Source organism: Varanus komodoensis, unplaced genomic scaffold, assembly GCF_004798865.1.
Source record: "Varanus komodoensis strain SLA01 unplaced genomic scaffold, ASM479886v1 scaffold2, whole genome shotgun sequence".
Taxonomy (NCBI): Eukaryota; Metazoa; Chordata; class Lepidosauria; order Squamata; family Varanidae; genus Varanus; species Varanus komodoensis.
In genome coordinates this window covers 54,099,059-54,170,626 of record NW_025335568.1, presented here as the reverse complement: position 1 = coordinate 54,170,626, position 71,568 = coordinate 54,099,059, and the positions used below count along the sequence as shown (strand labels likewise).

General features: G+C 45.2%; 1 protein-coding gene and 1 non-coding gene across 4 annotated transcripts; one reads left to right on the top strand and one right to left on the bottom strand.

The window, feature by feature from the left end:
- Positions 1-22,631: 22,631 nt before the first annotated feature.
- TRNAI-UAU lies at positions 22,632-22,725 on the bottom strand. The gene is made up of 2 exons: positions 22,688-22,725; positions 22,632-22,667 (listed from the first exon to the last, which is right to left on the bottom strand). It is a non-coding gene; the product is annotated as a tRNA-Ile (tRNA).
- A 5,374-nt stretch (positions 22,726-28,099) lies between these two features.
- HAAO (3-hydroxyanthranilate 3,4-dioxygenase) lies at positions 28,100-62,926 on the top strand. 3 transcript variants are annotated; one of them, XR_006414584.1, is made up of 12 exons: positions 28,100-28,236; positions 30,463-30,541; positions 42,526-42,609; positions 44,893-44,999; positions 46,940-47,029; positions 47,674-47,717; positions 52,969-53,114; positions 55,084-55,143; positions 55,643-55,711; positions 58,872-58,954; positions 60,324-60,456; positions 62,570-62,926. XR_006414584.1 is itself a non-coding variant. In XM_044428847.1 (11 exons), the coding sequence occupies exons 1-11, from the start codon at positions 28,154-28,156 to the stop codon at positions 60,400-60,402; spliced, it is 924 nt and encodes a 307-aa protein (XP_044284782.1). In that variant the 5' UTR covers positions 28,100-28,153; the 3' UTR covers positions 60,403-61,208. The 3 variants fall into 3 exon arrangements, 2 of the variants coding, with proteins under 2 accessions (XP_044284782.1, XP_044284783.1); XM_044428847.1 differs by lacking the exon at positions 62,570-62,926 and having other exon boundaries at positions 60,324-61,208; XM_044428848.1 differs by lacking the exons at positions 55,084-55,143; positions 62,570-62,926 and having other exon boundaries at positions 60,324-61,208.
- Positions 62,927-71,568: the final 8,642 nt, after the last annotated feature.

The following is a 71,568-nucleotide window of genomic DNA, read 5'->3' as shown; positions in this document are numbered from 1 at the left end:
GGAGAAAAATCACATACACGCATGTAAAAGCAAACTTGATTTGCTTTCAAGCAGCCCGAGGGACTTACGTCTTAACTGCCTGTCTTTCCCATATGTGGCATCCTAAATTTCCATGAACAAAACAAAAACTGTGTGGAAGAAGCATAATTAAGAATATTTGCATGCTCACGTAAGAGCCACAAACAGTATTGTTCTGAGGGAATCAGCAGTAACATGTCATCTGAAAATTAGAAGTATGAGGCCTAGAAAAAAAAGAAGGAATATTGGAAGTAGAGCTGGGTAAATGCATACTCAAATACCTTGTAAGGCCTTCTGCCTTATTACTATATAATAGGCCTATCCAAAGAATGTCAGGAGAGGCCTGGCACAATATCCCACAGAATTATACCCTCTTTCTTCTAGGGGAGAGAAATGTTTGCTTTCCTCAAAGTGCCAGGCAGAAGTGAGGCGCAACGGGGCATTTTGTGGGATTTCTCTGCAGTGCCAGATGACTCTGGCGTGTGTATTGCTGCTGAAACATTTGGTCAGAGTTTTCTAGATGGCTTGAAAGGTGCAGGGCCAGCAGAACTGCCAGTGGTGCCACCACCAATGAGGACAAGATGTGTAATAGTATCGAAGGCCAGTCAAGTTACTTTGCCAAGGCCACTCAAGTCCTGCAGCCGCCTCTCTACTCCTGCAGTAACTGTGTTAACAATCTGCTGCTCTTTCATGACACACAAAGCTGTATATGTAGGTAACACCTTTGCAAATCCTAAGTGAAACTTTCCTCTGCATTTCTTCAGAGCATTGTAAATAAGGGCATAAGAGCACTTTGAGATGAGATGAGATGATGAGATGAGGTGAGGGCCTTATGTTTGGTTGTATTCTGTTTCTAACTACAGCCAACCAGGTGCCTCTGAGAAGACCACAGGCAGAGCGTAAAGGTGAAATCCCTTTCCTGTAATTTCCGCCTGTCAGCTGACATTTTAGCAGCCCAGTGTCTCCGAACCTGGAAGTTGCATTAGCCATACATCTAGTCACCATTGATTCAATGGCCGTAGAAACCCTGCAAGGAGTCTACCTACCTTCAAACTACCTTGAAGTTTTGCTTCACACTTTGGAAATTTCTCCATCTCTGGTCTGCCCACTGTTGCTCAACAGGACCACTCTGTGAGGCCCTGCTCTTCACCCTTAAGTTTCAGGATTGCTCCATCAATCCCAGGTAGGGTTGCTTCTTGCTGGGCTGCTCCTGGGATCATCCAGTGAAGCTGAATGACAGACAAGGGACAGACAAGGAAATACTCACCTGCACAGTGCATGAACTATGGGCTACATTGCCACAAAACAGTGGCCACCAACTTAGATGGCTTCTATGGGGGATTCGACAAACTCAATTAGACAATGGGACCTGGATACCTAAAGGAGCCTTCTTCCGTATTTGCCTTCCTGCCCCCTGAGATCGGCAGCAGAAGCCCTCCTCCGGGAACCCTCTGTGAAAGACATCAGGAGGCAAAGTACCCGGAGGAGGGCTTTCTCTGCCGTGGCGCCCCGCCTATGGAATGCGCTCCCCAGAGAGGTCCGCCTGGCGCCGTCGTTATTTGTTTTTCGGCGCCAGGCTAAGACCTTTTTATTTCAACAATATTTTAATAACTTTTAACATCAGCTTATAGGTTTTAATCTGCAGCCAGGGTAGATCTGGATTTTATTTGTATTATGTTTTATTTTATTTTATGTAAGCCATCCCGAGGCTATGCGATGGCATACAACTACTCTAAATAAATAAGTAAGTAAGTAAATAGACAAACAGCTATGTTTCTTAGTCAAGGTGGCCATATGTTGCCTCCGAGAATGAATGTGCCTCTTGCACATACCAGTCGCAGAGGATCAACAGGGGGAAAGAGGCCAGTGCCCTCCTGTCCTGCTCTGGGGCTCGCAGTAGGCAGATGCTAGGCTAGTAGTCTTTTTCACCAATCCAGCAGGACTTCTCTTAAGTTCTTATGATCATGTGAGCAATGCTTGAGGCAGCAAGATCTAAAAAAGGTTAGATCTTGTGCATAGAATTAGGTCAGGGTTAGATCATGTGCTACTGCTGGACTAGGATGGGGATGACGGGGGTTGTTATCCAGTGCATCTGGAGGCCACCAGTCTGGGGAAGGCTGGTGCATGCACTAACGGTGCTGTGCAATAAAGGTCAATTGGGATCACAGCCTTCTGAGGAGGTAGGACTGTTGAAATCAGCCTATACTTAAGCAATGTTTTGCCCAGCCCTAATGTCGAGAATTCTCGGTGGAGTGTCTTTGAAGTTGTGCAAGTGGGCAAGTATGCAGTTAATGTGACCCAGAAGTGTCTGAGAGGCAGCACGTCCTGCCCGAAAGTCCCACTTATGGGGGAGTGCAAGCTGGTTGCTTCCAAGATGATCACAGACAATATAATACATTTTGTCCTAAATGTGATGACATGGAGTACAGAAAGCTGGCTAGTACTGCCTTATGTGGTCTTCTGTCATGAGATCCAAATTGACAGAACTGTTCAACAATAATAATTAAGAACAGGAGAGACAGCTACTGAAGTAACACTCTGAGAAATGAGAAAAAGATGGCCCTTAACGAAGATGAATTCCATTGACAAGCATCACTGTCCATGGAAATGGTACTTCTGAAACAGCACCACGGAAGCGATCTCCATTAATGCTATGGCCTTCTTTGTGTCACTGGGGCTTTCAACAAAGAACTTTCCTGCTGAACTTCTGCCTGGTACATGTGACCTCTCAGAATCATCAAATAAGCAGAATTCAATTTATAGCCATTAAAGATGTTGGAGAAATTTGGAACAGATTCTATGAATTTGACTTATGGCTTCTGCAGTGCACTGCCATCTTTCAAGTTGCCCAAATTTAAGTTCAGACCTACAGAGCAGTTTTAAAAAAAAAAAAAATCTAGAATTGTATGCAAACATAGTGGAATGAAATTATGGAAGTTACTGGAAAATGCATGAATTTGCACAAACTATACACCCTTTTTAAGCACAACATGTTATACATCTCTGCTCTCTCTGATTGTAGCACACTTTTGGGGATATGCTGCTCATTGACTGTACACTGAACTAAGATAAATACTCACAATATTTCATGCCAGCAAAAGTTAGATAAATTGTGAGGACCTTTTTGAGCACTTTTTGAAGGGACGATTTTGTCAATGAGAGGACAATGGAACAAAAACCACCTAATGATTTACAAAACACAGATGGTACAGATTATATGAAATCCCCTTAGAAGTCATCGGCAAAGGTACTAGATGATCAAAAGTAGGGCTGGAGCAATCGGTCTATTTTTGATTGTCAGTTTCAGCTTCACATATGTTCATATGCCTGTTCCTTCCTAATTTTACATCAATCTATAAATTAAAACAAATCACAAAAACATTTTAATGTATTTTCCCCACAAATTAAACACTGTGGTCTAAATATTAATGTGAAATACACATTTGTATTCACACAGCAGCCTGGAGATGTACACTGAAGTGCACACAGCTTTTATTCCCATCAGGTATGTGTGCCATGTAAGAATGCTCTATGCATTTCACTACGAGTATGTAAGGCTCCACACAGAGAGAGCTCTCGACATGTAGAGGTCAAGAATGTGACCAGAGAGCACAAACCCAGTTCCGATCCTCCAGGCACACACTGCACTTAGGATATAATCATCTGCATGTTTCATCATGAAAAACAGAAAAGCCTAGGAATTCTGTTCTGTCCAAACATGCACACGATGGTGGCCTTACTGAAAGATTGCTCAGGGCCTGTGACTTGCCTAGGATTTGTTTTGTTTTGATGTTTTAGGGTCGAACAATTCAATTCAGGAATGTATAAGCAATGCATGTAACTGTTCTGTTTATTGAAGTTCTTGCAATAGTATGGTCTTCATTTTTCTGTGGAAGATATAGAAAAGTGGTAACAACTTGGGTAACCTATCACAAAAGATCACCTAACAAAGCTGCTTGTCTGTTTTCCATTACTTTGCATCAACAAGTGGTCATTAAAACCCAGCTTGGGCAGGCAATTCTTGTAAGACAACATGGATGGAATTCACACTCCTACAGTCTCCAAAGGGCCCCCAGCCTCATCATTCTGGTCTGTAGCCTTTGGCTGCCCAGATGCCCAGGTCACCCAATGGCAGCTAGGAAGGCTGTGTGAACTCTTTTTGCCAAGCAGACAGTGATGAACATTTGAAGAAGAAGAAGAAACAGAAAGAAAAAGGGAAAAGAAAACATGTGGATGGCCAAGAAAAACCATGGCCTCGCTGGCTAGGGCTGATGGGAATTGCACTCCAACAATATCTAGAGAGTTACATTTCTCACCCCTGGTCTAAGGGAATACATTTGTTTTTGAACACTGGAGGAAGGGAAGATTCCCCCCATCTCTTTTGGGCTGTTTTATGTCACCCTCTGGTTATGTCATACAGCAGTCATGCACATTCCCAGACTGGGTGCCTTCGAGGAGTTTTGCACTTCAGCTCCCATCAGCCTCTTGTTTTAGCACACGGACCCTGCCTTGCAAGGGTTGCGGTAGATCCTTTGTCGGGCCTCGGGCTGCCTTTTGAGCAAGTACAGGATTCCCATGGATTTCCACGTCTCTGATTCAGGCCAGGTTCTTCCTTACATCAGGAAGCTTTCATTGGCAGGAAGTTCTGCTCAAGCAGTATTGACTCTGCAGTGGGCTACGTTTCTTACAACAGACTTCTGCTGGAGCCAAGAACATGGGGAAATATTACCCAACCCAAATCAGGAGCAGGACTATGGAAGCAAGTTGTTTTTTGTTGTTAGTTGCAAAGTCGTATCCAACCCATCGCGACCCCATGGACAACATTCTCCAGGCCTTCCTGTCCTCCACCATCCCCGGAGTCCACTCAAGCTCACACCGACTGCCCCAGTGACTCTCCAGTGAGTTCTTCTTTCTCATTAGGTGGCCAAAGTATTTCAGTTTTTAGCAGTGGTTTTTAGCAGTGGGCAAACCCAGCAAACTTGATTCTATTCAAGATTTCTTTTTCCTTTCCCTTTTTCCTGCTGCTAAATTCATTCATTCCCATTTCCTAATTGGATGGTGAATGATTCTTTTTTTGGTCCTCAAGAAGATTTTTTAATGTTTTTTTTTCCCCATATGCCTTGCATACTTGTGTGCCTTGTATACTCAATCAAGTATACTCATTTGGGCATGCACTGTTTCAAATGTGCACATTTTTCTTTGCATTTCACAGTTGATTTTTCCATGTGGGGGAATTTTTGTATGCACTGTTTCTATTTTAAAACAAAAAGAAATGCAGTATACAAAACCATATTAATTTGAAATTATATAAATGTGCACAATGTGTGTTTCAATATGAACTTATTACATTCACACTTCCAAACACTAAAGAAGAGCAGAGACACAGAGGACAATCCGATGCATATGTTGGCTAGAGAATACTTGGAATTGTAGGACCTGTTTTTAATACACATGCAAAGGTTGTTAACCCTTAGTTAACAAAATTGGCACTTTTCTGAAGTTTGCGATGCAGTCTGCAACAACAACTGTGTAACAATGCATAACAAATGTGCACAAAACTTAGTACATTTGAAACACCACAAACAAAAAAGTGTACATTTGGAAAATGCATCCAGAGATGCTTTAAAGTTTCACTGAAGAGATCTGTGTCTTTCACTCTGGCAGGATACTGATGGTACGTATCTTCAGGGCCGTTTTGGGGTGGGTTTTCCATAGACGGGGATAATAATAATATCACAAGTTATTTTTAAATTGCTTTGGGTCTTAATTTGTGATGTGATACATGAATGTACCGAGGGCACAATCACCCCCTCCCTTGACATAGATCAGCCTCCAAACTTGGACCATACTGGTGGCAGGCCTGCTCTCGCCCCTCGAGCCCTGCGTTTCATCCAAGCAGCCCTCTAGATGAAGGAGAAGGGGAGGCAAGGAGGCTGGAGAACCTTCTGCTGGCCCCAGACTTTTCCCTTCCCCACCCCTGGCAACCCTTTGCTTCCTCTTCAGGGCCCATTTGCCACCTCAGAGCAGCAGCTGGCAGAATTCGTTTTGCACCAGCTGTGAATGGGGAGGGGCAGTAGCTCAATAGCCTTCTGCCACAGGACCACCAAACAATCCTATGTCCCCTTCAAATTATGTCAGGATGCCAGGGAATTGCACCCTAAACCAATTAATCAGACAAACTTCCTAGTGATGTTGAGCTAAAGTACAAAGGGTATTTCCCTTCTGGACAACCGTGTATCCACGACTGCTGCTTGCTGGTGTCTGGAATTTCACATAATCCGTCTCCCATGTCTTCTCTTCCAGAGATGGGAAACATGTGCCCCTCTGCATGTCCCATCAGCCCCTGCTAGTATGGCCAATGGTCAAGGCTAATGGGAGCTGTAATCCAACAACATTAAGAGAGGTATTACTGCCACTCTGTACGACTCTGGTGCACTCGCAACTGGAGTATTGTGTTCAGTTATGGGCCCCTCATTACAGGAAGGATATAGCCAGGTTAGAGTCAGTGCAGTGTAGGGCCACAAGGATGGTGGCCGGATTGCAGGGAAAGCTGCATGAGGCGAGACTGAGGGAGCTGGGTCTTTTCAGCCTGGAGAAGAAGAGACTCTGAGGGGATCTGTTAGCAACATATAGGTGCATGAGAGGGTGTCACACAGAGGTGGGTAAAGATGTGTTTTCCCCTGCAGAGGAGGGCAGGACGCACTCCAATGGAGCAAAGCTCAGGGAACCAAGGTTCAAATTGGATGCCAGGAAATCCTCCCTGACAGTTAAGACCCCAAGGGTTTGGAATGGGCTTCCAGGGGAGGGGTTTGAAGTCCCGTCAGTGAGAGATAGGCTAGACATGCACATGGTGGGCATGACATGAGCACAGCCAGCTGGAGCTGGGGGTCAGACTAGATGACCCGGGAGGCCCCTTCTGACTCACTCTGTTTCTATGTTTCTATGTCCTAACATTTGGAGTTGTAGCCCAACAACACTGCCCCCATCCCTCTTTAACGTCATGGCACTCCGGTTCCAGGGACACCAACCAGTCTGAGTCCTGTGGGACCGCTGCTCCTTTGCTGTGACAGACGGGAACTTTTCTAGCATGCGGCAGCTCTCTGCATTTAGCATCCCACAACAATGGCTTGGCTCCCTGCCGCCACACAGCTTCGAGCAGCTGTGCTGTGCCCTTAACCCTTCTCTTCTTCCTTCCTCAGTATATCCTCAACATCTGTACTTTGTAGCTCGCTGGATTGTTTTTATTTAGCTATTTGTTAGACATAAAGCCTGTCCCATCCTGAAAGCAACAAAAGCACCCACAGAACACAGTTCAAAACAAAGCGGCACAAGATCTCATCCAGCTCCATAAAACTGGCTTCCCGTCTGGGTCAGTGGGTCTACAACCACCAATATTCCCCAGGCAATAATGGGATGATAGGAGTTGTAGTCCCAAATGTCTGGAGGGCACCAGAGTGGGGAAGGTTGCCCATGGCAGATGTGAATAAAGGGTACAATCTGATGCATGTTTGGACAGGAGGAAAAAAGTCCTACGGTTCTCATACCTGGTTGGGGCGTCCCGGGGGCTGTAGGACTCTTTTCTGTCTAAATATGCACAAGATCACATCCTCAATCTATCTTTGCATGCAATATGCAAGCTTTTAAAATGCAGGCAATATTAGCAATCTCTCCCTATATATGTGTATGTACGTAGAGAGAAAGAGAGAATATTATCAGAAATGCAGCTGGTGGAGAGAGGGAATTTAACCATTTTCCCTCTTCCTTTGTGGTGGACCCTTAGAAAAACCCCTCCTCTAATAGCCCCTTTGGAATAACATTTTCCTTGAGTCCATGACTAGGGAGGAAAGGATTAAATCCCTCTTCCAAATTATGGCTCCAAGCATTATTGGCTTCTGCCACCCCAGCCCCCAAGCTGATGCTACCTACAATTTTAAAAACCTGGACCATAAATGCAGGAAAATATTTTATACTGGAACTAGAACATCGGTCCTTTTGACCCAGTATTGCCAATGGTGGCTGAGAGCAGTTCACAGAATTGCAGCATTGCAGGTCTCTTTCCCAGTCCTACCTGTGAAGCCCAGGATTGAACTTCGGGCCAGCAGGTGCTCTGTCACTGAGCCATGGCCTCAGCCCCCACACCAGCCTTTCCCCTGATCAACATTGTCCCCTGCTCCTGTTCCTCTGCATCTACGACCACGTCTAGCTTAGCTCTGAGGACCATCCCAAACAAGAGAAAACTTGCAAGGATGTGAAAGGCGTCAAAGCATGTGCTTCGGTAAGGCTTAAGCACCAGTCAGCATGTGTTCCCTGATAAGCCAGAAGGGAGGTCCATTCCTGGATTCCAGCCTGGCTTATTAAGAAAGAAGCAAGCCAGATTTCCTGGTTTGCTCTTCCCTGGGTTGTTCAACCTCAGCTGCTCACTGCAGGAGCAATCAGTCACTTGGGTGGCTGTCACATGGGAATCAGACTTTTGACTATCAGGCAGTCAATAAATCTTAAAAATAAGTAAGTAAAATGAACTGAAAGGGGGAAACACTGTTGTTGTTTTTTATGATACAGTAATATTGTCAACACAGATAAGTCATTTTTTCTGCCTTAAGCAGACAGATTTGTGTCTTTTCCAAAGGCCCATTAGATTCTTGTGTGTTAGGCTATTATGTTTTCAGAGATGGTTAGGTATTCCTGAAAAATCATCCCATTTGGAAACAGAGGCGTGGCTTATACAAGGTGAGACTTTCTCCCTTACAGTGACTCGGGGTAGGCAGTGGTGTAGTGGAACCAGGGCTTATGAGGACTCAATGGCCCCATGGTGACTCAATGGCCTGATAGACCCCTTCCAACTCTATTATTATTCTATTCTTTTCTGTCCTGTCCTATTCTATATCAAGCATTTGCAGATGGTGCCATGTCACAAAGAACACCACACACTTGTGTGTTCATGAAAACAGCAAAATCAGGTAGAAGGCAAAGGTAAGCATCTTTTGTATCATTCAAACATTCAGCCCCTGGAATCGGCACAGTTCCACTGGATTACTTCATTCTGTTCAACGCACAGACTGGGCCTGTTTGCATGGCATTTCAGGGTACCTGTGCCAAGCAGACACCAGTTGCCTTCCACACCCACCTTTACTCCAAGCAGGCCACTGGTTTTAGAAGGTGCTCTGGAGTAAATTGGTTATTGATCAACCCTCTGGTTCTCACTGGGATGTTGGGAGGTGGGAGGAGGAGGAAAGCTATAAAACCCAAAGCAGGAAGTGACTTGCCATCTTTCACATATGATATTAATTTGGAATATTAACATCTTTAAGAAAGTGGGGAGAGGAGAAGGTTAACACTTTGCAGATGAGAGTGCTCTATCTAAATCTGCTATCTGTCAGAGTTTCCTGTGCTTGGAGCAATTCTTCAGACATTTAATGCACACAACTTTGTTTTCAATTGAGCTGCATGGCTTTGAGTCAAAGACATTTTTAATGCCAAGAATGATACATTTCCAAGATGACAACGGGGAGTTCCACCCCTTGCCCCCACCCCCAAAGACACAATTAGCAGTATCTGCTAAAATCTGTTTTGTAAAATGTTTTGCAAGTGTTTGGGTTCTTGTTTTTCTGACAGGCTCTTGCTTTTCAGAGAGCCATAAAAGAGTTAAAAAGAGGTTTTGCTTTAGTAGCTTGGAGAGGCAATTCCTGGGAATGGATACAGAGTGCGATTCTGCCATCTACTGGGCTGTTGCCTCATTAGCCAGGACTGAACTTCAAGAGTTTTTAAGGAATCGAGCAGCATCTAATGACACACGCAGGGCTGTAGCAAACACTGCTGCTTCAGTGCATCTTCTTTGGCCCATCTAGTAAAACCAGCGAGTGACAGGCGGTCAGTTTCTACGGCATCTTCCCACTCCCAGCAAGAAGCACTGAATGAATGGCAGATTGCATGGGAAGATGCTAAGAGTGATGATAGGGATAGTGTGCTGTGCACATCTCTCGTTTGCTAGATAAATTGACTGGAGATGCTTGGGCAAAATTAGATGCTTGTGCTGGAGATGCTTGGGCTGCCATGAGTCACTCATCCCTTGTTATGTCCAGCTAACCCCTCAGAGATGTTCCTCCTTCCTTCCTTCCTTCCTTCCTTCCTTCCTTCCTTCCTTCCTTCCTTCCTTCTTTCTTCCCTCCCCCCCCTCCCTCCCTCCCTCCCTCCCTCCCTCCCTCCCGTCCTTCCTTCCTTCCTTCCTTCCTTCCTTCCTTCCTTCCTTCCTTCCTTCCTTCTTTCTTTCTTTCTTTCTTTCTTTCTTTCTTTCTTTCTTTCTTTCTTTCCGTCCTTCCTTTTGGAATTGCATTAACTATAGATGTTCACAGACCCATGATCAAGGTCAGGCATCCCAGGAGATGGGATGAATTCCTCACCTAAGCTGGCAGATCAGGCAGAGCAGCAAATGTTATCCTTCCCCCCATCAGGAGAACCAGCCACCACTGCTGAGGACAGACTCACTGGAGAAGCAGTCATAGCAACCTCTCTGCCAGGACACCAGAAGGTGCTGGCAGACAGCTCACATCACCCCCATGAGGGTGATAGGCACCATCTTTCATTTTCTTCTATATTTATTTATTTATTTAGGTTTTTATCCCACCCTGTTAGCCATCCTGTCTCATAATTCTGTTCAAATGATGGAAGTCATTTTGACATCTGCATTGTTACTTGCAAAGCAACAGATTTAAATTGCAGGGAAATCTGCAGCCTCAGTTTGAGGGGAGGGTGCATTTCTTCCTTTGGGGGGTGAGTGATATATCAGTGGCCGCCCCAGCTGGGCAGTGGGGATGTTGTTGACCACGTGGGACCCTCAGCTGAGGAACGGAAGGCAGAACCTCTGGGCTAGCCTCTTACCCACCACAGGCAAGCACCCCTGGTGGGCCTCGTGTCAAGCACTGGGATGGGAATGTGACTGGGACTCCTCACCAACATCCACATGGCTCCTGTGCACAGAGAGGCAAAGGACATTGGTTGCTCCAGGAACATGGCCAACTGCAGGCCAAGAGCCATCAAGACCACAGGGGGGTCCCTTGGAGGAAACTCTGAGCTGCTGCGAGGGGAATCACTCAATCAGTTTGCTTGTTCCGGGACAGGATGCATTGTGCTGACCTTCTGAGACATGACGTAGGATCAGTAATCATGAGAAGAAAGAAAAGCATGTCACTCCCAATTTGCATTTGTGACTTTATTTTGAAAAAAAATATATAATGCACTAGCAAACCAGAAAGAAGCATGACCCCTGCCAGAGGCATAACAATCCAAACCCTCCTTTGGCCTGGGTAACTCTCGTGGCTATGGGAGGGAAGGGGAAGAGGCATGGAATTATAGGAAACCCACAGCCTTAACCTACCATTTAGGCATCAGCAACACAGAACTTGTTTCAAATATGATTATTCCCAAAAGGTTGCAGGCTAGGCTTCTCCTGGCAGAGCTGCATTTTAGGAACTCATAAATGCTGGGGATGGAACACACAATTAGATCATCCAGACCAAATTAGCTTTAAGGTTGGTCTGTGCATATCCCAACCCAGCTTTGGCAGTGAATCTGGTCTCTTATAGAGGTCACAGCTGCCAAATGGAAAGAGAAAGAAAAACAAGGCACGGTGAAGGATTTCTAGATTAGCATAGGCTTGAAGGAAGACTTCTCTCCCCATCAAGGAAAGTCCTTTGGGCCACAGTTTCTGGGGCAAAGAATTAACTTCAATTGATCAATTGTTCCATCAATTGTTTGATTGTTCCATCAACCACTCAACCACATCTGAATTGCTTGTTTTTCTGAGGGCCTTCAGCAAAGTTAGGGTGCCCGTGTAAGAGTTACTGAAGTGTGGTGATCAGAGTGTTGGACTAGGACTCAGGAGAGCTGGGTTCTACTTTCCACTCATCCATGACTCTTACCAGGTGACTTTGGGCCAGTCACTGACTCTCAGCCTGCCCCACAGTGTTGTTGAGAGGATAAAATGAAGAGGAGGAGAATCATGGCTATTTCTTTGGGCTTCTTGGTGGAAAGATAAATGTAACAAATAAGTAAATAAGTTGGCCTTACTTCATAGAGGACAATCCTTTGTTTGGAGAGTGTAGGTACTCTGATAACAGAGTGTAGGACATGGAATGATCAAATCAAGTTGTGACAACCCAGATTCAGGCTGGACACCAGAAGCTTCCTCATGATCAGAGCAATACAACAGTGGAACCAGCTGCCTAGAGAGGTGGTGGGCTCTCCCACACTGGAGGCATTCAAAAAGAAACTGGACAGCCATCTGAGTGGGATGGTGTGACTTGGTGTCCTGCAACAGCAGGCGGGTTGGACCCAATGGCCTTCACGTCCCCTTCCAGTTCTACTATTCTATGAGAGCTGTCAGAAGAGAGTTCTCTCTTTGAAGGTGTTCTCTCTTTGAACGGCTTACAAGCCCAAGGATCAAAGAACTACAAGAAGGAAGGAATGCCAGGGCCTGCCATAGTTGGCACCTGGGCAGCTGATGACCAAGCAAGCACAAAGGTCACCTGGTCCTTGCCTTCTCCACAATGGTCAGATGTGTTGCATTGCTTTTTAACTTAAGTAATCATGCAAATGGCAAATCGGTATCCTCTTTTTTGTGACAGTGCCCAAGAGGTCACCTTGCACAGAATACATCAGGTTATCCTTTTTTGTGTGCTGAGATTTTCCCCTCAAAAAGCAATTGGAGGTCCCTAGACTTCATTCCCTTTGATTCCCCAAGACTGGATCCATGGGCACACTTCCATTAAGCCCAGTGTGCTGTGCTTCCATGAATGTACACAGCATCCAGTGACACGATCACTTCTCCTCAACATGGAGATGGATGTACAAGCAACACAAGCCAAGAAATATGTGATGGTGAGAGCACATTTTAATGCACTGTATTGCCCTCTAAGCAGCATTGCTGAGAAGACTGTTGGGCACTGGGACCGTGGGATGCGAGGAGAAAGGGTTCAGTTCTTTTCTCCTACACAGCAGCACTTTGCCCACGAGCTGCTCTTTGGCATGGGAAGGAAATTCCAGTGGATGCCATGCTTAGCAGCAGCTTTGGCATGTGAGGTCCATTTCCATGGGGGCACAGCACAGGAAGAACTGGTTTTTACACCCCTTTTTCCTTTTCCTTTGATCCCTACAAAAATGACCCAAGTTTATGACCACAAGAAATTAGGCCCTACTGGCATGCTAGGGTCAACAGTGCAGAGCAGCCGTCCATAGAGGTGGCTGAACTGAGTTTGTTGATATCCTCCAATGCTCTCCTCAGTTCATTTCACTTGATTCCTGTTCCCAAATGTGAGTCTCTCTCTCTCTCTCTCTCTCTCTCTCTCTCTCTCTCTCTCTCTCCTCACCCCATCTCCTTTTCTTAACAGAGAAAATGTTCCTTTCTGAATGGAAAAATTACACATTTTTAAGGGCACAACTCCAAATCCCCACTTTTTCCTATTGTGTGTCTAGTTTGAAAACTATTCATTTCAAAGTATTCATTTTCAAATCCATGGATGATGGCAACTCGGGGAAAAGGCAGTCATGTTCCTGTTTGTGAGTGGATCACATTCTGATGCTTGTCAAACTGAAGTGAAATTCCTCCACAGCCCTAGAATTACGTTCCTCTGAAGTTACAGTGGGAGTGCTTCTTGAAAAGGTAGGAGACAGTAACATAAACCACTTGGAAATAAACTGTGCCAAGAAAAGAGAATAGCCAGAAGCTTGCAGGGGAGTTGTGTCAGAGAAGCCAAAACACTCCCTCTGGCTTTCCTTTTCACGTCTCAGCTACAATTGACTATAGATGGAGACGGACCTGATGTTACAGCCCACACGTAATGCTTGTCTAGCTCAGTCTTCTGCAGCCTGGCACCTTTCAGATGTTTCAGAACGCGACCCCCATAATTCCCAGACTAGCATGGGGAAAGCTGGTCTGCCGTTTGGAAAAACGTGACTTTATTTTTACATATGTGAATGTGTAAAAGGACTGTTTCCAAGTTAAGCAAGGAATACATATAATCTTACCTTGACAGTTTCTCTGTGGAATGGGGGGGGGGGCAGCCCAATGACCTAAAATCATGCGTTTCGCTCCTCCCTGTTTACTTAGAAAGGAGATGCCTGCCGATGGCGCCAGCCAACCAAATGTCCCAGTTCTGTGTCTGGGCTGCACTGGTGTGATCGAGCGACGGGGCCTGCCTAGTTCCGATCTCAGTTCAGCCTCCCTTTCACTGACCCTCCTTTTCTCAAGCCTGCAATGTGGGCCCAATAATAGTTCCCTAACCTGCTGCGCAATCATAAGGCTTTCTGAGGAGCATACTTTGAACATCTTCACGTGTGAGCTATTTGCATATGCCATCAGAAGAGGGCTCAGATGTTCAGCATGTCAGAACTGAGGTCCACGTGTGACATCTGCAGTGGAATGCCTTTGCTTGCATGTGCTGAGTCGTCACTGAGCGGTTTGGAGCCTCTTAGTGTGCAAGGATCAGAGGCAGTGTTATGAGGAGCCCTGCGAGGACTGGAACCCGGAGTCCTTCATTTGGAGCCCTGAATCTCTGCCCCACCACCCTGTTGCCCGTGGGCCCTGCAGAAGGGAAGGGGTGAGCACCAAGCTATTTCTGCTGCGCCTCATCCCCTCTGGATGGGCTGCATTTTGCTCACATGGGCTCCTGCCGTCCAGCCTTGAATCTTTCTGCCTGGAGTTACTTCCATAAATCAAATGCCCTCCTCTCACCAGTTCACACATTCCTCTTCATCAATAGGGGTGTGCTTAAGAGACAGAGTTCTGTAAAGCGTCATACAGGGATGCCTTAGATCATATGCAAATTAGCATGTGCAAAGGTGTGCTTTTTTGTTTGTCCTGTGGACCTGACCCCCAGAGCTGTTTGCTATGTGGCATCGCCCCTCGGTGGGTACCTCTTGGCTACGAACAGATCCACACACAGAGAAGGAGTTCACCGTTGAGGGTGTGTGCATGCATCTGCCTCCCTCTTGGTATATGCCACTGTACCAAATATAAACGCATTAAAATGGAACTCTGCACAGACTTGGTGGGGCATCTCCCCATACAGATACAGGCCAGGCCTGCTTGGCCTCAGTGAGGTGCTTCAGTCTGGGAACTGGTATAGCCATAAATCAAAGACCCGGGCTTTAGTTGCTGTACCTTCAGACTCATTCTTCAGCTGGACCTCTGATTTGAGTGACCCTTCCCCTTTTTCGCCCTTTCTCTGCACACTCTTTAGCCACATCTGTGGCAGGACTTAGAGTCCAAGGTCTTGAACCCTGGGCTTTCGTACGTGAGGCTATTGACTGCAATTTGGGTCACACACAAACTCAGGGACACAAATGCACAAAAACGGGGCTGAGACTCAGCATTCTTTCCAAATGAGATGGGGGCTCTTCTCTGCCAAGCCTACGCTCAAAACTAAGCCCAATTGCAAGGCCTGGCTTAGCGTGGAAGGCAAGACTCATGGACCTTCCACCTTCAGTAAATACAGGGGTTGGAGTCAGGCCCCACCCACTCTCCTGCCCATCAATTCCAGTGCATGCTGGAAAAGATGGATAGTCAATATGGATAGTCAAGCACGCGCTTATCCAGGGAACAATGAGAGTGACAGGAGGTAGCACTCATTGAGAGGACGGGCGCCTCGTGCATGAGCTTGGCGTGTGGCCTGTGGTTACACATGTGTGCAGCGTAGTGTTGCAACTGGCTTCTACCTCCTCTTCTCCACCCCCCTGCAGCTTATGTAGTTCGATACAGTTGATCTGTTTACAGAATACTGTGCCTCTGCATGTACTCACTCCCATCAGGACCAAAAGTATGAGGTGAGTTAAGGAGAGGAATCTGCATTGGATTTGGGCCAGGCCAACCTGGAACTTAAAAATAATAATAATAATGCAAAAGCACCCTTTTTCATTTAATCTCTACCAGAAAAGAAAGATACTTGTTTCCCAGGTCCCGTCCCCAGTGTGGTTCCCCAGACTACAGCCAAAGAACAGCAGCAGCAGATTTTTCATATTATGAAAATGCAGGAAGATAGCCATTGTTGTCCCTTTATTCAAGGCTCAATGCAAGGGATTCCATTTGCAGGGCCGGATTTGTTTGTGCCAAGTGAATAAACTCACGCAGAAACGAATAGGAATGCCATCCACATCCCCATAGTTCCCATCTCTCGCTGTCTTCTTAAACAGCACCTTGCAATCAATTCATTTCTCAGATCTTGGCTTTGGAGGATGTCACCCACCCACGCACCCAGCACCACACACAAAACCTGCTCTCCCTCCAGTTATTGATTGGGGTTTCCTCTCGCCACTGGAATGTGGGCCCATTGTTTCTTTCTGGGAGGAACAAACACTGCCGCTCACGGCAAAAGGCCTCTTGCTCCTTTTAGAAAGTTTGGCAAGGCAGCCCTTTGCCTCTGCTTTGCCAAGCGAGAGCGCCGCCCCAACGTGTGGTCACAGCGCCATCTATTGGCTGATCTTCAGAGCGCTGAAGGGTTTCTAATCTCTGCTCCTGGACGGGATCTCAGCAACACAGTCCCGTGTTACCCCCTTTGAAAGAGTCCCTTGAAAGATGTTTATTGAAATGATGATGGTGTTATATGCAGTCCCCATGACGAACGGAGGTACCGTCACTGCCTGGCTTGTGAGTGGACACTCTTCCTTTGGAGAGGTCTCATTATGAACTTTGAAGGTTGATAGGCACTGTTCAATATTAAAGTGATGTGAAAAGGAGTTCATCATGCTCCCTCTCTTTCTCTCTGTTTATCTGGACACTGCTGTGCACAAACAGAGAAACGCTTATTTTCCCAGGAATTTTAGCTTTTCGGTTTCTGGTTTTTGTTTGGGTTTTTTTTAACTCCTGTGTGTCTGCCTGTAATTCTCTGAGCTTGGGAGGCTACAAGTTGGAGGAGAGGAGCAGCAAGGAAGCCAGGATGAACTCTGCATTCCCCTGGCCCTCCAGAACAGTGAAGGCACACTCCTCGGGCTGGAAGAGGCTGTTGGGGGTCACAGGAAAAGAGGATTCCCCTCCCCATGATCTTGGGAAAGGTCCAAGGTCTCAGTGGGGACTCCACCTTCGGAGGGCTGCTCCACCATGACAACTCTTTTTTACTTGACATGGTTATTTATGAGCTGTCCGAATCAAGACAGAGGACCATCTTTGGGACAAGTATCAGTGTGTGTTGGTGGGGAGGTGCCTGAGGAACAAGGAGTGGAGAACAGCAAGGAACCAAAACATTTAGCTGGCCAAATCAACAAGTGGAGTCTGGATGTCTTCCTGCATTTGATTGGGTGCCCATACACTTCCATGTTTGGAAGGTTACTTGCTGGCACATAGGATTGGGTCCATAAGCAGCCGGTTGGGCCATCTGAGTGTCATCCCCACTATGTTGCTTTCTGCCTCCCTTCCACCCCAAATAATCTGCCCCAAGGATCATCTTCCATCTTTGGAGCCATAGCCAGTGTGGGACTGTTGTGGCAGGGAGGGAACCTCTGACGACCTTCTGCAACCTTGGAAGCAATTCAGAGATTGCAGTGGGAACTCCACTTATTCCTTACGGGTGGCCAGGCAAACCATAGGGTTGCACCTTTATTATATTATAAATCTTTGTCCAGCTGTTAGACTTTACTTTTGCTTCTGTTTTATAGTGTGGTTTTAAACTGTTATAACATATTTTATGTTGGATTAAATGTTTTAATTGCAGTGAACACCAAGATAGTTTCTATTATTGGGGAAACAGTAATGCAATAAGCAGGCAAATCATTTTTCTCTTCATTCCCCTTTTTTCTAGTTCCTGACATGAGGAAACATAAAGGGGTATCTTGCACATGCACTGTGTCAATTTCACTTCTGCTTGCCAGAGCAAGTAAATAGACAGACTTTGCTTTTCTGGAGAAAGGAAATGTGCAGAGACTAAATAACAAAGGATCCTTGGTGTTTATGTGTGGGAAGCATCTCAAGGCATAGCTCAGAGCTCCTTGGCATTGTGCCCAGATGTCGCTGTTGGCATGGCCATTGGAGAGGCTGTCCAGCACACCTGGAGGGCACCAGGTTGGAGAAGCATCTCAGTTTCAGGATGGCCGGTCACTTGGCCTTGTTTTGCCATTTCCCTCCCTACTTTGTTTAGTTTGCTGCTTTTAAAGAAGCCGAGATGCACAGGAGCACTCTGAGATGTGGCAACATAGAACCATGGAGGAAGGATGCTTTAAATAATGACAATTGAGAAATCTCAGGAGCAAAATTAGCTGGAGTTGCTTCTTCTCCTTAGCAATATATCGTGCTCTAAACAATAGGATAGGGACATCTAGCCCATACCAGAAGTGAACAGGAAATTTATGTAGAGGCTCTTGCTTCCATTTTGGAGAGGTGGTGAGGACGGGTGAAAGGGTCATAAACTGGGGGTGGGGTGTGGAAGGGACGGGGTGGGGGAAAAGATTTGAAATCAGTAACTGGGAAGAGGGGAGGAAAAACAAATCTGAACAAAGAGAATGGGGGGAGAGGCACCAGCAAGAAGCAATACCTGACCAAAGGTGGAATTGCAGGGAGAAGATGGAAGACAAGAAAGGAGACAAGAAAAGATTAGGGGAAGAGAGAAATAGGGAGGCTGCAGAATACCGTTCCTTCCTTCATCCTGCCCTTCCACTCACTCCTCATGCCTCGGTGTTGGGTTAAGATGCTCCTACATGCAGAGATGCCCTGCCTGTTTGAGGTGAAGAAACATTTAGTATCACGCCTACTCCGGCTCTGAGGAATCTCGCAGGGCATGTGGGGAGTGCAGCCTGTGCCTGGATGCCTTCCCCTGGCCAGCCCTTGCACCCACAGGCATTGCAGGACTTCTCTTTTGCTTTACTCGGATCTTCTCACTTTCCACCCTGTAACCACCACATTCACAGCTCACTGTAAAGGAGGAAGAAGGCAAAGAGAAATCTTCAAGTTTAGTGGCCCCTTGGCTGAAGGTTGCCACCCAGCTGGTATCATATGGTGAAGAAGAGAGAATGAACTCCTCTCTCTCTCTCTCTCTCTCTCTCTCTCTCTCTCTCTCTCTCTCTCTCATCCTTTAGGAAGTATTATGGTCTGTGCACTTGACAATCTCTTTTTTTAAAATAAGTATTATTATTATTATTATTATTATTATTATTATTATCTACAAGCTAAAAAAAAAGCAAAACACCAGTCATCAAAGACATCAGAACTACTGGGTCAGCTCCCCACACTTTTTTTTATAGCAATCCATAGACATATTCAAATCTACGCATAGTCCCGTTTCTCTAGCCAATAATAAAGGGTTCCAAGTTTGATAGAAGTATGTATCCTCTTTCTCCTTCAGAGACAAGGTCAGCCTGTCCATGCACTTTACAATCTCAAGGACATTACTCATGTCCAAGATCACCCAGCACTGTTTGTCTTCCTCTGAGTGCAGGGACTCTTCCTCCAAGATCCTGCAGACTCTTTGGTGATGGAGCTACTGGTGGTGCATTTGCTGAATGTGCTGGGAAAACTGAAGTATTGTGGCCTCACCCGTAATATATCCACCGATCCCATTTTCCAATGCGTTTGGCATTCGTGCAGAAGGGTCCTGTCATTCCACATTATGCAGAGTCCTGGAGCCATCTGAGTTCCCAACAACATGGAACGGTGTTGTGCATATAGATCTGCTTCACATGCCGAATGCTGGGGTGTGGAGCTCAGGAAACGTGGAGCGAGCAACAGGCCAGTTCCTGCTTTCTCTCAACATAGTCCTAAGAAACAGAACCCAGGCAAGGCCATGAAGACAGCTGACTTGGTTCTCCGTGGCTGTCCTTGAGTCGCAAGGAATAAAGTACGTGAACTGTAATACGGGATGTACACGCCTGTTTGGATGCGCAGGGGGTGGGGTGGTATATCCATTCTTCACTCCAGATACTGGTCTCATGAGATTTAATAGTCCCTGCGATATAATGCTCATGTGTATCCTTCCTATTGATGAACATTTCTAGATATACACTGTTGGATCCTGACATATTCATCCTTAGAGTAGACTAGTTAAAATCAATGGCTCTGTATGACTAAGTTTGGATCTTGTCAGCAATGTCTATATTTAACTTGATAAATATGTGTGTCTTAGGCTTCTATATTCAGACTGGAATTCTTGGAATTTTTAATAGGGAAACTCTCCTTGTCGATATTTGTGCAGTCTGTGATACTGAAATTGCTTTATTCTTTTGCTGATTTTATAGGCATCAGTGAAACCATTCAAACAGTTAATGAAGTATTAATAGTCCCAGTCAACATGGTAGTTGAGGTGAAAATGTTACATTTTCCAGCGCAAAAATGCTATAATATTACTGTTGGGAAAATGTACCCTTTGCCATAGACAGGAAAACTTGAAGAAAATCATGACTCTATCATGCCTAAGTGATAGGACCTGTAGCTTAATCTCAGCCAAGGAAATGCTGTCATTATGTGCTACCAAGTTATATCTTAGGGCAACTCTCTGCATGAATGCCCTCTTGTAAATGCAAGGCTGGCTTTCTTGATGGAGTCCATCCAACTCATATTTGGTTTTCCTCGTCTGCCTTTTACTTTCCCTAGCATGATTGTCTCCTCCAAGAAGTCTTGCTATGTTTGGATGTACCCAAAGTGTGACAGATTCAGTTTTGCCATTTTTGCAGCTCTTCCTACTGCCTTGCTTTCAATGGGATGCACAGTTCAGATACACTCAGATGTTCTTTGCTAGTCACAATGTGACAGAGCTAATCAAGTATAAATATTTTTAAATGACTGCAACTGAGCCAGTATGTTTATTGTGCTAACAATGGAACATTCAGAAAGGCCCAAGCCTGAACTGTGACATAACACCTTGACAAAGGAAATACATTTTTAGACATAGCTTGTGGATCTGACATCTTTTAAACACACAAAATGGCCAGAGGCCTCTCCCTTCTGCTCTTAGGCCACTATTCATAGATCTGTGTGTTTAAAATACAGAAGTAAATTCTGCCCCGAAACAAGCAAATTCTGCTTTTAGAAAAGTTGAATTGTTCAACCTACAGTAATCCTGCAAAATCAGGAAGTGTATACAAGTCACTTTGTTTTGCATCATTTGTTTTGCAGTTTTTGCCATTTTATAAAAATTCCTCTGCTTCTGCTAATCACACAAAGCTAAACATGGCACTGGAGCTCCTTCTGCATCTACTGACATGAATGGGTATAAAGACATCAGCAGGCATTGCTCACATTCTTTCAATCCTAAGAGCTGTGGGTAAGAATGGCATATAAATCTTCAAATTTCTGAAAAATATGTGAGTCATGAAGGTTAGAAGCTTTTTATTTTAAAATGAAAGCTAAGATTCTCAGGAAAGTAAATTCTGCAACCCCACAATCGCATATTTTGCTCTTTTTTCAGTGTACGTAAAGCTTTGGCTTCTATTTAATCAAGGACTAACAGGTCCCCATCCATGATGGGTAGGGAGAAATTAAGCCTTTGTATTGCAAGGCCGCCATGATAGGACAACAAAACCGTAAAACTAGGCTTGGGACTCATAGTACAGGGCATGGCTAGATGCTGAGCCTTGTTTACCCCTTGGAAGTAGCAATTTGAATATTTCATAGCAAGATCAACAAAATATCTCAGGGTTTCAGCTACTACCATGGACAGGGAAGCGCTAGATGTGGTTCTCCTGGCAGGTTTCCTTCTTTATGGAAGATGACTAATAGCAAGTTTGCATAACACTTCACATACAAATCAAGTGTTTTTTCTAGACTGACTTATTTTTTAAAACCGGAACACATGCAGTATTACATTAAGAACTAGCCAAGTCTCATTTGTTTAACTAGAGTTTACTTCAGTGGTGTGCAGAACAAACGAACAGATGTCAATAAATTATTTTTGAAGCAATCTCTATATTAACAATTGATAAAACAACACAGACAATGAGGACAACTGAACCAAACACCAAGTCCCTTTAAATTCCAGGATTTCAGAGTTCAGCATTAATCTGATTTCCTCAGATTTCCTGTTTTTAGTAAAATAAAGAAATAAACTCAACTTTGGCTTGATTTTTCCCAATACTGCTTCAAAAATGAGGAATATATGGGAAGCAAAATGCATACATCCCTTCTTCTGCTCCAAATTTGGGGATTTTGTTGTTATTTATTTATCATGTTTCCAACAAAACAACACACTGTTTAGCAGAGAATAAATTAGTGATAAACTGTGACAATGACTAAGTATTCTTAATAGCTCACTAAAGTAGATGAACCACACAAATCTGCCTGAGCAACCCTTGCTATGTCTCCTCGGGTGCAAGTCCTATTGAGTGCAAGCTAAGTGCATATATATTACTCAACAAAATGCAAGATGATAAGCAACGAGCAAGTGTCTCTATTTGCATCTTTGTGTTGTGTATTTGCATCCCGATGTGTGTCAAAAAGGTGGATCGGTTGCATTTATGCAGGGAAAGCACCTCCAACTCTCCCTCGCCCCGCCCCCTCCACACCCACATCTTCCTCCATCACTATTAATGCACGTAACAGCGGGCTAATTCTTTCTTGTAGAATCCGTGTCTCCGTAGCAACAGTAGCGGGCGACTGCTGAAAGTACACGGAAGCATCCCAAAAGTGAGCGGTCCCAAAAGACATGTGCTCCAGGTGAGGCTCGAACTCACAACCTCGGCATCACTCCGCTGCGTACTGCTGTATAAGTACCGCGCGCTAACCGATTGCGCCACTGGAGCCGTGACACCATCTCCTCCCGAACGCTTTATCAAGGGCTTAGCACGAGCAGACGCCATTTCGGCGCTCGTTCTGCTTCCTCCTTTGGCGCCTCCGTCTCTCCTCTCTGTCCATCTCTTTCGCCCCCAAAGTTCGCCTTTAGGAGCTCAGAGAGAGCCGGAGAGGAGAAGAAGGCGCAGGAGCTCAACAGGGCCACCGCTTCCTCCCCGCCACATTCCGTCAGTGGCTGCTCGGCCTAGGCGGGCGCCTGTCCCGGCCCTGAGGCGAGGCGACACCGCCGTGGCGGGACGGGAGAGACTTAAGGAGCGCGTCGGCCCGTTTCCCGCCGCTCCCTCAGAGACGAGGCAGGGAAGGGAGGAAGGATGGAGCAGGGGACGAGGGAGAGGAGCGCCGCGCCGCGCCGCGCGGGGGTGCGGGCCGTGAGGGGAGGCCCGTCAGAGACTCCCCCGCCGGAGGGGGAAATGAGCCCGCGACGGACCCGGGAAAGGCCGCGGGGCGCAGGCGGGCCAAGGCGGCGGCGGCGGCGCGCACAGCCCCGGACGCGCTCGCCCAGGCGCGCCCCGCCAACCGCCCCGCCTCTGTCCCGATGCCGGCGGAGGCCCTTTCCCTCCTTTTCTGTCCGCTGTGGGGAAGGCGCGCGGGCGGGCGGGCGAGGCGCCCTACCCAGAGGCGGGGTCAGCGGCCGGCCCCTCGCGCCGGAGTCCCGCAGCTGCTGAGCCCTCCGCCCCTCCGCGCTGCTGGCCGCGGGCACGGCGGAGGGTCCGGAGGCTCTCCGTGGCCTCGGGACCCCCGCGGCGAGCAGGCGCTTTGCCCGCGGGGCTTCAGCTCGTCCTTTGCCCCACCTCGACTCTTGCTGCGGGGAAAAAAAAATCTGCACTCAGTTACACCCCTCAGCCCCTACATCCCTTCGTGCAAGTAGGGGGGACAGACGTCATAGCATATGAAAATTAGCATATGAAGATTTGTGCTTTTATTTTGGGATGGCTTCTGGACTTGATGGCTTCTGGACTTTTGGCGCCTAGCACTGCCCGGGCTTCAGCGCTCCTCTCGCAACGCGCTCTGAGCCCAGGCCGGGTCTTCCTGGGTTTGCAGGAGACTTAAGGGAATCGATCATGGGTCGTTTAACTCTCTCCAACTTGTAGCTGAGGTCTGCTGCCTCCCCACATTCTGACTGCTTGCATTTTTTCCTTTTTTTTTTTTTTATACAACCTTTAAAAAACAGTTTGCATTTTGAAAACCAAATGAAAGCCTCCCCCCCCCCGCCTCCCTTTTTGGGTGGCAAAAAGTTCAGAACGTTTAAGAAGGCTGAAGGCCTGGAATGCATGCCTAGGAGGATGCTCCATTTGGCACTACGTAGTGAAGGAAAGCACCTATTTGCAAAAGGGTGCAGAAGGGTGATGCTTTTCTTAGGAAGGAAAAGCCATTGTGCAATAGGCAGGGAAAGGCACTCTCTCCTGTAAAGACTAGAAATGGACAGGCAGAATCGGAGCGGTGAGATCTCCCTGAGCTGCAGCAAGCCATTTAGTACTAATCAGGGCTGAATTTCTTAAAAAGTGCCTCTGTGTTAACCACGCGGGGGGGGAGGGGCAAGTCCACATGAACACCACTCCCAAAACCTTGAGTATTCTGTTGCAAAATTTCATTTTTTAAAAAAGTTAACTGCCAGCTTAATACTGCTTATTGCTAACCGCTTGCTTTGTAATGCCATAAAGACTACTCCCCTCTAAAACAATGTGGATTGACACTTGTTTGGACACTCAACGCTGCACACACACACACACAGTCTTTAGCCTTCTTTTACCTGTAGATAGTGCTCCAGAAATATGTATCAGCTATAGAAAACAGATGGCAACTCTTGTGGGATGGAGGCAGGAGGGAAAGGAAGATGGCTACCTGGGAAATAAATGACTCTTATCTGTGGCCAACAAAAGCTATTGCCAAAGTAGTCTTCCTTTCTTTCAAGTATTTACTGATGCCAGAAATAACCTCTCTCTTTCTCTCTCTCTGCTGTGTAGTCTAATGTGGTTGTTTTTCTAGGAATCTGCAGTGTATGCCCAGGGACACTGCCCTAAGGCCAACAGTGAAAAGTAATTGAGGGGTGAGAGGGCTCTGAGAAGAAGGGCAACCATGTCACACCATAACTTCTGCCTTAAACTTTAACATTTAAAGGTTAAAGAGATTTATTTTGGCTCAAACATTTGTGGATTAGAGCCCACTCTAATGCATGCATAGGTATAGAGATAAACAACTTGATCAATGTCATGTTCACATAAGTCTATTTATTTATTTATTTATTTATGCATGCATGCATGCATGCATGCCAGAATGTATCCCTTTGATAATTCTTTTGCCTGTTAAAAGAAGTGAACTGATTCTCAAAATGACCAACTGATATGGCTTCTTTTTCCTTTCTCCTAATAATGTGCTTTAGTTTAAGCTTTATCAGTATATTCAGGGCTAAATTATAAATCACATGGCAAATAGTCTCCTGGCATAAAAAAGAAAATTAGTCATGATGGGCAGAAAAAATGGCAAAGGAAGAACATCTAGATCTGCTCAAAAATTTGTTCCTTTTTCTCCTGAAAATCAAACTTTGCTCCATGTGCTTTCTTATGTACAGAAGAAAATATATGGTTGTGGTCTTTCTCACTGGTATAAAAGAAACTGGACAAGGCATTTTGAGTGGAAAATTTACTGGAGAGAAATTAGTTCTCTTTCATCCCCAGTTGCCCTTCTGCAGTTACTTTAAGAAGTCAGGAAAACATTATATATGCCTGCTACCCAATATCTAGTCTGGCTCTAAAATTCTGTGTTACACCTGCCTTCCCTGCTTGCTTAGCACAGAGTTTAAATGCTGAGTAAATGCCTGTGTTGGAACTGCAGAATAATTAGATCATTTCTGCACTGTTTCTTTCTCACGCAGATTTTGCTTACATAGTGGATGCTTTTAGCACATTGGTTGTTGCCCTGTCAACATCTTAACAGTGGTTCTGCTTCTGACTACTGTACATATTCTAAAGTAAGTGAAGAGTAGTTGGTGGAAATTTTCCCTGTGTCATAGTTGGCATTTCGTCCATAAGGTTGTTTGACCCTAAGATCTTACAGGGCCAAGCAGTCTCACAACGAAATGGCACCAGTGCCTTGGTCCTTCTGCAACCCATGCCCATGGCCCCAGCAAGCAAAACTCTTGGAGTTGGATCGCTGTTGGATCCTTCAGCTCTTTCTATACAGGAAGCTAGATGGAGAAGAGAACAACTGGGGGAGGCACGGAGGAGTAAGAAGCATTTTCCTTTTGGCATCTTTTCATTATTATGATTGGGAATCCCTTGTCCATGATAAAGTAGTGTGGCTATTTGCAAGTTAGCAAGGGCAACCTTGGGCCTTAGCAAGAGACTCAAGGTCAGTAGCCAACATGTTTGGGTGCCTGCCAAGAGGTAGTGGTTGGAGAGCCAGAGTATATAGCATTGCTGCAGCATTTTCCTTCAGGGTGCAGGCCTTATCACCCTTGTGGCAGATCCCCTGTGGCAGGTGCTTATGAGCATCCTGTGCAAGAAGTGGGGCACAGCAGTGGCAATGTTCCCCACTGCTATACACCGTGCCCTGCATTTTGTCTACATGGCTGTTTTCCACTGTCTGGTTTGGCCTGGCAGTGGGAGGGAAGAAGGCCGTGGCACTCGCTGGATTCAGCAGAACTGTACTGCCCCAGCCCGCTGCCCCCAAGCATCCGGCTTGTCCTCCTCAGAGGCCCACTTGTGACCAGGGGAGAAGCCCAGTACAGTTTATTCCACATCGACCGTAAGGGGGCAGTACAGCGGCATGGCCTTTGGAGTCTGAGCACCAAGGTCAGAAGACTTTGATGCTCAGACTCCTAAAAATTCACACATGAGACTGTATCGGTCTTGTGTGCCTATTCAGATGAATAAACAAGGGGTTGAGCTCCTCTGAATAACAGACAATACTGTTAGCAGGCAGTTCCTCTGACTGGACTGAGAACACTCTATCCTTCTATTATGGATCTGGTTTCATTCCATTTGAAAGAGCAGCTTTGAACCATCTTTGTCACTTTCGGCTCACATATCCTCAGTTGCACAGACTGCCTTTTGCAGCTATGCCCCTATCTGGACAGGGATAACCTAGTTCAGTGGTGGCGAACCTGTGGCACGCGTGAGCCCTCTCTGTCGGCACGCAAGCCAAGTCGCCCCAGCATCACCCCAGCAGCCGAGCATCAGATAACAGCACACTTAGGGGCCATGCGCATGCCTGGAAAGGAGTAGCGGTGCCAGGCGATGACATCACAAACCACAACTCATTAGCCACAACTCATCTGAGCTTTCACATGTGGTCAGTGCGCTGCCAAGGATATATATATATATATATATATCCTTGGACTGGCTGTGAGTTGTTTTTTCTAAACTAAAACCTCAGTATTCAGGTTTTATTGCAGTGTTGGCACTTTGCGATAAATAAGTGGCTTTTGGGTTGCAGTTTGGGCACTCGGTCTCTAAAAGGTTCGCCATCACTGACCTAGTTTATCCCTGCAATCTACATATGTTCTGCAATGCACTCTGTGTGGTGCTGCCCTTGAAGCCTATTCAGAAGCTGCAGCTTGTGCAAAACACAGTAGCCAGACTAATAACCTAAACCAAAAAGTCCAAACATAACGCCAGTTCTGGCCCACTTGCATTGGCCGCCACATGCTTCTGAGCCCAATTCAGGGTGCTGGTTTTAAGCTATAAATCTCTATATGGCTTGGGACCACAGTACTTGATAAAGCACCTCTCCCAACCACAGTCTGTCCAGACAATGCAATTACGGGGGTGTTCTTAACTTGTGAAGGAGGCAGGAAGGCCTTCTCAGTGGCAGCCCCCCCCCCCCAATTATGGAACAAGTCTCCCACTGAGGCTCACCTTGCACCCCCTCTGCCATGCTTTCGGTGCCATGTTACAATTTCCCTTATGCACAGGCTCTTAACAGCTTCAAAGTATATGGGGCATTATATTAGCTGTTTTCTGTTGCTTTAACTCGTCTTAGTTATTTAAATCATTTAAATTCATAATTTAAATTTGGTTTTATATTTTGTAGTGCAATGCTGTGATGTTATCGTTATTTGTATTTTCTATTATCGTTTATGGATTGTTGTAAAATGCCTAGAGAGCTCCAGCCATTAGACAGTATACAAATAAAATGAATAATAGGTTCATCACCATTGCCGAAACATCCATGCCAAAGCGGCCTCAGATGTGCCTTTCACTCACAAGTTGATCATTAGCTAAGTTGTTGAAATAAAATTAGTTGAACAAACTAACCTTTGGAAGATGGAACATAGTAAGATTATTTTGCATTTCGTAAATGTATGGAGGAACTTGCAACCTCACAACAGTTAACTATTATTGTCCCAGCCTAATACATTTGTACAAACTATCAAGAGTCATGGAGAAGTTGCTTGTAAATGTAAAAAAATGGGTAGAGGAAAACCGAGATGCTTTTCTGCCTCCAGTATGCAATAAGCTTATGTAAGTAAATAGTATTCTTTTCGCATTACTTAGGGAAGTAAATTATATTCATCTGTGTAAAAGTTAAATCTTTATTGTAAAGCTTTATGCAAGTTAAGAAGAATGAAATAAGTATCTGTCAAAGGTAAGGCCATGAACAATTTTGCAAGTTGGCCACAACAAGCTTATATGCTGTTTTGTAGATATAAAAGGACTATCATCAATGTTAAGTATGCAGCAATCTTCAATCCTAATTAAACATATTTTTAAGACAATCTGATGTTTCCTAAAGATGATAAGCTATAAGGGCCTTCGTATTGCAAATTACAAGAACAGATGATTTTCATGACGTTGTGTTTGTTTAACTCCAAAAATTGTCAATATTTTTCTCACCAAAAAATAATCTCCAAGTTTCAAAGAAGGAACCTGTCAAATGAGAACACATGTGACACTTTTCCAGTTACTAAGAGGTGTAAAGGAATTATAATCACAGCAGAAGAAGGATGCCAGTAGCTCATGGTACTCTTAGGAAATGTGCAATGAGACAAAAGTCTGAATCTACACGGGAAGGGTTTGAGCATTTCACAGCTTTTCATTCCCTTCTCCTTAATTTAGGATATTGTTACAGCTGCTAACCAACGATTCCTTTGTTAGGACGTTTGCTGGAATAACCCAGAATGGTCGCTTAATCTTAATGGAGAAGATTAATGATACTGAGCTGAGGGAAGAGGTGTGCAAGTAAAATAGCACTTGGCATTTTCAAAGACAGAGAAAAAGAGAGCTCTGAGGTTGCTGTAGGCAAAATGATTTAGGCTCCAGCTTTTCTTTAATTCTGGATGCAATGTTAAAACATGGTTTAGCCTCATGAGCATGATGACTTCCTCTCTTCTTTCCTCCTCTGTCATGGCTATAAGGAGATAAGAACAACTTCCATTTTAGATCAACTGCAGTTTATTGTGTCATCTAGACAGCTAAACTGTGGTTAATCTTTACAGTGACTGATGAAAAAAGTAACTTTATAAACAACAAAGATGAACTGCAGTTTATTTGGGCCGGGTCAACACAGAATGCTGGGTGATTCACAATGTGAAAGCTTCCATACCCCTCCTGAAATATGGAAGAGGAGGGGATACATGTAAGCCTAGAGAGAGCTTAGGGTCATTCTCTAAGATTAAACTGCAGTTTAGGCTTATTTGTTACATCTCAACTGGGCATTATGTTACTTTGTCATGTTGCACCCTCAGCCTTGCATTTATAATTGTTCCAGGATATCCTTTATGTATGTGTTCATCTCAGCAGCCTACTTCATCTCACCCATCCAGCTTATTGATTCATCAGCCTCTATCATAAAGAAGCAGTCTGTGTTTGTTAGTTATTTACTGTTTTCAATAAAGATGGAGTTTTGAGTGACACAGAAGTGTGCCATGTGTGAATTTAACTGCCTGACCCATGTGTGTTGAGGCCAAAACAGCTTTCAAAAAAAGTTAATTGTGGGATAGGATCTGCTAACTTTTGTCCCTGTTTGTGTACTGCTTTTATATTTGTAAATAAACCAAATAATACAAAGAGGTGCATCCAACAACATCTTTTCAGCAGCAGAACTAGCAGAACAGACATGGCTGGTTAACTAAATACTCTCGCCCCTGCATTCTCTCAGATCTGCTCTAGTGTGCTGGGCACATGGGACAAGGGCTGCTGGAGAGAGAATACAAAGGGAAAATATTGTCGTATCTAGCCAAAGAGTCCATAATATCCAGTTATCCTTCATCCAAATTAACCCAAACCTGGTAGGCCTGTCATGGTACACTTCTCTGCTAAAGGAAGTCAGAAGTGGACAACAGTATTCTATCTCATCTGTGTCTCCGGTCAACCCCAGTGAAGAGAAAATCAAATACTAATCAAGAGGGTTATTTTAAAAATCCAGACTGGAGTCTTGGCAGTGTTTCTTCTGAGTGCAAAACTAGTTCTTCTCCATGGAGATCAATCATGGGGGGAAGGGAGTCACTACTAATTTTTTGGTTCCCTTTAATGTACTTTCTTTGCCAAACTTTGGTGGGTTGGTGGTTTTTTGAATTACATTGTCATTTTTTTTATTAGTATTTTCATTTGATACTTTTTAATGTTTCATATGGCTAAAGAATAACAAAAAGTTGTTCATTGCTCTGTGTATTCTAAGAAAAAAGGCAGTAAAGAAATGTTTATAAATGATCCATTTTACAAATCTGACTTTTAAAAACTATCTTGCAGGCACCGCCGTCAGCTCAATATAATGTTTGTTGGGGGACCAAACCAAAGGAAAGATTATCACATTGAAGAAGGAGAAGAGGTAAAATACAGGATGTTCTTAATATAATGGTTTGATTTTATTTCATGGACTACAGCATAACTTTCAGAGGGCAATGTCCTATCTCAGAATATTAGAAGAATACAGTTCTTGCAGAAAGAGTGTTTCTTCCTTAGGTTTGCACCATCTATAATGATCATGATGTAGCACCTTTGGAGCATACGGCATTTGTCCAAAAACTATAACCCCTCAAAAGAAGGCTCCTATCCCAAGGGTGTATGGTATACATTGCAAGACCTGAATGCAGCTAAAGATAGTTATAACTAGAACCCATAGGAGTTGATGGAACATGTTAGTCATGACTAATTTAGCTCCAGTGCTTTCTTAAGAAACATCTGGGTTGAGGTGGAAGGTTAAGGAGACAACAGGAGGAGGAAGGTAAGAGGCAGCGATAAGGTTTTGGTTTTATTTCTTCAAAGATTTCACAGCAGCAGACAAAGTCTGCCCCTTTATATTTTCAAATACTTAGTGAACTAGATGACAAAAAAAGGTTTGGTCTACCACCTGTATGCTTGACCCTTACCCATCATGGCTGATTGCTAAAACTAAGAAAGGGATTTGTAATTGGGTCCAGGAAGCTGTGGGTGCCTCCTTGAAGGACGGAGTAGTACAAGCCTCTTTAAAGGAGGCTGTGATCAAACCACTCTTTAAAAAGCTGGACTTGGACCCAGGGGACATGAAAAATTATAGACCTGTCACTAATATCTCCTTCCAGGGCAAGGTGATTGAACAGGTGGTAGCCAAGCAGCTTCACCCACTCCTGGGTGAAACAGATTATCTAAATCTGTTTCAGTCAGGTTTCAGGCCTGGTTTTGTTTCTTTTGGTGCCAGGCCAGGTGAAAATCTTTTTATTTTCCCAATATTTTAATAGTTAGACTTTTATTTCCATTTTTACTGTATTTTACTATGGTACCTCTAGATTGATTTAGCTGCAGTTGTGGGTGGATCATTGCTTTATTGTATTTTATGCTAATTGTAGTACTGTAAATTTATAATGATTGTTTTATAGTAATTATTGTATCTTACAATTTTGTGAACTTCCCAGGGAGCCTTTTTGCTGATGGGTGGTGTAGAAATGAATGAAAGAATGAATGAAAGAATGAATGAATGACAAAGACTGGTCTAAGGTTACCCACTAAGCTCCGCAAATAACGAGATTTGACTAGGGTATCTGTCCAATATTACAATCACAAGAGCACCTTGACTCACATATGCATGAGGGCAGGTAGATGCAACACATAAGAAGAGACAAAAATAACAAGTTTGCAAAGGAAAAGTTGCAAAAAGCCCATCACAACAAGTTTACCATCCTCCTGTCCCTCTCAACTGTGCTTAACCATGAGCCTTAGAAGCAACCAGGTAAGAACAGCATTGCAAAAAGTGTCTCCGCACTATGAAAACAGCAAGTTGGAAGACCAGCCTTTGCCTCTCAAGAAGGAAGAGGCATGCATGTGTGTGTGGGGGGGGGGGGGGGGGGGGGGAACCATGCTGGCCTTGAGGTCGGAGAAGGTTCCAGAAGCCACAGGGCCTCTGCCTGGTTCAGAAGCAGGAGAGAGATTGCAGAGAAGGGCGCCCTGGTATCTGTATTTCCCGCAGACTTGCTCCTTGTAGTGTTATGACGGCTTTCACAAAGTCCCTGCTGTTAGTCAGCAACCTTGCTTTGTACTGGAGTTTTTGTCTGGCTTTTTTAACTTCAGAGGCTTACAATCCCCTCGTATCTGCAGGATGTAGGCAAACGGCCGAGGTATTCCTCCTTTTAGTAGCAACGTCAGGAAATCAAAGCTAGCCTCAGCAGACCATCCCAGTCCACCCTGAGAACATGTGCACGATGCCCAACCCGTTCCTCTGGTGCCACAGATGACGGGCATTAAAGTCCGATGTGCCATCGCTGCTCTTCATTGCTTTTACTATGACTCTCACAATCCGTTCTCTCCACATGATGCCACTCATGGCTGCCTGCCCCATGTGGCTTTTCGCCCTAGTCTAGCAGGAAGATTACTCTGTTGAAATGGAGTGACCCTCTTTTGTGGGGTGGGAAGGGAGGCAGTTTTAGTTATCAGACAGGGATGCATTCTGTTCTCTGGAAATGCTGCTTTTGTCTTCTGCGTGATTCTGTCCCACTAAAGATCGGCGAGAGTGGCCATGGACAGCCTAGAAGCTGCCCTCTATTTGAAGAGCTAGCCAGTCCAGCTCTGCTCGCAAGGTCAAGCTGTGCAAACAAAGAAGAACTTGAAATTACCCATTACCGCTTGGCCAGCAGACTGAGAAGGCCCACAGGCCACCTGATCAAACCAATTCCCATGGCGGTGAGGTGTATTCAATTTGAATTATAGTTGTTATACATGTACAAATCCATGACCTCTCTTGTCCCGTGTTTGTTTGGCAATGTGCAAGTGGCCACTTTAATGGGCTCTTAGGCTCCAGAACTCTCTTTCACTTTGGCTTGCTTGCTTGCTTGCTTATTTATTTATTTATTAGGGTATTTCTAACTCGTCCATTACGGTTTGTCTCTGGGCGGCTTCAGGTACAGACTCTGCCTGCACAGGGTTGGCCTAAGCTATTTTGGGCCTGTGGGAGAAGAACCAGTGGTGTCTGCCCCACAGACATGGTGCAGAGCCCCCAAAGCTGGCCAAGTTATTTTGAACTGTGGCAGAAGATCACACAAGCACCTTTCACTCTCTTGGCAGTCAGATTGCTGAAATAATGAATAACTCGCAACTTGCTGGTCTTTCAAAACAACCCTATAGTCATTTCTATGACTAATGGTGCAACCGGCCCACTGGCCTTCCTCCTTATCAGTGCTGCTTCGAGATACAGAATGCAATCCCTCCCACTTTTAAAATTTAATTATAATTTTTTGGATCACCTCCTCCTTCAGTGAACACTCAAGCTGAAACAACAATACTTTCTTCTAGGCTGCTGTTCTTTGAGTCACGGTTTATATGTTCTTGCAACAGTCGTGTGCCACAGCTAAAGGCAAGAAATCCATTAAAAGACCACAAACATCAAGAGTCCAAGTTTAATTACTCCAGTGGCAGGAACAATGAGCCCTGAGGCTGCTCAAGCCTTACCAAATCTGTTGCGTTATCCATTTTGTGATTCCAGACCCCCCCCCCCCTTAAGTAGCAAAAGGCACGAGCCTTCCCCCTCGCCCCCCTCGAGGCAGGCATGCTTCTGAACTCAGAGGTTGCCTGCACCCTTTGCCCTGAATGAGGCACAGCGGCTGTGATTTCTGCCACCACCTGATTTTGCTCCAAATGCATCGCTTCCACTGCTTTTCAGTGGTGGTGCCCCTACTATGGAATATGCTCCCCAGGGAGGCTTGCCTGGCAACATCGCTCTGTTCCTTTCGGCACCAGGCAAAACCCTTTTTATTTTCCTAGTATTTTAATAATTAACTGGTTTTATCCTTGCTTTTATTAGTATTTTAGATGCTGTGTGCTTTTTTTAAAAAAAAGATGTGTATTGTTGTTGTTATGAGTTCTGTCTTTGGGTTCGCTCTCTGTAAGCTGCCCAGAGACTTTTTTTAGTAATGGGACAGCATACAAAAACCTTAAATAAATAAAAATAAATGTAATGCTGGGGGCTGCGGGGGGGGGCATGGAAGGAGGCTGGGATGCTGATAGGAACTGGCCTAAGTCCTTGGTCCCTTGGCCCTCTCCTCCCGCACACACCCCTTTTCTCCTCCCTGAGGCTCCTTTGCAATCTCGGGGGCAGCAGTGGGCGTGGTGCATTCTGTGCTGGCCATGAAGCAGGTGGAGCCCCAGCTCTGAGTTTGCAAGTTCTTGGGGCTGGAACTCCAGATAATCCTTGCTGCCCTCCAGATAACATTGCGAGGCCATAAGACTGCTTATGGAAAAAGTTGCTGCTGTTAGAGTGCAGAGATACCTGGCTGCAGCACATGAATGCTGAATTTATGTGGGAGCAGTGCATGAACAATTCTCACAAATAATTACAATGCTCAGGCTTCTCAGTTAATTAATCCTCTTGAGCTCTTTTGACAATAAACCCCCAGAGTAGTTGCAACCAGGTGGGTGCTTGGAGGGGTGGAGAGAACAGGGCAGGAGTGGACTTTTGGGGTTGGCACAAGGACCGATCAGTCAACAGACATCCTTTGAGGAGCTGGCTGCATTGACTACCACCTCCTATAGCTTTTTTTAAAAATGTAAGCAGCTCATAAATCCCACTAAATAAAGAGCAAATACATCACTCTCCTTATAATATGGTCCAACATTGGTTCAATTCTGAGCCATTTAAATGTTGTAAAAGAACATGAAATACCAAAAGAGCCATTAACAATATCCAGTAGTGATTATATCCACTATCCTCACATTAAATAGTTCACAAATGAGTTTGTATTAAGAGGCTAACAATGCAGCACCAGAAAGAGGGGAAAAAAGCAGCCCGGCCTCAAGCCACGTGAGGCCTGTCTTCTCACCAGACTTGTACGCCCTGAAAGAAAGCTTCACTCCGCTGGATTGCCCAGCAGCCTCTGGGCAGGAGTGCACCAGAGAAAGAGCAGTGAGTGGGGAAAGCGTCTCCGTGGGCAGATGCCTCCTCGCTGCCCTACAGGCAGTGCAGGCATCTTCGCACACACTAGAAGCAGCAGCGGCTGTCTTAAGAAGGTTTCAGGGGCTGCAGCCCCCCTGGCATGGCAAGCTGGCCTCTTGCAGAGGAACCTTCTATTTGAAGGGCTGTCCTGTTCGTGTCCAGTTTGAAGAGGAGGAAGAACTGGGCCGTGGAAGGTGCACACCGATAGCACCTGGGCAGCAGACTGAGTCGGGCATGCACAGGACTCCTGGCCACAGACTTCCACAGTATGGTGAGAAGTGTACATCGCACCTAGCCATATACACCAGCATATACAATTTTATGGAGATAGGGATCCTCCTTTCTGGAGATTCACAAACCCATGCGCTGATGGCAAACACAGAGGTCCGGTTTGCACATGCTGGCTGCCATTGTGAGTATGCGAGCGGTGCTGGGTGTGTACTGTGGCTTGTCATGCAATCCCAAGCAGGGTGGCTTGTTGCAGTGGTTAACAAACTACCCCTAAACCAAGAACATCCCATTGGCTGTTCACAGATTGTGTTTCCCAGTGTTGGGGCAAATGCAGCCAGAGTCTCTCTCTCTCTTCCCTTATTGGCACACGGACGGCATTCTCCTGTCTTCCCAGTTAGCAGGTGACAGCGGCTGACAGTTTTGCCCAGGAGACTGCCGCCCTGACTGGGGGGCGGGGGGGGGGGGTGTCACCAACAAGATTGCTGAACAGTGCACTCAGGATGAAAGTAACTGCTTCACACTAGACATATTCAACTCATGCAGTTCCTTGCCAGAGGATAAGATGTCCACTACCTTAGATGAGTGCTAAGAGAAATGTATGGTGGGTAAGTCCACCAGCAGTTATTACCCACGAAGCTAACTGGAAGGGCCATCTCCAGAGGCAGCATACCTTGGAACACCAGTCGATACTTGGAGAACACAACACACTTGCAGCTCTTGGGGCCTCTTGGGCTGGAGCCCTGCAAGGGCTCCTTCTTGAGGGAATCTCCCTTCTCACGGCCATGGTCGCCAGGTGCTCTTGCGCCTCCTCCTCTTTCTCACCAGTGCTCCCACTGGCTTGACCAGCAGGCAGAGAGCCCATGAGCAGGTGGACGTCTAACGTTTCCCACCGCCTCAGGGGTCTGGCCTAGAGCAAGAGTCTGGCGGATAGGCAGGCTCCTGCAAGGAAAAGAAGGATCAGTTCCAGGGGTGGCTGCCGGTGGGTGCCTTCCCTTAATGCTGGCCTGAGGGAGGGAGGGAGGGAGGGAGGTTGCCTGTTTAATCCTGCTTGTCACAGCATGGCTTGCCAGGGGACAACTTGTGACCCTTCCAAGTATTTGGGCCTACAGCTCCCATCATCCCTCACCACTGGCTATGCTGAGTTGTTGGCCAACACATCTGGAGGGGCACCCGCTGCCCATCCCTGGGCTACATGGACAGCAATTCAAGTAATGGTAATGCCATTAATACAGCTTTACCTATGTGTGAGTTACAGTTGAGCTCAGCAGGTTTCCTTCATATGCAGAGTAGCCCAATCTACCCTTCCTCGGATTTTCAGCATGCAGTTTTCCATGTGCCCGGAAGGTGTCACTCCCTTTCCTTGACTTTATCAGGAAACTTCCAATCCTACAAAACTGTCTTTTTAAAAAACATCTATTTTTGTTCTTCTGTGAAAGGAAAATCTGAAACTAATATGAGATGTTGTCATGATATTTTTTTGATGAATGACAGTATATAATTAAATGAATAAAGCTGGTCAGGTTGCCAAACACTGTGGGTACAGCATTCATTAATTACTGCCGATTCATAATTATAGTTTCATGTTCTTTAAATAGTTGAGGCTCAGAGAAATATGTGCCAAGTCAGAATTTCTAGCTCAATCTGTTATCCTGACTATCCAGAGAATAAGCTGCTTATAAAAGCCATAAACAGCCCCTCAGATTTCTAGCAAACTATTAGTCTGCCTTTTTCCATGTGTTCAGTAAGTGTCATTAGCCTTCCTAGTACTTGAACTGTTAAAAGTGTAATTCAGTACAGTAATGAAAAGACAATGATGTATGAATATAAATGCAAAATTAAACATATTTATAACAGAAAAAGATAGAAAGTTATGCAGGGATTTTATAGGTACAGAACAAATGAATCCCTAAATCGAATTAGCTTCATCACAAACATTTCAATCTCTCATAATATCTTCTTTGCTAGTCAAATTCTGCCAGATGATCAAATTATATACAATGCAGATATATTGATTTATGTAGTATATGTTTTTCCAGCAAGTTGCCAATGCACCCTGGATGAATCTACAAAGATTAATGACCATTAATTCTAACAAAACATAAAAATAGCTTACATACAAATAAACAAAGAATTTTAATGACCAAGACCAAGAAATCCCAGAACCCATTAAAAACCACATCAAATGCTGTTAAATGCCTGGGAATAGAGAAAGGTGCCAAACAGACAAGATACCTTGGTGCCAAAAAAGATGGCAGCGTTAGTGCTGGGTGAATTGCACTGGGGGAAGCATTCGGGAGTCAGAGGGCCACCCGGAAGGGACACCCTTGTGGGGCTCAGATAAGGATCATCGTGCTTGTGCACGTGAACACTAGGAGAGGTCTTCCATCAGGCATTGAGTCCTGAGCTGGGTAAGGCTGTATCGGTCAAAACCGGCACCTTGAATTGGGTTCCAAAAGGTGCAGGCAGCTGGGGCAAGAGGATCACATTTAATGTTACATGTTCTGATCCCTGCCATCAGTCTAGCCACTGCGTCCAAAGTTTTTGTTATCCAAAGCAGATGCAGGAAGCCGCAAGCAGGTTCAGAAATGGATGTGGCCGTGTCACCAGTAGTTCAACCTGACTTGCCCCCTGCCCCAAATTTTAAATTTTTGCTTTAAATTTTTTAACTGCCTTGAAATGGCTGTAAGAAAACAAAGGCAACCAAAAAAGCTATTTACTCTGAGTAATTATTTTCCACCCACTTCAAAATAAAGACGGTCACGCTTTTAGTACACTAACCTGTCTCTTAAATTATTTTATTTTAACATCTCTGGGGTGTAATTCAGTTCTATGAAGATGAAATTGATGGGAATTCTGACACCAGCATTAATGAAAGTGTTCTCTGAGTTGATACATTTTAAAGCTAGTGAACTGATGCTAGGATTAGTTTCTGTAAGGCACCATTGCAACATAAATATAAATAACATGACTGATTGAACTGATATCAGACTTTGATTACATGGTTGGTGGTTTTGTGGCTTGAAATTCAATCACCTGACAGGCACAATCTGCATATAGAATATGCTTTATACATAGGTGTTCCTTATCTGTTTATGATAAAGGTAAAGGTTTCCCTATGACATTAGAGCCCAGTCATGCCTGACTCTCGGGGGCGGTGCTCATCTCCGTTTCCTAGCCGAGGGAGCCAGCGTTTGTCCGCAGACAGTCTCCGTGGCCATGTGGCCGGCATGACTAAACACCGAAGTGCACGGAAGGCTGTTACCTGCCCACCGAAGTGGTGCCTTTCTATCTACTTGCCTTTGCATGCTTTCGAACTGCAAGGCTGGCAGGAGCTGGGACAGAGAGTGGGAGCTCACCCGCTGTGGAGATTTGAACCGGCGACCTTTTGATCAACCAGCCCAGCAGTTTAAACCACTGCACCACCTGCAGTCCCTTTTCTGTTTATGATAAGAATACATTAAAAAAATCCTTCCACTTACGAATTTCACACACAAGGAAAGCTTAAACAGCATCCAAGCTCTACTTTCTCACCGGTAATAGATTTATTCAGCAATCTTAGTGCCTCACATTTTGATTCAAAATATAGAATATGTCCTCTTGGTTTGCAATTTGAGAAAAGAACAGCCCCTGGTGTCTTCTTTAGAAATGGAGGCTATGTTGTTGTTGTTAGTCGCGAAGTCATGTCCGACCCATTGCAACCCCATGGACAACATTCCTCCAGGCCTTCCTGTCCTCTACTATCCCCTGGAGTCCACTCAAGCTCACACCAACATGGAGGCTATATCTAAACTAAATCAAAGGCCATTTCCGCACCCTAAATAGCCCTAGTTTTGAGTAGGTCAAAGGGTGGCAATGTGCCCTATTTTGTGAAGTACAGTCCTCTAACTGAAGGACCTTCCTCACTTCTCCATATGAGGCATTTAAGCTGCTGCTATTGAAGTTTCTTTCCCATTTTCATTGTGGGAAGAAGTCTGTGGTCTTTATATGGTCTTTTTTTCCCTTCTGAGGTATGTCTTGCTGCACTTTTCTGTATATTCCACTTTCAACCACAAGGTGGCATTGTGGCATCAGTATAATATACTGGAATTGTGATAAAACAGGAAGATTTCATTCCAGTTTGTCCAGCCTTTGAAATTTAATAGCCGACTCTAAAAAGAGAGGGAGGGAAGCCTTGGAAGATGAGGACATCATATAATAGACTAGCAAACGTCTATGAGTGAGAGATCACAAGTGCATGATAAATGCCTTGTGTAGAAAAGCCCTGTTGCAATGCAATGTATTTAAATTATAGTCAAGGGGCATTTTACAGTCTGACGGCAGTTTTGGTATAAATTATGTTGTGCTACCATAAAAACATTCAGAGATTGTGAAGAGCAGTACATTGTAGCTACAGCTTTACCTTGTAACTTTGTGATGGAGATGTGACCCAGGAAGTACCTATTTCATAGATTCACAGAATAATAGGGTCAGAAGGGGCCAAAGAGGCCATTGAGTCCAACCTCCTGTTGGTACAGGACACCAATTACACCATCCCACTCAGATAACTGTCTGTTTTCTTCTTGAGTGCCACTAGTGTGGAAGAGCACACAACCTCTCTTGGCAACTGGTTCCACTGTCGTATTGCTCTGACAGGAATTTCTTCCTCATGCCCAGCCTGTTCCTGGTGTACTGTAGATTAAGATCATTGTTCCTTCTCCTACACTCTGGGATGATTGAGAAGAGGTCTTTTCCTTCTTTGTGACAACCTTTGAGGTACTTGTGGAGCGCTACCATGTCCCCTCATAATCATCTTTTCTCGTGACTGAACACACCCAGTTCCTTCAGCCTCTTGTAATAAGACTTAGTTTCCAGGCCTTGCATCATCTTTGTTGCTCTCCTCTGAATCTCTCCAGATTTTCAGCATCTTTTTAAAATTTGAGTGCCTAAAACTACACACAGTATTCCAGATGAGGTCTAACTATTGTAGAAGAGATGGGAACCAGTACTCTCTTTTTCTGGAAGTGATGCTTCTGTTTATGCATCCCAAAATGGTTTTCGCCCTTTTTGCGGCTGCATTGAATTGTTGGCTCATTTTTAGCTTGTCCGCAACAACTCCAGGGTCCTTTTCTTTTTCAGTGCTGTTGGGCCAAGTATTCCCCCCTTGTCTCAGTGCATGTGTCCTTTCCCCCTAGATGGAGCACATGTCATTTGTCCCGGTTGATTTTCATTCTGTTGCTTTCTGCCCAGGGTTGTAGCTTGTCTAGATCACCCTGGATCTTTTTTTTTTTAATCTCTCAGGATGTTAGCTATTCCAGTTTTGTATCATATATAAGTTTAATTATCATTCTCGGGACTTCCTCATCAAGATCGTTAATAAAGGTGTTGAGGGTCACTGGTACCAGGACTGAGCCCTCTGGGACCCCACTCATCACCTCTCTCCACCTTGAGAGGGTGCCACTGATGAGCACCCTCTGTGACCTATTCAGTGGTAGGTCTACCTAAGAGTAGTTCTGTCACACCCACATTTTGCTAATTTATTTTTCTGGACGTTGTGTGGCATTTTATTGAACACGTTGCTAAAAACTAGGTGACTTATGTCCACAGCATTTCCTCTGTCCATTCAGGTGGTAACCCGGTCAAAAAATTAGATTAGGTTAGTTTGGCATGACTTATTCTTAAGAAATCTATGTTGCCTTCTGTCTATCACTACATTTTCTTCAAGGTACATACAGACTGATTTTTTAATTTGCTCCAGTATTTTCCCAGGGATTGAAGTTAGTCTGACTGGTCTATAGTTTCCTGGTTCATCTTTCTTCCATTCCTTGTAGATGGGGACAACATCCAGCTGTCTCCTCCAGTCATCTGGTGCTTCCGGTATTTGTATATGTTAGAACTCGCAAGGGTGCCTGAGGCCTGGTTTAAGACCAACCCCCAAAAGCCCTTGCCAGCGTGGTTGATGCTGGGAGCTGAAGTCTTCCATATCTGAGGAGCTCTTTTCTGCCAAGCCCGGCCTTGTACAAGCCGCTTTCTCCTTCGCCTGCTATGCACATTTCAGGCTCTTATAACACAGCCTTCCCCAGCCTGGTGCCTTCATGATGTGTTGGACTCCAACTCCCACCATTCCCAGCCAGTGTGGGAATGGGTCATGCTGGGTGGGAAATATGGGAGTTGCAGTTCAACAGATCTGGCAAGCACCAGGTTAGCTCAGGCTGGTTTGGGGAGTGCTAAGAAACTATGTGGAATTCTGAAGCGCCCTTGACACTTCTGTACTGCATTTTTTGCCATAAAATGAAGGCACCTGAGCCAGCGTGCACACAATTCTAATACTTGGCTCCTCATTCATCCTGGCATCTCAGCTCAAAATGGAAGAAATAGCAAATTATTGTCCAGGAGGGAGTCACTGGGGTGGTATAATTATATTTACTGCCCCTGCCGATCTCTCTGTGCTTCAGTGAAGTATATGGCTGAGTGCACTTCAGCCAGCAATGAATAATCGCCATCGCTAATAATTAATGTAATCAGGGAAGTAAACAAGTATGTATAGGTCAGGCAGAAGTAGTAAAGGCTACAGTTAATATATTACATGCAGACAAGAGTTAGAAACATAGAAACATAGAAAACAGAGCGAGTCAGAAGGGTCCTCCCGGGCCATCTAGTCTGACCTCCGGCACCAGCCGGCTCTGCTCACGACATGCCCACCATGTGGACGTCCAGCCTATCCTGTTAGGGTGGGGGTAAGGTTATAAAAATAAAAGATTTGGGAGCCCTAATCTCTGGGGTCCTATATGCATAGAGCAGTATGAACAAAATGCAAGACTTCCATTTGGGTGTTGGAAGAGCGATGCGCCCCCCCAGTGGGAGCTCTCCGGGCTGCCCCCTCCATGCTGTTTGGGAAAGAGCAGGAGCAGAAGAATGCAGAGGGGTCCCTGGGGAGGAACAAGCTGCTGAGAGCCCCCAGTGGACAGATCACATGGCCAAATGACGAATGAAACGGTATTGCCTGGAGAATACAGACTCTGTGCGGAGGAGAAAGAGTCTCTGTGTTGTAAATATTGCTGGAGCTGAGCCTTGGAATCATCAATGGCTTTATGCGCTTCCAGAACGGATGGTGCAGGGACTGTAGGATGCTGGAACCCAGGCAGGGTGTGTGAAGTGTGTTGACAAATATGTTTATTAATGACATTCTTTCCCCTCCTATACTACAGTTGTTCTACCAGCTGGAAGGAGATATGTGCCTGAAGATAATAGAAAATGGGAAACACAAGGACATTTACATTAAAGAAGGCGAGGTAAACAGGCTTAGACATTTACGCAGTTGTGGAAAATATATGTGTGGACTGGAGAGAACGGCACACGCAGCTTGAGGCCTATTTGTTGGTTGCTGCACAGCACGTTTGAGCATTGGACCGAGGCTTGATTAAAGGCCAACTGGGCCTTTAATCCCACAGCTGGTGTGTCCCAGTTTCAGAGGCAAATGACCCAGGCTGTAGAAAATGGAAAACATTTCCGAAGAACAATGCATGCAGACACAGGCGTTAACCCTGGGCTCTATCTAGAAAGCTGGGTGGGGGTGTTGCTGGGAGCAGCAGCGGCACGACTGCCAGACAGGGAACAGGACCACAGAAGAGGAGATGCCATAAGGGCCGATCCTGTTCTGGGGCCGATTCTGTTCAATCATGGAAACAGAGAAACAGAGCTAGTCCATCTAGTCTGACCCCTGGCTCCAGCCATTTCCACTCACAACATGCCCACCATATGCACGTCCAGCCTATCCTTGAACACCCGCACCGATGGGGCCTCAATGCCCTCTCGTGGAAGCCCTTTCCACACCCTCGGGGTCCTAACTGTCAGGAAATGCTTCCTGGCATCTAAATGGAACCTGGGCTCCCTGAGCTTTGCTCTGTTGGAGTGCGTCCTGCCCTCCTCTGCATGGGAGAACAGTCTCTACCCACCTCCGTGTGACATCCCCTCACATACCTGCATCACCAATCTTTTCATCAATGACCTGGAAGAAGGGGTGAAGAGACTGCTGATCGGATTCGCAGACGATACTAAAACGGGGGCATTGGCCACAACTGAGGAGCAGTTAAAGAGCTGGACTGGGACTTAGGAGAGCAGGGTTCCACTCGGCCATAAAGCCCACTGGGTGACTTTGGTCCTGTCACAGATTCTCAGCCTGAACTCTCACGGGAGGGTGAAAGTTGAGGCTCATGCAAGCCGACCTGGGTTCCTTACAAGAGGCATAATCAGGGCAATATTCTGCAGTGCTACAAAAAAGAGCAGCACAGGCAAGGAAGGAAAAAAAGCTGCATGGGGAAGGCTGCCCTTGCCAGACCCAGGCTGGAATGCTCCTGGGCTGCCACCAACACCTGCCGTGCCCCAGGTGGGACACGGTGCACTGGGCAGCACCAGCCTAGGAGGCCCAGTGAAAGATTTCATTTCACCAGCTTTGTACCTCAAGCAGGCCTTCCTCCTTTGCCATGGAATGTGGTCCACAGGGAGGAATTCCAGTCCGTGTCTGCCAGCAGAATGGACGCTGTTTGCAGGATGGAGCCTGCAGCTGTGTGGGGGAAGAGTAGAGCTGAATGCCCGTTGTGTGAGCAGAAGTCTGCTCCTGCAGTGCTGGGCACTGCCACAGTTGGTTTATTCGCCCACCAATGTTTATTTGGTACTCTTCTATCTCCCCTTTCCTGCTAAAGTGCTCAAGCTGATATACATGATCTTCCCCTTCTCTATTTTATCCTCACAACAACCCTGTGGGGTAGATTAGAGAAGAGTCAGGGACTAGCCCCAAGCCACCCCAAGTGTCTCCATGGCCAAGTGGGGACTCAAACCTGAGTTTTCACCACCCCGTTCCTGCACCCCCACCTCTAGACCACCCTGGCTCTCAGCATACTCCATTCCGGATTGCAAAGAATCAAGCCTGAGCCTGGAGTGCTGTGGCAGCGCTTTGCTGGAAAAACAGGGTTTCATTCATTCCATTTCCACACCAATCAATAGACCTTTCGCCTCGCAGCCTCATGGCTCTGATTTATATCGACACCCAACAGTTTGAGCAAGTCAAATAACTTTAGGGAGAAGTTTCTTCCAGCCCCCAGCCCTATAGCATGTATTTGCAACAACAAAGGAGAAATGCAGACAGATAATTGGCAGAAAACCCTTTGTGCTAGCAGCAAGTTTCCTGTTAATTTGTGTTGCTAGAACCCAAATTATACTTCCATTGAATATGTCCTGTAATCCACAGACACTGTGGTTACTTTTTCAGTTTAATAGTGTCTGGCAGCGGTTATACATTCTTGACTGGTTGGACACCTTCATCTGTCTACACATAAGTTGTACAGAATCGGTATCATTAACGGAGCACACAGGGCTGCCGTCTGGACTGCCATCTTGGTTGTTAGCATTAATGCAAGCACCGTTACCAAGGAACAGCTGATTGTTAAAGCAGCTGAAAGAAAGTTGGAAACAAGAAACAAAGACGAAATGGGAAAGGAGGAAATGAACCCATGGTTGGTGTTTTACTCAGGCTTTTGACTTCCTTCTCTTCATTTTTTTTTAAATTTCTTGGGCAGATGTTCCTCTTACCGGCAAGGATCCCACATTCACCTCAAAGATACGCCAATACGGTGGGACTGGTTGTTGAGAGGAAAAGACTACAGACAGAAACCGACGGGCTCAGGTGAAATAGCATCTGTCTATAAGTCTAATTAGCATCTGTCTTATAAGTCCAATAAGGGGACTGCAGGTGGCGCAGTGGTTTAAACTGCTGTGCTTCTGGGCTGGTTGATCGAAAGGTCGCCAGTTCGAATCTGCACAGCCGGGTGAGCTCCCGCTCTCTGTCCCAGCTCCTGCCAATCTTGCAGTTCGAAAGCATGCAAATGCAAGTAGATAGAAAGGTACCACTTCGGTGGGCAGGTAACAGCGTTCTGTGCACTTCGGTGTTTAGTCACGCCGGCCACATGACCACGGAGACTGTCTGCGGACAAACGCTGGCTCCCTCGGCTAGGAAACGGAGATGAGCACCACCCCCGAGAGTCAGGCATGACTGGACTTAACGTCAAGGGGAAACCTTTACCTTTTATAAGTCTCATTGGGAGCGCTGCTCTGAGAACACATTTGGTTGAAAAGCACGATGCAAATATTGTAACAGTTGTGGAAAAGGAAGTGCTGCAGGAAATATTGTCTCAGTGTGGTGCACCCATACAAGGACTGCATATTGAGTTTGTCCAGTTCAGTTCAGTGGAGGAAGCTGACCCTTCGCATTGAACTGAATGGGCCAAATCTTACAAGTTGTTGAGTTGTGTGTACAGTCAGGGCCCTCGCATATGCAGCACACTGACAGATCTGGGTTTGTGATCCTGGGCAATTGCAATTAAAGTAACTGGTACTGTCCATGTAAGCATTGTGGGTCCTTGGGGGTGACTGCTAAACGCCCCCAGAAAAAGGAAGCTCTATTTCAGAGACTGGGACAGAATGACCATTGAGCCCCCGAGAGAATAAAGCCTGAAAGGGCAGGCTTGAGTCTTTCTTCTTGGAATAAGTGCATGATTACAGGAAGGGGGTGCTTATGAGCCCGGGTTGTTCTCACAAGGGCAAATTCTTCCAGAAGCTTCTAATGAGCACAGCTGTATCTTGGGTGGGATTGTGGTAAGTCCTGCTTAAAAGCTTCCATTCCAGGTTGTGAGAATTGCTGGAACAACATCTTTCCACTGTCTTTCCCCCTTTCCCCCTCTTACGGATCATGGATGTTCCATGGCCTCCTTCGCTCTCCTCTGATGGCTGATACCAGAAGGTTCAGGGAAATGCAGAGCAGGAGCCGAAGCGGGGCAAAGATGGCACTGGATTAAAAAACAGGAGGTCAGAGTTACTTCTTCCCTCAGCAAAGAGGAAGAGCAGATGGACAAATTCTGGAATGCACTCTCCCTTGATTTATGATCAGTTTCTGCTCTTTGCATTTAGGAAGGTCAAAATGCATCTTTTTTTCATTTGTATTTTTAAATAGTTATGGTCTTTAAAGGTTTGGCATGTCTATTTCATTCTTTTTTTAACATTGTAAACCAGCTTGGTTGGTTCCAGAAAGGCAGCTCGAGATGTAATAAATAAATAGCACTATATAGATGGGAAAGCACTGGGTGTAAGGAGTGCTAAACTGTGGCCCCGTGTGCCTCAGAGCCACTCTTCTTGGCTCTGGGGTACAAGACAGGATGCCAAAGGAAGAGCGGAGTGGGTGTGATGAAGGGGGGAGAGCACTGGCCAGCAGGTGACGGGTGCAGAGCCTTCCCCCAGTGCCACTTCTGTGATGGAAACAGAAGGAGCTTCTCTCCACCACTTGGCTGTTGCTAGATAACGACCTGGACTTGAAGTGTTGGATCTCTGTCTGTGCAACAGTGCACTCCAAATAAAGTGAGTTCTTTCTAATCTGAAATTAGATTTCAAGATTTTCAATGGTTCGCGTTTTACCAAACTGCCAAGTACAAACATGTTCAAATCAAATTCAAAGCATGATGTCTGTATTGTTTTCCTGTGCATAATCCTTCAAACCACCTTTAGAAAATAACCACAACTTTCCATTGGATATTGTAGAACAATTTAATAAAGTTTCCCACCCTCCTTCATCAGATACTATGTTGGAGAATCTACTGATGTCCTTTTTGAAAGATGGTTTTACTGCGATGACCTCGGAACGCAGCTTGGTCCATTGATCCAAGAGTATGTCTTCTTTGTTTCACTGCACACAGTGTAGACGATTGACATTGATGATTGTTCTAATGTTAATAGGAGTTCTAACACAAAATGTATCTTGGTAGTTTTTGTGCTTGGATAACTAGTTAATTAAAATTCATCAATTTATAAAGCAGCATTAACAGAGGGCTATTTTGCATCATCAAAAATACTACAAAAATCTCAGTTCTCCGTATGCTCACCAAAACAATATGTAAACAAAGAGGTATCAGGAGAATTGGGGATGGGGGAGACACTGAGATTTGCCAGAGTACTAAATATATATGCATGGTATCCAGTGGGGAAGCCTTGAAAGAGGCTTACTGAGGGCAGCATGCTCAGTGCATACAGGACAGTTGCATGGCTGTTAGGAAACTGGGAGGGGAGTTATCAGAATAGAGTGTCCTAGCAGAGGCCATGATGCCCAGACCCCTGGAGAGAAGTGTTTCACACTGCAATGTTTTGTTGCTAGTCCCACTTGTAGCAACCAATTATCTAAAACTGTGAGAAGTTATGCATTATCCATAATTATCCCCTCCATGAAACTGCTGTACTGTTGTTTCATATTTTCATAACAGCTTAAAGTGGAAGAGAAAATGGGTGTTAGAAATGCTTCATGTTTGTTGTTCCAGGTTTTTCAACTCAAAGCAGTATCAAACTGGAAAACCCAATCCAGGTAATATAAACTGCTTTCAGCAATAAGGCAATGATTCAGCAAGAAATAATGACTTTTAAAGCATAATTAAATTTATTTTACTGAACTATCACTTTCTCACTGTTAACACTGCTCTAAATGAAATTACCACTGCATGAGAAATGTTGGCTTTCTTCTCCCTGTTTCAGCAGCTGACAATGAGCCAGACTTCAGGCAGAGGTTGAGAGAGTTAGTCTGACTCATTCTTTGCTGAGCTGTATTCAGCCAGGAGCTGGGGATCCCCAGCCTTCCTTTCAGAGGGCACCATCAACACTGTGTCTGAGTCCCAGATGGATGGGCACCTTCTGTGTTCCAAACATCCACAACAGCAGTGATCTCACCACTCTTGCCAAATTCTAGCTGCATGTAGCCCTCTTTCTATTCCTTTGCCACGTCTCCTCCTTTCAAGTCATCCGCGTCACCAGCAGAACCAACAACCTAAGTGGCCGCTGAATTCAGAAACTGGGCAGCCACCCCCTGGGGAAGCTGACCCTCTGGTTTTCCTGCAAGGTGTTTGCGGAGGAGACCTCCAAATTTGTTGTTGTAGGAGTTCTTTTTGGCTCTTGTGCTGAATCATCTCGATGCTAAGAGTGAAGTAGAAAGGATAGAAAATGGTAGACCATCCTTCCTCAGCCAGGGTCCTCTAGTGATGTCCGGCGTACCCCAGCCAGGATGGATTGGGGAGGCTGTGGCCCATATTGGCAGTAGCCATTTGCAAAGTTGATACTCCAAATAAAACTATTTTTCAGTAGGTGGGACGAGGGTGGGTACCTTCAGTCTATAAAACTGAATATTTAGTCCCAGTACTAGAAAATGCCATATATTTAGCCCAGCTTTTTGCAGGCTCTCTCAAAAGGCAAATTCACTTAGATCTGCACTATATAAATCATGTGAAGGATTTATATTTTCCTCACACTTCTTTCTTAGTTATGGCAGTTAGCCCTGTTGAGGCATTACTTAAGTTACAATCTGTGCAGTGGAGATGGCAACTTGGTGATAGATTCTGCCCCATTTCCTGTGTGGGGTCACCCTATAGCTTCTCTCCCCAGCCTGGGACCCTGTAGATGTTTTGGATGACAACTTCCAACGTTCGTGACCCTTGGCAATGTTAGCTGGGTCTGATGGGAGTTGAAGTCCAAACATATGACATGGACCTATAGACATTGGATCGGGGCACACCATTTCAGAGGTGTGTGTGTATTTACCTAGAGGTACATGAAAAATCTTTGTGAAGTTCATTTTGCAGATCTAACCAATTCAGACTTTGCAATCTCAGAAGCAGTTTGCAGCTGGAACCCGTTCTATTTGTATCCTAATGCACACTTGTGTTCTAGGGTTACTGTGATATCATTTTTATAGGATAGTCTTTTGGAGATGGCCATAGCTTAGTTAGAGAGCACAAACTAAACTTCAGGGAGGGTTTGTGACATTTTCTATTGTGTGTTTGTGATTTCCTGTACGCAGTTATTTTCCAGTTCTTTAGATGTCATAGAGGCTCTTTCTTTTTACAGCAGAGAAAATGGGGCAGATAATTGTGAAAATAAAGGAAACCACTTTTCTCGGTGTGTTTGCGCTCTTCTATATCTCAATGTACCTAGAGATGTGGTAGCTGGAAAAGAAATGCTCTTTGTTCACTGCTCAGATGTCAATTATGCAACAAAACTGATTGTAGATACAGCAGATTTACATCATTGTGTAGATATAACACAGCAGCAAGGCATGCAAAAAGCCCCAGCGTAGATGTGACCACTATTGGAGAGCTTTGGCTAGTGGATGGTACGCAAATACTCTGTCATGACTGTGAGCATCTCCAGGTAAGACTGAGAAAGTCTCCTGCTGAAACCTAGTAGATTTGTGCTCGCTGAGTGTATGCAATACTGAGCTCGATGTACCGATTGTCTTATCTCTTTCTATTTTTGAGTGGAGGGTCTTTCCTTAGCCCAATGATTATTTTAGATGGGATGGTCCACTCTAGGAATCTACCTACAAGCTGGCAGCTCCTCATTTTGAAAAGTTTCAGATGAATACTCTGTCTTTGAGCCTTTCAGGGTCATAACAAAACAGAACAAAGTTGTGTCTTTCTTAAAAAGCTTTACATGAAAAGAAGACATTTTGCTGCATTTCTCCAACACTCCTGTAAACGTGCACAGAAGGTCCTCGGTGGTTGAGTTCCTATCGTGAAGTGTTAGTGGCTTCCCCGGGAGGTGGTTGAGGCCCCATCAGTGCGGGTGTTCAAGGATAGGCTGGACGTCCACATGGTGGGCATGTCGTGAGCAGAGCCGGCTGGTGCTGGAGGTCAGACTAGATGGCCCGGGAGGACCCTTCTGACTCGCTCTGTTTTCTATGTTTCTGTGTTAAGAGAGCTCTAAGAGACTGTTGTTCTCATGCTGCCTTGCTGGGCAAGCCTGTCAGGGGAAGATATTGCAATGAAGTGTCTGCTGCAAAAAAGCCAAAAAGTGGCTCTTTTGAGAGTATTTCCCCCCAAATTGTATTAACAATATTGAAACAGTTCGTATTGTTTCTTCATCGGTAGAAAGAGGCTCAAGTATATGAAACCTGAGTGGCTCTTAAGCTTTTTCATAAAAGATGTGATCAATCAGCATCCTCCAACCTGGTGAACTTCTGAGGTATTGGATTGCAACTCTGATCATCCACAGGCATCTTGTGGGCTGAGGATAATAGGGTATGTAGTGCATCAGGACTAAGGGAGGCTTAATGCCTTTCTCAGTGGGGCTCCTTATCCACTGCAGCTTCTCTTTTCAGCTTTTTGGGAACCATCCATGGTGTTCCATAGTTATTTGGGGGATGAAGTTCAGCACCAAGGACAGCACCTGTGCATAAGATTCGTTTCCCTTCCTTAAATGTCCAATAGGAGTTACATCACCACAAATTGTGACATTAAGAATAATCTTCCACAGTTCCAAATCCCAAAGTATACGCTACTGACTTAGCTGGTGGGAAATGGTCCTTTCTTGTCCCTCTGCTCTCTACATGCTTTGGACTTCAATTGCCAACATACCTAGCCAGGTTGGCCAATGGTCAGAAATGGTGGGAGTTGTAGTTCAAAATACCTGGCTGGCACTAGCTTTGGAGAATTCTGCCCTAGAAAAATTGACCTTTGAACAACATGCATTATTGGAATGGGATGAGAATCAGTTCCATTGTGGGTTTAGCTGATACTGCCTATGTGCACCAAACGGCCACCAAATGGCTAGCCTTGCTCTACAGGGTTGTTTGCCCACCCTCTCCAGGTGCCACACTATGCTAAATTTCCTAGGCCTGGTTCATGCACTTTGCACATTTAGAAGAAGAATTGTTTAAAGTCGGTGGAAAGAATACTTTAACAACCCACCCATTCCAACGAACTCCTTTACTGATTTTGGTAACATGGTTAGTGAGTGTATGTGCTTAATGAATACTAGAGATGCAACTGAGACGCACTGCATTTTTCTGCATCTTACTCGAGCCATTACTGAAAAAGTCCCCAAAAGGAATATTGTGAAAGCACCCTGTGGCTTTTGAAAAATAAAACTGGGGTGTAAAGGGGGTTTTATCTTTGCACTTAACTGAATGCTGAAGTTAATTTCACAGGGCACAAACTTGGAAGCTTCAGAACAGAATTTGAAATGGCAGCCAGTCTTTCAGACTTTGGGAAAACAGTCTGGAAATGGAGCTCATTAACGGTAGAAAGTTGCAGTGGCTTTGTTTCTCATTGGCAACAAGTTTCCATAATGCCTTCAAATGCACGGTAGGGAGGTAATGAGCAATGATACTAAGTGTGTCATCTTGATTCATACCTACATGTGCACTAAAGCAGAATTTTTAAACCTCGGAAGGTGGGCAGGTAGATTTAAGGCAGCTGGTGAAGGGCAGAAGGGACTTGTACTCCAGTTGCTAGAGAGTGTGTGAGGAGTGGGCTGGTGCGTTCCTACCCTGCTTATGGGTTTCCCATGTGCAAGCGACTGGCCACTGTGTGAACAAAACAGCGGACTGAAATGACATTTTTCTGATCCAACAGGACAATTCTTGCATTTCTAAATCTCACTTGAACCAAGAACTCATTAGATCAGGGTCCCCAGTTTTTAAAAAAATCTTCAAGCACATCTGGTATTTCAAGAGTTTGAGACCTGCTGTCATAAAATGGCTGCCATGCAGGGGGTTGACCAGTCACAAATCCCTCATTCAGTGATTGCAGCTAAAAACAGAAAAAATAACTTATCCAAGGACCTAAGCACAAGACAGAGGTGGGTCTGAGCTTCAAAATCACCCTCTTGAACCCAAATAAAGATTATGCCAACCTCCTAATTAAGAACAGCAACAATAAAAACTCTTTCAAGGAATAAAATGAAAATAAAATAAAATAAAATCAGGCAACGCGAGCAGCATGGTGTTGACCCTCAGCAGAGCTATCTAGAAGCAGATCAGTCCCCGAGGGCATTGTGTTGATGACGTCATCCTTACATTTTATAAGGCTAAATTGCATGATGTGAATAATCCATGACTGACTACACAATTAGTTTCCTTACAGTCCATGGAGCTGACTTCCAGGTAAGTGTGCACAGGGTCACTGCCTGAAACCCCTGTTACTGTTTTTAACTGAAATGCAGCCATGGGGGAAACGAATTTGTGCACAGCAGCGCTGCTGAGGAAGAGGTGCTGAATCCTTTTCCCTGCTCTGTTTTCCTGATTGAAATTACCTCCTCCAAGTAGCTGCTGTTTGTTCCTTCAGGGGAAAAGGCAGGAATCTGTGCTTTTCCCATGCAGGGCAAATAACTCCTTGGGGAGTGGGTTGATTTAGATAAGGACTACACCTGGAGAGGAAGGGAGCGCCTGCAACTACAATGCAGTAATGCAAAATGAAAAGGACAGGACCACAAGACTGCAATTCTATATCCATTTGCCTGGGTGTAAGCATCATGAACTCAGTGGGCTTTCTTTTGAGTAGACATGTACAGGATTGTAGTGTCCATCACAGAGTTGCCATATAACAGGCTCCTGGCTGACCGCTGTTTGGAGATGAAAAGCACAAACGCTTTTACTAGGTGTGCTGCAAACAGGACTGTGGGAGAATGAACCACATAGTTAGATATACTTTGGGAAAATGGCTCATAACGATGGATAGTTCCTTAAGAGTTCAGATTAAAATCTGGAGGGATACACTGTTGGCAAATCTGTTGGCAAACTCCAAACTTGATTTTTAAATCAGGATTGTCTCCTCCGTCTCTGTTTGTAGATGAACTTATGAAAGAAATTCCTTTCCCACTCAATGATGCCAGGGTCATGGATCCCTTCTCCTTGAAAGACTGGCTGAAAGATCATCAGAAAGATATAGCTGAGAAGAAATCCTGGAGACTTTTTGGAGGCAACTTTGAAACTGAGGTGAACGCATTTCAACACTTCCAACACAAGAGACAAGAAGGGATTCTTTTCCAAGTGCATGCAAGGCCAGGCCAAGATATTTATGATGGCTGAGGCAAAGGGCGACCACTCCCCGCTATTCCACATTTGGACACTGACTAGACTAGCAGTTGCATCTTGCCTTAGCACTGACAATGGAATACGTCCTCCTCCACCACACCTGAGGTGGCAGTATAATTTAGGGGGCACAGGACAGCCTGTGCAGTGTATGCAGCTGCCAAGCACAGAAGGTGGCTGGGAGCTTGGAAGGAGAGCTGCTGCCAGCATCTGCCTCCTGAGGCAATTGCCTCACTCTGCCTCACAGGAGGGCCGGCCCTGAGTGAACAAGTAGACGCTCTCCTTCTGAAAGGCAGTCTTTTCCCTGCCCCAGACTCTTGCTGACAAAAGGTTCAAGTAGAGGAGAAGGAGTTATAAAGTAAAGATAAGCCACGGGCTGATTTCAGACAATACAATAACCAGCACTCAAGGGTTGAGAATGGCTTGAGTATGGGTTGCTGTTGAACGAAAGTTGTTATTGAAATGGGTTATTGTGTTGTCTGAACCCAGACATGCTAGCTAATCATGGTTTGTTAACACAAACGACCTAAGAAGAGAACATAGCAACATTTTCATGGTCAACAAATGATGGTTTGGTATCATTGCTTGGTTCAGACAGCATGATAAGCCACATTTCAACAATATCCCATGGTTCAGCAATAACAAACAATCAGCCCTTAAGACTGGGCCATCAGGTTTTCTGAAGACTGGCCAGGGCCTGCCTGAAGGGGAACAGGAAATCGTATCCCTCACACCTAATCCAAACAGCATAGTGTGTAGGTTGTTGTTTTGTTAGACAATCATGCAGCTATCTCTCTGGGGATGAAGATATAATAAAAATGAAGTACATAACTAACAAGTTGTCTCATGAGACCTAGATCATCTCACTCTGTTAAATGGTAAGTGTAACCCTGTGGGAATGAACTTAAGCAAGTCTAGCACCCAGTCTCCTTCCATCAGCCTAGATGGTTCTCCTCAACCAGCTGGAGCCCTCCAGCTGTTTTGGACTTCATCCTGAGCCAGCCTGGCCAATGGTCAAAATGTTGAAAGCTCTGGAAATTCTGAAAACTCTGGAACTATACATAGAAACATAGAAACAGAGCGAGTCAGAAGGGGTCTCCCAGGCCATCTAGGCTGACCCCCGGCTCCAGCCAGCTCCACTCACGACATGCCCACCATGTGCTTGTCCAGCCTATCTTTGAACACCCGCACCGATGGGGCCTCAACCACCTCCCGTGGAAGCCCATTCCACACCCTCGGGTATGGTCTATACATCACAGGCTGATGTATGGACACTGTGTGTGCTTGGGTGGACACCACAGCAAAATGTTGCTAGAGCCCCTGACCTGAAAAAAGCATTTTGGCAGGTGAAGGTGGAAGAGATTGCCCAATGCATTTCATATATTAGAACTAGATCTCATCCAACCAACAGTGGAAGGGCCGTTTTTTCTTTGAAAGACCTGATGTCTAAGATACACTTGTCATTAAATTAACTGCTGCACCTTTTAAACCTTCTCCTTTTGCTCTTGCATTATATGGTGTTTTCTCTTCTTTCCACCACTTATACCAAGTTAAAAAGTGGATTGCTATCGCTCGGTGTCTGACTGGCCGTTGCTTATCAGGGCATAGGAAGGTTGGTTTGTTTGTTTTCCCATGGTGCCACCTGGCTTCTTCTGCACTGGAGATGTTGTGGGAGTTAAACCAAGGCCTGCTACACGAACACCTGTGCACTGCCACAGAGCCGCAGGCCCATCCTATCCTACAAACAGATGCGAGAGTTATAATATGTGGGGCTCTATGCATGGCCTCCAGGAGCTGGAGAAAATGTGCTGAGCATTCTTGCAAAGACCAGTGCTGGAAAAAGTTAACCACTGTAATTCAGGAATCTTTGCAGAAATCTATTAGTCCGCAGGAGGCGGTTGATTTTGAAGCAAGGTCAGAAGAGAAGGTGCAGGTGGGTGAGAGAAAAGAATGAAGTTCCTAGTGCATAAAAATATCCCTATTAAGTTCAGCAATACAAAGAGCAGGCGTTTAACTAAGAAGAAATGCTTTACGAACCCAAGGGTGTCACGCAGACATGGGTAAAGGTACCAAGCTGGGAGTGGCAAGTTCAGAAGACTACAGGAAGAGAGATTGTGGCAGTGCAGAAAGAACTGTGGAGGTGTGATTTCCCCCACCACCACCGCCACCACCACCACCCGTATGCTGCTATATGAAGCCATTAGCCAGGCTAATGCATCTTGAGTGGTAGGCATGTCATGAATGGAGCCGGCTGGAGCCGGGGGTCAGACTAGATGGCCAGGAGACCCCTTCTGAATCGCCCTGTTTCTATGTTTCTATCTTCTCACAAATTATGTAAAAGAATTTTAGATTAAAGAAAGTGTTTCTCATAGTAATATATACTAAAAGTTATTGGAATAAAAAATACCACATTTTCTTGGTTTGTTTCCCAGGTTATAATTTTTGGATCAGGAATAACCAAAGAGGGAGGAAAGAATGCAGATATATGGATATGGCAGATGGTATGTAATATTTTTTCCTACTTCACACTAACTTTGCACAGCACTGTCTCAATTTAGATTTAAGTATAAAAGAAATATTACAGGCTGCAGACAGGAGTACAGAAAATTCTTTCAGTTATGAATGATCCATTAATTAGAAAACTCTCTCTAGATGGGTACAGCTGGTGTCTGCAACAGAAAGGGCCTGTTGAGTGGTAGCCCCTTGAGTCTGATGCCAGAGGGTCTCCTCAACCTTGACTGCAACAGGCCTGTTCACACATTCATGGTAGAGGAAAGCAGCCCGTTAGTTCTAGGCTTGTTACTGGCCAAGCAAGGCACCCTCACAAGCACGGCAAGGGAAGCTCCACCTGTGAGGGGAATTACGCCAACCTGGCTGGCACATGACCTGCATGCAGGGGGTGGTAAACAAGCCAGGTGTTCATGTGAATTACCCCATAATCATGCCCAGTACCTTTCTGCTGCCAGGCAAAGACCTTGATTTTTTTTTTTTTAAATAGTACTAGGGTTTTAAAACATTGGTTTGCATTGTGGAGTGCATTCCTTTGCCTTTAGTTTTAAATGGATTTGATGTTGTAAATTTATTTTTCCCCATTTCAAGTTCTTTCCATGGACTCTGAACTGCTGCAAGTGCCCAACCCAAACCTCTCGTATATGTGTATTGATTACTTATTTAATAGATTGATATGCCACAGTAAATGTCCATATGTAGAAGGAAATAGAAGCAAAAAGCAATAACAAAACAACCAAATAACAATAATGATATAAGAACCACAATAATAAAAGCATCAAAATGATATAAAATGAAATGTAAAAAGTTAAAAGATATTAATGAACCAGCAGGTTAAGCACTGAATGCCTCTTAAAGAAGGCCATCTTAATCTGGTGTCTCTCTAACTGTGCGCAGTGAAGATGTTTACATTGGCTCTGCTTTGGTTTGGTATAACTAGGTTCAGGCTAGACCCTGGTTGTCCTTGCAGGAATGAAGTGGCTGGCGGCACACCTGCCAAGACAAAGATGAACCTTTTCAGTAGTAACGGCTTCATAATTTTTGTCTGCTCCTTGCTGGCTCAGTCAGCCACTTTTCCAGTCCTGGGAAGTATTTCAAGAATCTGATGAAAAACAGAAAAGACTGGAAAAGACTTCCAGCAGCTGAGCCCTCTATTTTTCCAGCTGACATATCAATCAGCAAACTGCTTGCTTAGTTGATGAACAACGCCACAGAGCCAAGTCACTTCGGGGCAGCATCATTCCATGGAGCTGCAGACTGTAAAACTGGTCCTGTTGCCTCTTCTCTCAGTTGCTGTGTCTGGTTAAGAGAGGTAGAGGGTGGGAATCAGAGCCAATCTCCTTTCCAGCTGGATTCTGCTCTTTTGTTTAAATGGCCCCACAGGGAAGGAAACTGGGTTTAATGGCAGCACTTAGTGAGCCGAAAATGTGGAAGGGAGAAGGCTTTGCAAACATTTTCACCTTTTCTGAAATGCACTCTCTCCTTTTCATAGTTTTCACACCCTTTTGTGAAACAGTGTGAAATTCCAGGTCTTTAGGTGGGGAAGTGAGAAGGTATCTACATTGTCAGAGTAGCAACAGTCCATCTTCCACATCCTAGGGGCCTTCCACATAGCTGACGGAGTGGGTAAAGGCACATTACTGATGGGGACATTCTCTTAGTTGGATTCAAAAATGCATTACCATCTGGGCCTGTCTGAAATTTATTTATTTATTTATATCCTGCCTTTTCCCTACAAAGGGCTCAAAGCAGCTTACATCATTCTCCTCCTCCATCTTATCCCCACAACAACAACCCTGTGAGGTAGGTTGGGCTGAGCGTCTGTGACTGGTCCAAAGTCACCCAGTTGGCTCCATGGCCGAGCGGGAACCAGAACCCAGATCGTCTGAGTCCCAGTCCCATGCTCTTAACCACTACACCACACTGGCTCTCTAAAATCATTCTAAAATCTACTCACAATATTTATTTCATTTTAAACTGGTTCGAACAACCCCCTTCCACTACCACACATATTTTTGTAGGACTGTCTGTACCCTGTCAAAGCAGGACTGAGGAGATATTTGGTGAATTTTAGGGAAGACAAGGGAATTTCAAGAATGTTCACCTTATGAGGTGCCCAGGAGGTGTGTGTGTGGGGGGGGGAGGTGTTCTCTGCTTTTTCTATCATTTCTAAAAATAATTTTTAAAAGGTTAAAAAAAGCTTTTGGGCCTTTCCAATTGCAGCATGGGTGCTACAGACACATCCCAGGGACAGAATGAATTTGGGACAAAGCTATGCCATTATGCAGTATCATTATCATGGGCAGTCCATGTCATGATCATGCCAGAGTGGCCAAACCTGCTATGGTTAAGATGAAGAACAGAAACACCCTGCTCTCTGAACTTGCATGTAGAGGGAGGAGCCAGGTAAATGGGCAGAGGAGACGGAGGTGAGAAGACGTCTCACAACCATGGATCCATCCATGCATCCATCCTTATACAGGCAGTCCCCGGGTTACCAGTATGTTCCATTCCTCTTCCGGTCGAATTTGTATGTAAGTGGGATTAAGAGTGCAGGATGCCCACAAAACTGGACAAATCGGGAATACCTCTAACCGCCCCCACTCTATTCCTCGACTCATTCGTGCTTCCTCTTTGCAGCAAGGAAATGCTGGAGAATTCGTCTCTCCAGATTGGTGGAGCAGGAAGGCATGTTTGGAAGCCTCCCTCTCTACCCTTTTGCTTCCTCTCTCTCTCTCTGGTGATGCTTTGGAGGCCTTCCTTCTCTCTTATTCCACTTCCTCTCTCTCTATGGTGTTGGTGATTTTCCACATTATTATTTTTTAAATATTAGGTTTTATGGCAGTTCCGTTGTATGTTAGTAACTCAGATGTTTGTAACTCAGGGACTCCCTGTATATCATATAGGGGTTCCAAAGTCATGATCAAGTTAAAACGGGGTGCAGCAGCGCTCATCCCTGTGAGGAACTGGGCTGCTCCACAAAGTATCCCATACCATTTTTTCAGAGATGCTTTTGTAAACTTATAAGACTTCTGGTGGATTAAATTCACAGATTGGTTTGTTAAGATTTACTGTCCCTCCCTCTTCCTCCCATTCAACCAATGACAGTCCAGAAGAAATTAAAAGCCCATCTTTTTCACCCTGCCATTTCAGGAAGGCACATCTCTCGTTACCTTTGACAGTAGAACCCTGAGCCTGGCAGCTGGAGACAGCCTCCTTGTTCCTGCACAGACTAAGTAAGTTCAGAATAGAATTATCTGTCCAGGGCTGGCCATTTTTTGCTAATGCCTTTCTGTTCTCTCACAATGATTGATGCCTCATTCTCCATTCTGATTTCTGTTCATCCAGTATTCGGAACAACGAAGAGTCTTGTGGCACAGATGAACACATTCATGATGACATAAGCTTTTTGGGACTAGGCCCTAGTTCATGAAAGGTGATGCCATCAATAGATGTGTGCAGCATTCCCTATGCCGGAAGATTCTGCATTGTCTTTCGCTGCCATGGTCTCACTTAGAAATGGTCCCTAAAAATGGCTACATATTAAAAATGAGTCGTAAATAGTCCTTTTTTCGGAGCCCTGGTGGCCAGTGATTTTTGTGAGTGTGCCACAAGATATTCTGACTTTGATCCTAGAGCTTCACTGAAGACATGACCCACTTTTAAGTGTGAATAAGGGGCAGTGTGCACTGAAATAGCACTAGTGGAACTCTGCTTTCAGAGTCTTTCCGTGGTGCACACATCTGTGCACTGCATACATGAGCTGGGTTCTGCTTCCGCACATACCTTGGAGCCTGGCTTCCGCTCGTGCAATGCGTGGCTGGCTTCTGCGCATTTATTTCTGTGCCTCAGGGTAGTGGCTGCAGTGCATCACCACTCAGCCTCAGTTCCTCGGAGTGGTTTTATCTCTCATCTTCGGAATGAGGAAAATGGCACTGATTCAGGACTGTGAAGGACAGCAGACCTAATTCTCTGCTGTCTCCCATTCCATGCCTACGATATCCATACTACAAATTGCTCACCTATTTAGAAGTAATCTGTGAAGTTTGCTCTGAGGCCTGGAATGGGAAATTGGCACCTCAGGACTTACTTATATTAACTGCAATGAATCAAACCACATGTTTAATTTACACAATCCACTGACAAATGTTTATTCTCTGTCATGGTAATCTAACCTAATTATGGCAATCTAACGCTTTCATATATTTTGGCAACTTTCTGTATAGTTGATTGCTTAATTATACAATATTTCCTCAAAGCACCATATTATTTGTTTTCACTGTAGCCATTACTAGTAATTGCATTCTGAGTAGGAGGAAGACAGGACAAGTGGCTTGTTTGGTTACACTGTAACTCCACTTAATATCCTGAACTGCTCTTTTAGCATTGTTAGCATGCAGTAAATATCCTAAAGGGAGATTTTTTTCTTAGCTGATAAGGAATGCTTAAAACTGAAACCCAAACTGAAAAGATTGATGGGATAGCTTTACCAGGAAAGATACATCCATCATTCCCTGATTCACATTTAACCTTAGTTATATTATGCCACTGCTTGTGCTACAATTAAAGTCCATCCTATTCTCTATTTTTTGCTTCTTTTTAAAGGTTTCAGTGGACAAGAGCCGAAGGATCCATTGCTCTTTACGTTGTTCAAGATCCAATGCAAAAAAGACCATACGCCTGAGCTCAGCTCCCCAACAGTCCCAACTAGACTGATTCACAAAATTCCATTGAAAAGGTTAATGTTGTAATTTTGCAAAATGAGGCCAATTAAATCTGGAACGGACAAATATGGCATGAATCCACGATGAACGGGCATCACCCTCCCAAGCTAGGCAGAGATCAGTGTCTGCTGGCCAGCAGAACTCCCTCTTGGCTACTCTCCATGAGGCATCTATTCTGTGCTTGTGATTACTCGCTGTGGCTTGGGGTTGCTTTATACAACGGCACCATCCTCCAGGGCCTTTTCTGCGCTTCCCAAGCATTTCTGATACGTTATTTAGAGTGAAGTGGAATTTCCAGTGCAGAACAAACCAGAATGAAAGGCTCATTTACTGTTGCAGTTCCTCTATACTGCAGTGTCATCTTGTAGATGTGCAGTGGAATGTACAGAAAGGTGGAAAATGGAACCTCTCAAAAGAAGAACCTGTGTGATCCTCATCTCACAAAGAATCTGGAAACAGGAGACATGGTGAAGTGATGCATTTAAAGGCGCCTATAGAAAAGCCCCGGGGTCAGAAGGAAACTTCCCTTGGCACTTGCCAAGACTTACAAGGAGCACACTGTAAACTCCCAGCAAGTTGTGGTCCTTCTACTGCCTGCGATGAACAAAAGACCAGAAGTAGAGCAATGTCCCTCCCTAGCCTTGTGCTCTCTCTCCTTCTGGGTGGCTTTTCAGATTGAGGCCAGAGGCAGAGAGCAAATGAATGGGACAAGAGCAGGAAGCAGCCCACCCACTCAGGTCGTCCCTGCAAGCTCCTTCACACCCCCCAAAAAACGTTTTTCCAGCCTATCTTCCAAAGGTACTTCTGCTCTGTTGACTGTAGGGAAGGAGCATTCTCATTTGCAGCAAACAAGGCCTGCCTGTTTTTCGTGTGGTGGGCAAAACTTGAGGCCCTGCCCTTTCTTGCTCGTTCTGCCCCAGCGCTCTTTCCACTCTGCAGCTTAAAAATGGGAATCCATCCCAAGCAGATGCCAGAAGATCATATATTCCAGTGTTCCACTAGGAGTGAGCTCTTGGAGTATGAATGCCCAGAACATGCGCGCACGCGCGCACACACACACACACACACACACAGAACCTTTGGAACAGACCTGAACTCATCAACAATCCCAGATTTAATTTTAGAAGTTGGCAGCTTTTGGCATAGTTTGAAAGCTTTGATTTAAGGATTCGAAGCACTCAAAGGGAAAAGGGGAACAAATGTAAGCATCTAAGACGGAAGCTCGCAGAACCCTTGCAGCTCCTGCAAGCAAAGGCCAAAGGGTGTTGTATATTAAGGAACTGAACTGCTGCCTGGGAAAATACTTTCTGATCAAGATATATAGAGCTGGTGGATGTTTTGAAAGCAGCGCGAATGAGAACAGTTGATGAATGTACTGGGTAGGTTGTATGGAGTTGATTAGTGGGAGAAGATCGTGCTATCAATATTTCTCAGCCCTGGCACAAAATATGCAATGGTAGATGCAGTATATTTTCTAGAGATGGAACTGCCTGGAAGGAACATGGTCATAAACACTGCTGGCTTAATGCCTGAAAACATAACAACTAAATGAAATTAATGTGTAGTAAAGAATGCCCATTTCAACATAGCTAGGGATATCGAATCCGTGAGCACAACTATTTCCCCACTGTGCAGAAGACTCTAGGAAAGGAAGAGGCAGCTCTCCTTTGCAGAAGGCTTTTTGGCCGAGGAATGGAAACTGTGTGCAGCTTATGTCTGGATCTGAGCTTTCCTGTGCACAGCTGTACTACTAGAGTGGCCTAGTGTGAAATGAAGCAGGGATCCTGTACTTTAATACTTGTGCAGAATTATTTTCTAGTTTTTCTAGTATTGTATATTGATTGCCTATTCGTATTTTTGTATATGGTTTTTATCCTGTGCACCACACTGAGAGGGTATTACCTGCAAAGGTGGCCTTACCCTATTGTAAATCAATTTAAAAATTCTGCACTATCTGAAACGTGCAGGAGCCCAGTCCTCTTTCGTTAGGTGCCCTCTATACTCCTTGCCTTGTATCCTAAAGCAGTGTACAATTGGACCAATTTTGCAAGTCAGTTCCATATTTCCCATAAGTAAGTGTGCATGTAGCATATTTCCTATAACTGTGCAAATGGTTCTGTTTTAAAGAGTCTTCGGTTCAAGCTGACAGAAACTGCTTCCTGGATTCCATGATTTTTCGGCTGCCAGGAGGGCAGAGAGAACTGCAGCTTTCCTGTGCATTGCCCTTCAGTGTGCTCAGCAAGATGACACCTGCTGTTGTATTAGCTTGAACAAGTGTGAAAAGTTAGGACCAACCTATTCCTGGTCTCTTTGCTAGAATGCGTTCCTATGTTACTGCACTGGATCCAGACGATGTTAGTTGAACTTAGTTCCCATTGTCCCGTCAGTGAGATGGTTACTTATGACATTAATTTCAAGGGGAGTTCAGCCAATGTAGCCCTTAGTCTTTGTTCATGAACATGTTTTGATAATTAAAAAGGCAAGTTTCTGGGTGTATTTCAGCTCATGATTTCTTACCTCACACATATTTTCTTAACAAAGTTATTGAAAAAGAGAGTGATAGATTTTGGGTGATCTGCATAGTGTGTGTGTGTGTGTGTGTGTGTGTGTGTGTGTGTGTGTGACAGACAGACAGACAGACAGACAGACAGACAGACAGAGGGTACATCCTACTCCACAGAGAATCATCTTGGTCACATAGGAAAACAGATGCCCCAAACCCATATTGTAAGAACACAGGAAAAGCCCTGCTGGATCAGGGCCATCTAGTCCAGCACTCTGTATGGGATGGCAGACCAGCTGCCCACAGGGCCCTCAAGCAGGTGCAAGACCTCCTCCTCCTCCGGCTCCTCAGCAACCGCTGAATGCAGGCACGCTGCCCCTGCTGAAGGAGGTAGCCCATAGCCAGCAGGGCCAGCAGCCACTGAGGAGAGCCATCTGATATCACCCCACGTTACTCAGATAGCTGCAGAAGAGGACAAAGGCTCGTCCTCTGCCGCCCCACAGGGCAAGATTAGATCTTACGGATTTAAGCTACTGAAGAAGAAATTTAAGTTGAACGTTGGATCAACAGCTTGATGCTAAGCGCGGTTCGGCAACGGACCCAAGTACCAGAAGGGATGGCGGCCTCTCCATTCCTGGAACTTTTCAGGCAGAAGCTGGACAGGCATTTCTTGGGGGCGCTCTAGCTTTCGGTTTTCTGCACTGAGTAGGGGCTTGGGCTAGGTGGGCGATGTAGAAGCTTAGCCTAGGTGGATATGATCTGCATAGGTCAGGACAAAGAAAGCTCCAAGCTGGGTTTCATTCCTGGGGTCCCAATCCAGCTTTCTGGGACTTCTCCAGGGTCCAGCCCCACTTTTCCAATCACCCTTTGCTTGGTGGTTTTCCAGGTTTGTGCAGTTCCCACCCCCATGCTGAAAAGTTGAAATGCCTTTCCTGAGTTAAAATGCCTTTCCTGAGCCTTAGCGCTTGGCTGCATGAACTTTAACTGTAATAAGCAAATTTTGTTACTTTGGGTTCTCCCATCTTTGTCATCAGCTCCACCCATGACTAAGTCTCCAAGCGAGACTCTACCCATCGATGGAAAGACATGCTATGCTCTAAATGGAGACAACTCAGCCCATCAGCACAGATGCAGCACACAAGAGGTTCCGCCACTGGATTTGGTCTCCAGGGAAAAGCTGCCTCCACACTCACATGAGGTGGTACAGTGCCATTTCCAGAGGCTGTTGCAAGCAACCCCACTGGCTGCCACTCAACTGTGGTGCTTTCCGGCTACATCTCAGCTCTTAGCATCATTAGCAGATGGGGAGCCCGGCCTTCATGATGGGGGCACATCTGGGAAGGTGAGGCGGTAGGTACCACATCATGGTACCCTCTCCCCCTTTAAAACAAAGATGTTAACCATTCTGCTGGTACCAGCTTCTGTTCTTCTGAGTGCATGGAATTGTTTGGATATAAATGACTTTAAAGGCATTGAGAAAGGAAGGGAGAGAAAGCATCAACTGGAAGAAGATAAGCATTTATTTTGTGCCTGGATTTTTAGCGTCGCGACAGCTGAGTTCATAGCAGAGAACTTTGTGCAGCACATCACATGTCACACAACACACCACATCATCCTTCTTGCAACCAAGCATTTTCTCAAATACATTCCTTTATGAGCCAAGAATTGTTCAGAAAAGAGAAGGAGACAAAAGAATCAATATTTGATTTCCCCCCAAGAATCTGCTGGATTTCACCTTATATATGCAAACTTCTTTCCTTTTAGTGTTGTTTGTCCTTAGTACCAATCCTCGTAGCTGGCGACTTACGTTCTCTCTTTACAGATGGGGTAAAAGAGGGCAGTTATTTTAATCCGAATCTCTGTGGCCTGAACAAACGTGCTGTTCATTGGACCTGGGCTGGCATTACAGAGGAAGGGACCTGCTTGCCGGGATGTTTTCTTATTTCTTTGCTTGTTGACGCAAGGAACACAGACTGGAGGTTCAAGTAAGGTGCAGAGCAGTCCATGAGCCAAGAAACAGGGACTGAGGAAAGACAGCTCAGAGATGGACAAGGAGAGGAGGAGCAAGTAACGCTGTGCTGCACGTTTCTCCCACATTTTCCCAAACTCTTCCCGTTCAGAGAGATTCACCAGGCGCCAACGCTTCTTTCCTTTTGGCATCGGGCGAAAACCTTTTTATTCTCCCAGTATTTTAATCGTTAACCTGTTTTATTTAGCGGTTTTATGTTTTAACATCAGATGCTGTGCAACTGTTACTCTTATTTCTATTTTTATTTTATTGGATTAAACTGTTGTAAACTGTCCCGAGACGTCTGTGATGGAACAGTACAGAAAAGTTTTAAATAAATAAATAAATAAATTCATTGTATTGGAAAACAAATGGATTTTGGAAAGAAATCCATAGGGGAAGAACATTTTGGAGAAATCCTCCCTGTGCTCGCCTTTCTCTTGAGGCGACTGGGGTGTGGGTGTGAGAGCTTTGCCTTTCATTGTACGATCCCGGCTCTGCCAGCCTGCAGCCACCTTGGCTTCCCACCCTCCATGAAAGCCCAGGGAAGACCATGACCACCCAGGGTGGCAATTTCTCCCTAGGGCTTTTCCACATCACGAAGCACAGGCAGCCTGGGCCGCTGCCAAGCAATGGGGAGCCGTGCAAGAGGAAGAAAGTGCAGGCACGCGGAGAGCATCCGGACACACCACACAATGATTAGTGAGTTTTTGAGCACCAAAATGATTAGTAAGTTCAAGAATACCCCGGGAGGTACAAGTCGGCAACTCAGGAGGCATAGACTCCACTCCTGGGATTCTGCAGGGTGTCAGAAAGTGGTTTCCTAGCCATGTCTCTGCAGGATGTACCTGACTGTTGCACCAGTCCGAGGACAGTCCTCTGTTTGTGTGTCCAAAGGTGAAGAATCACAAGGAAAAGAGGAAGCAGGCTGTTGCCCATCAACAGCCAGCACCTGGAGAGCAACGTGAGAGAGCACGTCACCCAGACTCATTACCAATTCTTAAACTGGCCACGCATGCAATAGGTCAAGACTCAAGATTGCAGTGAGAGGATGCAAGAATTATATGAGCACATAATATTAGGAATGAGACCTACCTCATATAGGAGGTAAACCCAGTCCAAGGATATGCTATGTTAAAATTCGCAACTTCCTATAAATATATGCAAATTCATTCTTGAACAAAGACCAGGGTAGATAATGCTTGTAATTCCTGTTTGCCGTTATGCAGTGACCAAATAAAACAGGCTGTTGCCTTAGACCAGGGGTCCTCAAACCTTTTGACCAGGGGGCCAGTCGAAAGGTGCGGGTGCTGGTCGCGGGCCGGAAAGGTGGCGCTGGCAGTGTGTGCATGCAGGCGTGTGCACTGATGCGGGGGCGGGGGGGCGGTGAGGGGAGGCGGGCACACGCCGCGAGGCGAGCGCAAGAGGCAGCGGTTTGCTCGCTTGGGGATCGTTTTCTCCGAGTGAGCAGACTGCTGCCTCCCCACGTGCAGGGCGAGGTGGGTGACAGCAGGCGCGCATGTGGGTGAAAGCGCACACGTAGCAGGTCCAAACGGGCATGGTGGGCCAGATAAATGGGCATGGCCCCCGGGCCGCAGTTTGAGGACCCACGCCTTAGGCAATTAGGGCAGAAGGCTCCTGCAGACTGTAATAGAAACACTTTCGGTGCACATTAATAAACGAACAATGCAAATACATATGCTGCTCACTTGAGAGGTACAGTTGTAGCACAGGATAGTCCCGTCGGGCTTGAGTAGCCTAAATGATCATGGATAACAGCACCTCAACTCCTCTCTGGCCCTGACACAATTGCAGCGTATTTGGAGATGTGTCCCAGCTCAAACGCATCTGGCAGCACATTAAAGGGCAAACAAAGACTTGGAATATTCACATCAGGTCCATGGACTGATGATTGTTTCTGTCTCTTGGAATGCAAGATGGGCTTGCCCAGTCAGTGTTTCAGAAGATGCTGGTGAAACTGGGCTAACTGAATCAGATGTCCTCTTCCCCTCCCGTGACAACCACTTTTTTGTTTAGTCGCAAAGTCATGCCCTACCCATCACAACCACATGGACAACATTCCTCCAGGCTCTCCTGTCCTCCACCATCCCCGGAGTCCACCCAAGCTCACACCCACTGCCCCAGTGACTCCATCTAGCCACCTCATCCTCTGCTGTCTCCTTCTCCTTTGCCTTTATTTATTTATAGTTTTTATATGCTGTCCCATCGCTCAACGCCTCAGGATGGCTTGCATAAATAAACAAATATAATGCAAATATACAGATTATACAAATTAAAAACCCAATTCATTCTGGCTGCAAATTAAACCTATAGTTAATACTAAACATTATTAAAATATTGTTTAAATAAAAAGGTCTTGGCCTGGCACCGAAAAACAAATAACGACGGCACCAGGCGGACCTCTCTGGGGAGCGCATTCCATAGGCGGGGCGCCACCGCAGAGAAGGCCCTCCTCCGGGTACTTTGCCTCCTGATGTGTTTCACGGAGGGCTCCCAGAAGAGGGCCTCTGCTGCGGATCTCAAGGGGCGGAAGGGCATATATGGAAGCAGGTGTTCCTTCAATCGTTCCCAGCATCAGGGTTTCTCTAATGAGTTTTTCCTTCTCAAAAGGTGGCCAAAGTATTTGAGTTTCATCTTCAGTATCTGCCTTCTAAAGAGTAGTCAGGCTTGATCTCCTCTAGGACTGACCGGTTTGATCGCCTTGCAGTCCAAGGGACTATGACAACCACTTCAGCCCCACAAAAAATACACAGAGTGTTGGCAGTCCCTGGTACACAGGAGGACCTTCTATGAATGACGTTCTTCCATAGAGAGAAGGTAGATGCTGAATCCAACCCAAGAAAAATAGGGAACAATGAGGGAATTTTGAAGGTGCAACAACCCTCCAGATAGTGTTAGATTCAAACTTGCCTCAGTCACAGCCAGGATGGCCAACGGTCAGGGCTGATAGGAGTTTTAGTCAAACAAGAACAGCATCTATAGAGGCTTTCCACGCATGGTCTTTGTATGGTGGTGCAGCAGAGCGAGGGCTTACAGAGACAAAGCACAAGCACTTCAGTATCAAGGATTCTGAAGTCATCTTCCATACCCTACACCCCATCCCCTGTTTCCTCTGAGCCTATATGGAATCCTCAGAGTAGTTGGGAGGAAATTATTTTTCTCAGAATCAATAAATCACTTTGGTTTTCAATGCGAGGTGCTTTGGAATGGCCAGGCCTTGTCTGAGCTGTTAAGGCTCACTAGGTCCTGGGAGAAATAAAACTTCTAGAAGTGGTTATGGTTATGGATCAATACTGGTACCTAATTTTTTTTCTCTCCAGGAGGGGTGGCTACAGAGAATCTCAGGATGGGCATTCAAACTTCAGAATGTCTATGTGTCCATGCGCAACAGAGCTGGCCTGTCCTAATGCAGGGAGAAGGAGTGTTTTTGGCCTCAGAGATACATGGCATTTTGATATTAGTCCCTGGACACCTTTAAATGAGTAAGAAGTACATATGTAAATCTATGAGGGGTCTTCAAAAAGTTTCCACACTTTTATGTTTCATATTTTTTTAATTTATTATTTATTTAAAACATTTCTATGCTGCCCCCATCGCAACAAAGCCTCAGGGCAGCTCACAAAGGATACATAAATACATAAATAATAACAATATAACAATTCAAAAAAATTGTTTAAAAATCCCCGGTGCATTCTCGGCTAAAAATTTAAAATCTTATTAATTCAAATAATTTAACAATTAAAATAAGTTTTAAATAAGAAGGTCTTACAAAGCATATATTTTGTAAATATATGTTATATATTTTTTGCCGATAGCATTAAAAAGTTGGTGGGGAAAACGCTGGGGGAAAATGCATCGCAAAGGAAGGTGACTATGTAGAAGAGTGATGTAATTTGTTTTTGAAATTCTTAATAAATGGAGTTTTCAAAAGTGTGGAAAGCTTTGAAGAACCCTCGTATATGTTTGTTTTGTGATGCTTGGAGACGGTTGCGCCTCTAAAAAGGAGCTGGCCTGTGAAGTCCCACAGGGCTCCATTCTGTCTCCAGATGTTTAACACCTACATGAAGTGTCTGGGAGAGATTGTCTGGAGGACTGGAGCTGGGTGTTAGCAGTATGCTGATGACGCCTCGAGCTGCTTCGCCTTGCCATCATCTGCTGCTGCTTCAAGAGATAGTTTCTTCTCTCTGAATGGCTGCCCGAAGCTGTAACGGGCAGGATAAGAGAAAAGCAAATTAAAGTTGAATCCAGACAAAACAGAGGTGCTTGCTGTTAAGAGTCCACATCCAGGATTAGAGGTGCGTCCAGATGGGGGCCACAGACCATGTCCACAGTAGCGCTACTTGACCGGCCCGTCTCACGTAGAAGCTGTGATCAGGAGTGCCTGGACTCGGCTTCTGCAATGTACTCCACACAGGGCTACTCTTATGCTTAGTCCGGAAATGGCAACTAGTGCAAAATAAGGCTACCAGGCTAGTCTCTGGGTCATCACTGAGAGACCCCCCATATCAGTTATTTTAAAGTCTTTGCACTGGTTGCCCATTTTATTTATTTATTTATTTATTTATTTATTGAATGCATGTGCTATATATTGAAATATATTTCCATATACAGTGCAAGGTATTGGTAATTACCTTTAATTACCTCCACCTCCAGGGCTTGGCTGAAATGCCTTTCCCTCTAGGGATTGTATCCAAATTACCTTCAAGAGCCTTTTGCCCATACATTCCACCTCCCCCTCCACTGGGCATAATCTTCTGAAGTCCGCTTGTGTGGGATTAATGTCAACTACCCATTTTGTTTCTGACTCCCAGCTGGCAGATCAGAGGAAGCTGCCCCAGCTGGTCTAGGGCCTCTGAGATTCGAGCGGCCACGCTCCCAGGGAGCGAGTGAACAGGGACAGCGAACAGGAGTTCGGTAGCTGGGTTTGGCGAGGTTGGTCAAGGGGGAGATAAGAACTCTGACTGCCATGATGGACGAGCATTCAAGTCCTCCTCTACTCATATCACAGTCTGTTTACAGGACCCTCTCCCCGCCCCCCCAAATTGGCAATCTAGAAAAGGGAAATGAGAAATGCGAAACCAGGCAGCATGATAAACACAATATATTGCTTGGCCTTTCATTTCCCCCAGTATAAAACAAGTTAGCAATTCTGTGAACTAAGTGCAAAGTGTTTGAGCTACTTTATCTGAATTTGTTCCATTGACTTCAGTAGCCCTGTATTAGAGTTTTGTTATATAGAACATGCAGGATAAAGAAAAATGGTTTGCACCGATGCAAATTTAGAACCAGACAAAAGAAAAGACAATTTGATGTTCTATACCCTTCTGACTCTGTTAAAGTGACTATCAAATATGGAGAGACATGGAGAACACAAAGTCATTCCTCAGCTGCATGTAACTCACAGAGTATATATCTCAACCGCTCTCATTCCACCTGTTGTCAGACCCGGCACCCGCTCCATATTTTTGAACTCCACGTTTCTCACTAACACCATAAACTTCCTTTCCCAGCCATCAATTCAAGTTCCGTGGTTACCCATTGGCAGTTCATATGGCAAAGAGGAGCAGCTGCATCTTTCTCCACAGTGAAATACTGCAGGTTCCCCAGCAGAATTTCTTAGCTTCTGCATAGCCTCCATTTGCACATTCAGGAAAGCACCAGATCCTATACCACAGGTTTCTCCAACCAGGTGCCCTCTAGATGTTTGGGACTTCAGCCTCCATCTGCCTCAGTCAACAAAGCCAGTGGTCAGAAATTCTTGGATTTGTGGTCCAAAACATTTGGGTGGCATCTCGTTGGAGAAGGCTGCGGCACAAGTAACTCAGGGAAGACTCTTTGCATAGTGACCTATTTGCATCCCTGCATTTTTCAGCATCAGACTAAGACCTCCTTTTTCTCTATGGCCATTTAACATTTAGATAGGGTGGCAGTTTTTCTTGCGTTCTATCCATATGCTTGTGTTGTTTGTAGTCTGAATGGTATTTTATGCATTTGGCCTTTTGTAACTTGCTCGAACAGAGCATACTGTTATTGGCACAACCCTTTGTTGTTCTTGTACAAATATAACAGCTAAATAATGCAATAAATACAAGGTTTGCAGAAATATGCAAAAGCAGGGGAAATTATAAGGAGGATCCCCAAAACAGCTCCCTGACAACACAAGTATCATGAACATAAGCTTGGGCTGTGTTCTGAAGCTGATCCACAGCTGGGATGGTTTTGTACGGTTTCAAAAGGGACACGTCCTTGGCGGGGTCAGTTACGAGTCGCCCAAGCCCTCCACTTGCACGCCCGGAGAGACCCTGTCTCTGCCATTCATGCCCTGCCTGTTCAAAGAGGCAGCGTGGTACAGCTTTCGGAGGACTAGCCTAGGGCTTGCAAGTTCGGGATTTTTGCCTCCACCCATTGAGGGAGCTCACTCTGTGATTTTGGGCCACTCACTGGCTCTTAGGCTGACATACCTCACCAGGCTGTTGTGAAGATAAAATGGAAAAGAGAACACATGGACAGAACATCAGTGTAATATTTATGCTGCTTCCGGCAGTACTAACATTGCTAATAATGATGCTGATCCTGGTCGTTTCATCATCATGT

What these genes read in the sequence shown, in the direction of transcription:
- HAAO (XM_044428847.1), top strand. Translation starts at nt 28,154, where the DNA reads ATGGAGAAGTTGCTTGTAAATGTAAAAAAATGGGTAGAGGAAAACCGA. An exon ending in ACAGAAACCGACGGGCTCAG is followed by an intron (nt 45,000 to 46,939) that starts GTGAAATAGCAT and finishes CTCCTTCATCAG; the next exon opens with ATACTATGTTGGAGAATCTA. An exon ending in CTTGGTCCATTGATCCAAGA is followed by an intron (nt 47,030 to 47,673) that starts GTATGTCTTCTT and finishes TTGTTGTTCCAG; the next exon opens with GTTTTTCAACTCAAAGCAGT.